Raw genomic sequence first — 72,089 nt, 5'->3', positions numbered from 1 at the left:
CCAAGGTCAGGAGTGGCCAGGGCTCAACCTGCAGGGGAAGGTAGCCAATCGTGGCCAGAAGTCCAGGTCAGAGTGAGTAAGAAAAAGCCAGCCTCCTTCAGACCCCAGCCAGCCCAGTGGAATCTTGTCAGAGTGATACGGACACAGTATGACAGGCAATAGGGCCATGTCTGATCACGAGATTCACACAGAGTAAGAGGCCCATACTTGTGGCTGGTGGCAGAGAAGAGAAAGATGTGCTGGGCACTGCCATGGCCATGACGACCCAAAGGGCAGTGTGGATTTGGACCCATGGAAGCCTGGCAATGGACAGTTTATTAGTACTTTGTCCACTTCCTCTCCCCGCCCCCTCCCCTGCTCCACACCCATGGGGAGAACCTACAAGAATAAGAATGCATGCCAGTTACTTTTTAAGGGGACAACTTACTTTAAGCAAGTATGCAAGGTTTTTATTTGCTTTGTAAACAGTCCTCACCTTAAAAAGCATTTAATATACTGATACAAAACTCACAATAGACTACGCACAACAGGCTATAGAATGATTTACTCTGCTGTATTTGCCTTATGGCAACAACACCTATTATGATAAAAACTCTCAAAACTGCAGCCACAGGGCTCTCCCACCTTCTCCTGCCTCCTGCGCCCAGCTCTGTGTGACTGGGGAGCCTTACTTAGCAGGAAGTCCCGCAGCGCTGTGTTGCTGGCAGCCTCTGGCTGTCCCCAGCACCTCTCCAGGACATAGGTGGCTTGTGTTAAACTGCTTTTGTAAGTGCTACCAGGACAGATTTCCACCAGGTGCTCTGGACCCAAGGTCTGGGGCTTATATAGGGGGCTTGTCTAAAGGTCTCCGAGACGAGAGAGAAAGAGAGAGAGAGAGAGAGAGAGAGAGAGAGAGAGAGAGGAAATTGGCTTCAAAGTATAAAAATAAGAATCCCAAGTGGATCAGTTTCATCAAACGTCTACAAATGCAATATTGTAGATCTCACTAGTGTTCGAACACATTCAATACATTTGAAAACAATTTGTCACAAAACACTTATTTTGAGAAATTCCCCAGTATTCAAGGTGATCGTTATTAAATCATTGTCAAGTGTAGAGATTGCCAAATAATTTCAGAAGTAAAACATGAAAAAATCTGTAGATAATGTGCCGCTAAGGTGGGATGAGGGTGCATGTTAATATTTGATGAGTGGAGAAACCTTCAAACACCAGGCCTAGGGCAGCAAAATCCCAGGGAGAGGTCCTGCCAGCCAGTGCAGTTACACATCTAGTAGCCATGGTTACAAAAGTATGATCAGGTGAATTAATTTTATTATTCAAAATATCACTTTTTTTTGTACCAAGTCTTTGAAATCTGTTGTGCATTTTACATTTATTTATACCTCAATTCACAACAGCAGCACGTAGGCCTAGAGCTTCAAATTAAAACTCGGTTTAAAATAGCCGTTTGGCATCAATCCCCATCTGGGGAGATATGGGTTTCATAATCTTTCCCAAACCTGGGGCAGGAATCATGCTAAAGGGTGAGCGGGTGTTCAGTGTCTCCTACACCATCAGCAACCAGGCCTCAAGGTCCAAGAAGGAAACCAACAGGGACATTAAATTCTTAAGTAGAAAAATCAGGACTCCGGCCTCTGAAAAATTGCTTTCAGCTTTTCCAAAGGAGGCCATCAATTTTTCTAAAGATAAAAATGTATTGTTTTAAAGAATATTCTTCTCACAGGATAAATAATCCCTCGGTTTCACTTTCCAAGTATCTTACAAGCTCAGTAACAAGAGCAAACCGGGAGCCTACACTCATTTCCTCTAATAAAGTTAAGTCCCTGAAATTGAATACAGAACCTGTCCCGGAATAGTATTGGAGTCACTGGCGCCACCTGCTGGCTGCACCAAAGCACAGCACCCCCCTTGGGGAATCCTCTAGACATGGTGGTGCCCCGAGGGGCTTCTCTCAGTTGGAGTCCGCATTTCTCAAGAGGGACAGCAATGACTCTTTGCAGTCAGCAGGCACTCACATCGCCCCACCAAATCCCACCCTGACATCCTCTCGTCCAGGGTCCAAGGCCATGACAGATGGGCTCAGGCAGGGGGGATTCAGCAGACCCCCAGCAGAGGCGGGCTCAGACGCGTGCTGCACCCCCGAGAGCAGACTTGAAGACACACATGTTCACACAGAACACCGTTTCCAGTTACCAGGATCCGCCCCCTAGAACACGGTCAGACGTGGACCTTCCTGTGGACAGCTCCTACATCTCTAATGACACCTCGTTTCAGTATCGTCCCAGTACGTCATCCATCCCACCAGTTCGCATCCACTCAGTAACCGAGAAAGCCTATTCCCACGGAGCGGAAAAGCCTGGGAGAACCAGACGGAAAAGTCAAGTGAAAGCGGAATCCCGGGGCTAGGCTAATGTCCACTGTAAAACCTTTTCAACTCTTCTGTATGTTGAAAATTCATTTTTATTTTTACTGATTTCAGAGAGGAAGGGAGAGGGAGAGAGATAGAAACATCAATGATGAGAATCATTGATCGGCTGCTTCCTGCACGCCCCCCACTGGGGATCGAGCCTGCAACCTGTTCGTGTGCCTTTGACTGGAATCGAACCTGAGACCCTTCAGTCCACAAGCCAACACTCTATCCACTGAGCCAAACCGGCTTGGGCTATATGTTGAAAATTCTTAAGAGTGAAATGGGGGAAGTGTGGGGAACACTAATGTGTCTTGGCCATGAACTTTATAGACGCCCCCTCCCCCCGTTTTATTAACTGGGTATATTGATCTTAAATGGCAGAATGATATTTCTTAGAATCAAGATTACACTTGTATCTTTTTGAATAGAAGATGCCATCAAATTTACCAATAGTTACTGAGCAACTACTGAATGCAACATACGTGCTGGCGTCTGCAGGGACAGGGAGGTTTAAGGCAGACAGTTCCTCAAGGCTCCCTGTGTTTTGAGGAAACATGAAAACATTTAAATATCTTAGAAGTTTTATGATTTCAACAAATACCTCCTGGTTGAGCATCAGCAAGTAAGTGGTAGTCTTTTATGCTCCTGGTGGGCAACAGTAGCAAACTCACTCCTGGTTCCTGGCAGCCCAAGTCCAACCTTGGACTTGTGCAAATGTTTCCAATTTGCCAGTTACAAAAACTAACCCTTGGGCTATGTGGCAAGGCCCGGTCTTGGAAAAGAGCACTTCCGAAAGCTCATGGCTTAGACTCATTATTTTGTGGCCATGTTCCACTTTAGCTTAAAGAATGTCAGCATGGGGGCTAAAGCTGTAAATCTATTCCCACTCCAGTGAAAGGGGCTCCTGAGCTAACCAAGCTGGACTCCCTCACTGCCATCTTTCCTACCTCTGTATCTCCTGTCCATATACACCATAAAGCCACAGGGCTCATTCATAAAAGGGAAAATGAGATGCAAAAGATTAACTTGAAAATTCAGGTTTCTTTTTCCAGTGCCTTTTTCTCTCACAAAAAAATAACTTTTCAGGCTAAGAGAGAGCTGGAGGGTTAATGGGTCTGAATTCATTTATGCTCCAAGTACCACAGAATTTACACCGAGTGCAGACAGTCTCCTCCAGGAGGAAATTTTATTGTCATTGCTCTTGATGAGCAGGCAAACACATTGCTTACATGATGACACTGATTTCCACACTCAGCAAATTATTTACACACCAGCCCCAGACAGTAAAGTGTAAGAAGCATTTGGGATCACAGGATAAAAACACAATAAACTCCGAAGTCAAACATCAACTGGAATTTCATTTGGTACTTACCAATCAGGAATTTTAAATTACACGAAATAAAAAAGCAGCACCCCAAAACTATCACTAGGGCATGAGTAGAGCACTTCCCATGCAGGGAACTGGGGTTCTAACTTGGCCACACACACACATCACCCACTTGGGCCTTGCCTAAAAAGGCCCGTCTCTCAGTCTCCAGGACAGCTGCCCAGCAGAGGAAAAGCACTGGGATGTTAAAGACGGGAAAGGAAGGAAAAGGAAAACGCATTGCAACTCTGCTGGCCCATGCTGGCAGAGGCTGTTGCTAGACATTCCACTTGGTAGAAAGTCATTCACAGCCCAGGATTCCCACCTTTCCCAAGCTCTGAGATCCTGGCATTTCCCAAAGGGCGTCGGAAGTCACAAATCAAAACCCACGACGATGCTGAACAGGAATGATCACTTCAGAGCTCACTGGGCGCTCTCCGGGCAAGGGAGGAGATGGACAAAGGGAGCTTAGAAGGCAGTCTTTAAAATGTTTTATTACAAAGAACAGTACAGTGTTCATAAAACATTGCCCAGTGTCTCTAGAACACACTGTTGAACTGAGCACTGTAGACCAGGGGCCCACACGACTCTACCTTGGTAATGGCCTCGGTCCCCGTAGGGTCAGAGGACTCCTGTAACAGGCAGTGGAATGGACAGACCAGCAGTCACTGTGGCCCAAGGGCCCAAATGCTAAACCATGACATTGTTTTCCCCAGGGATTGAAATCCACATCCATGATTCACAACCCACCAAAAGCCAGGCCCCAGATTCGTCCACATCAGGCAGAGCACAGAGGAAACAACTCCGGACCACAGACGTCTCCGCCACTACTTCTTGTTCCTGGGTTTCAGCTCTTCGGCTGCGTTCCGCAGGAAAATGTAATTTTTCTTTTGAGGATTGTAAAATTCATGGCCCTAACGGGGAAAACACACACAACAATCTTATTATGAGAAAGCAAAAGTTAGCACTTTGTGGGCACTCTTCACGCCGAACACAGCGCTACGTGCATGAAGAACAGTCTCTGGAGAACGAATGGAGAGAAAAGCTAACTGTTCAACAGGAACCTCAGTCCTCGGAGAGGAGGCTGGGGACTTGGTGGGATTTGCCTTCCATGTCCCACTTGGAGGAACCACCCTGTACATGTTTGTCTTGTAGGTGCCGAGACGCTAAGCTGCCACCCCTTTAATAAGCCAAGATGGCCAGGCTGGCGTGGCTCAGTGATTGAGTGTTGACCTATGAACCAGGAGGTCATGGTTCGATTCCCAGTCAGGGCACATGCCCGGGTTGTAGGCTTGATCCCCAGTGTGGGATGTGCAGGAGGCAGCCAATCTATGATTCTCCCTCATCATTGATGTTTCTATCTCCCCCTTCCTCTCTGAAATCAATAAAAAAAATATATATATTAAAAAAAAAAAAAAGCCAAGATGACCACTCTCAGAGAGCAAGGCCCTGGGAGGGCAGCGGACGATTAGCTCTGACATGCGGTTTCATGGAAGAGGTCCTCTCATCCATGACTTCACTGGGACAAGGGCTTGGCCCAGGGTGAGCTGCCCCCAGACCCAGAGGGAAGGGAAGTGGAAGTGGTTAGTGTGTCTGCTGTGCGTGGAGGGATGCGGCGGGCCGGGAACGCTCACCTTGGACCAGTCGTAGCTGGAAGCGTAGGCAAATATGTTTCCGTTGTGATTGAAGCAGCAAGCCGATATGGGCTGATCTAACTGTTCCGAAGTTTTCAGTTTTGTTCTGGCATCTTTGTCCCAGAAGCTGAATCTACCATCAGATCCCACAGTGGCAAGGGTGCCGTGAACAGGATGGAATGCGATTCCATTGACCTGCAGGGGTTGACACGCACAATTAGAGGCAGACGGAGGAGGAGAAACCTGCTTTCACCAGCTCGTGCTTCCTGCTTGCAGCTGCTGCGCCTGGTCACAGGAACAACTAGCCATGCTCCCTGAGTCACTGCCAGCCCAGGACCAGATCGTGGCTCTTGTTACCAACACAAATCAACAGAAGGTAACAAGTGTGTAGCTAGTGACACTAAGGCACAGCCTCAGGAAAACGTTCTTCGTCCTCAGCAAACAGCAATTTCTCAGTATAAGCCAAGTATATAAACTGTCGACCAGCACCATGAAGGGGGGATACTCTCCCTCAACAGCCCTGAGCTTGCATTCAGAAGCAAAGTCAGAGGACGAAGACAGTCAACATGTTCACAAAAACAGAAAACAGCCCCACGGAGGCAGCCGTTTTCCTCGAGCCGTGAGCCCCATATCATCTCTAATCCTACAATGACTCAGCCACCCACCTCTGCGTCTGGTTTCTAGGCGCATTCCGTTCTCAAGGTTAAGTTTCTAAAAACATACCGCATAGATGTCCTGAGGAGCTGAAGTATTGGTTCCATTAGATCGGTGACATTTAAAGGTAAAGTTATCTTTGGCACTGAAAAACAAAGGCCCCAGTTAAGTTTCCCTTTTTTAGAAAAAGTCTCGGTTGAAAAATGCACCGCCGACCGAGCCCACTCACGGGTTTGGGGGGTTGATGTAGTGGATGGCTACTCTGCCCTCGATGCTTCCCAGCGCGAACCCTGTCGGCTTGTTCTGTTTGTCTTTAAATATGGCCACACATCGGTGCTGTAGTTTGAAAAAAACAAGACAAGCACATCCTCACAGTGTAAAATAAAACATTTCATACGAACTGAAAGGTAAATTACTTCTACCCCATTTTCCATTTTAGGAGAACCAGGACGGTATTACTCAAATATAAGATATCTCTATTCCTCCAGTAAGCACTATTTTCTGACTTTCTTGCTCTTTCTCTGTCACCCCAGAGGCCTGGCTGCCACTCCAGCAGTGCTCACGACCCTCAGAACCCCATCGGACCCTACTCTGGTGCTGGCCCCTCGTGGGGAGGGAGAAAGACACGTCAGTGTGATTCTTAGCCCAGCACTGACTGGTGGGCGCCCTTCATTGTGACCCAGTGTTCTGTGCCTCTGCCCCTCACTGGAAAAGGGAAGCAGTGCCCATCTGGCCATCACTGGGGACCAAGGGTCAAGTGGGACAGGGCTGAGCCAGCGCTTTCTAAACCACAAATGGGCAATGCCGAAACAAGTCACTGACCTGACCCAAGCCTGCGTCTGGGGGCCCAAAGGAGCATCTGCTGGATTCCACCCAAGATCCCATAGTAAGAGCCGAGAGCCCAGCCTCCTGGGCAGAGGAGCAGGGCTGGGCACCTCTGGGTCCTCCCGTCCTCCTCCTACTCATGACAACCTGGCCTAACCCAGAGGACCACCCACCCTGCCCAAGCTGGACATTTTAGCTTCTGCGGAGGTCAGGAGATGCGGCCGGAGCAGCACGAGATGACGGGAAAGAGCAGTTTGTTATTGTGATAATGCAGAGCACACAAATGTCCTACAAAAATGAAAAGTGAATGCTGATTCCCTTTTGGTGCCATTTGCTCTTTAACCCATTGTACGCCATAAGCGTCTGTAGACGCAAGCAGCGGAACTTCCCCACATGCCATGCGTGTCTTAAAAAAAAAAATGTTTTCCCTAAGTGGCAGCCCTGACCAACTTTAAAATCATTTTTCGTGAGAATTTTCAGCTGAAAATATTCAAGAACACCCAAATTGTGAGTAATATATTTACTTTTATAATGTTCATTGCAAATAGATTTTTTAAAATTCAAACTATCGTGGCGTGTGGGGATGGTTTCCGTTTTGGACGCGTGGCAGTTAACTGATTAAAAACAAACGAACAAAAGAGCAAGCCCATTACTTCTGTAAGAAAAGTTAACAAAAAGAGACAAAAGTCTGCAAGTACTTGGAGGACAGGAGGAACCACGGCTGGTCAAGCTGTACCCCTGCCCGCCCACCAGCTCGGCACAGGGTCTAATGCCCGCACACAGACAGCAACCACACAACTGGGGTACAATTTACAAGAACACATCTGCACGGTGACCCAGGGAAGACAGGTGGCATTCCTCAACAAGTGAATGAGCAGGCACCTGGAAGGGAAGCCAGACTAGACTAGGTTTTATCAAGGAGTTTGAATTTACCCAAAGGGCAACGAGGTCAGTTAGGGGGTTGAAGCCAGGGCTCGGCAGGGTCATATGTGCCGAGGGAGGAGTCCACACACTCAGGTATGGAGGATGGACTGAAGGACCTAAACTCTTCTTGTCACTCAACTGGTTAGGGAGAGGGGTCCAGGTGGTGGGGTCAAATCGAGGTTTGTTTCCTAGGACAAGTGAGACTTGAGCATGTTGCACTAAGCACTACGTGGGGGAGAGCCTGAAGGTACAGAAGGGAGCTGGCTGATCAGTAGCAGGAGGTTCCTGAGAAGGCCAACGGCACGGGTCCTGCCCTGAAACTGGCCGTGGGAGAACACTGCCTCCACCTGACAGCTGGGGATGGGCAGGAAAAGGCACAGGCAGGTTTCTGGATTCACAGGAGGAAGATAAGGAAGCTCCCAACCACCAGCTGTTTTCTGAGTAGAAGCTGATCTGAGCTCTGAGACAAAGGGGGAAAAAGAGGGAGAGTCTAGGGGACCCAAGAGAGTGAAGATCTAAGAGCCTGTGGCAAGTGGAAGACAGCAGGAGACGAAAACCTAAGCACCGCCTGGGCAAGATGAAGGCACTGTGGAAAGTGGAAGCTATGAGCTTACAATGGAACCAGTCTACTGGGAAGTGCAGTTTTATTCAGTAGCACCCAGCTATCAGGGGGAAGTTTAGGGGAGACAGGTAAGCTGGGCTCATCCAGCAATGAAGAGTTTTCACTCGCTAGACATTTGTGTCCTTATATTGACTCCCTTTGAAAATACTTACAGGTGTTTAAAACCATACGCGGGCACAGGATGGGTCTAAACCCCGGCTTCTTGATCAGACTTCTGACTCACCTGATGTTTCAGGGGAGATTCTATCCTCCTGAATTCAGAAGGCTGGTTCTCTAACTGATAGACTATCAGTCCCCTCTCCGCAGTTGCCACCACGGCCATAGGATATATCTAGGGAATGGTGGAGAGCAGAGACATGACTAAATAAGAGCACTGTGCTTTTAAAAAAAGCCCACAGACCCCCAACCCAGGAGCATGCTGTCTTTATACCAAAATATTATATCAAATTTTTTTACAGTCATAAAAATAAGTCTGAATTTTTTCTAAGTTTAAAACCCAATGTTATCAACATGTTTTAAGAAAACATAAAATCACATTTAGATAAAATCATTTATTTTTAAAAGACTAGTTTCTTTAAAACTATCCTATATAATCCTATATAATAAAAGGCTAATATGCAAATTGTCCCTTCGACTAGGAGTTTGACAGGGGGGTGGGGCCGGCTGGCCAACTGCCCACAGCCCCTCCCCCAAGCCAGCCCGGCCCCAATCAGCCCTGATCAGGGCCGGCAGGCCAGACCCCACCAGTGCATGAATTCGTGCACCGGGCCTCTAGTAAAATATATGAATACTTAGAAAATATACTTAGGAGTAGAGAAGAAATAAAAATCACCTATGGCTCTTCAAATAATAATAGTTGTTAACGTTTGGTAGTTTTACTCCAGTCTTTTTTCTGAGCATTATACATGTATGCATGTGAATGTATGTTTCTATATAATCCGTATCATTAACTCTAAGTGTGTATTCTAAGAATACTAGTGACTATCTAATATTCTCTCAAATAATCCTACCCCAGGATTCACTTAACCATGTCTGTGTTGCTTGCCCTTTAGATCACTTCCCATGTTTCACGGTATTGTAACAACAGGGACCATGTGCAGCCTTCCTGTTCTCATGACAAATTTCTGTAAGTAGAATTGCTGAGCAGTTGGTAGATAGCTTGAAGACTGATGACTAAATGGATGGAGAAAGTTCTTCATTTTCTCACCCAAAGAGACAGTCCCCACAAATCTAATACTGCCCATTTTCCTACAGCCACATGATAAAGGTCATATCCTGATGGCACATAGCTCTCTGCATATATTCAAATGACAAGTGACCAAAAACCCGACACCTACTATTTAGTAATTCTGGAACAAATGCAGCACAAGAATCTGATTTAAGATGACTGAGGCAATCTGGACTATATCCCCCTCTAATTGCAAGATGTCATAAAGTCAGAAAAGCTTTTATCTTTTAAAAGGAAATATGTATAAAGTTAGAAACTTTACCATGTCGGCACAGTAACACCTCTCAGGGAGCTGCAAAACCATCATGGGATTTGATGATCGTGTATCCCAAAACTAAAAGAAAAAAGCCAGAAAGCGACCATTCAGAGCTAAAGCCCAAACAGTGTAAGAACAATGAATGCATGTTGACCTGGTTGGGCCACAGGGCCCCTCAGCGGAGTGTACCTTCAAAGTCTTATCCCAGCTCCCGGTCATCACGCAGCTGTAGTTCGGGGCTTTGATCCAATGAATGGTTTTCACAGGAGCATCATGCTTTCAACAAGACAAAACCAAAATAGATGAAGGTAAATGTAACTAGTGCTAACAGCTTTAGTTCTGAAAATCCAAAGAGAAGGAATTAATTTAAATATTGAGGTCATACCAAACAAAAACTAAAGGGTATTTTAGCCCTTCACCATGACCAAAACATTCAAATAACGTAAGAGCCCATGTCTCCCTTTCATTCTCACGAACTTAATTGGATTTTACCCATAATTAACTAGCATGTGACAGTGAGAGGGAGTCCCTCCTGGGAAATCATCAGAAATAACTAGTAGGGGACTTCACCAAGGTTTTACTTACTTACTGAGGTGACACAAACTAAGAGATCAGGAGTTGCCTCTTGACAGAGCACTGTGGCCCGAGTGCGGAACACCTTCCTGACACCATCTCAGTGTCCTTACAGGTTCCAGTCCCCGGCTCTAGTCGCTTCCACCTTTCTTAGCAGACTTCACACAAGAGCCTGCCTTGTCCCTGAGTGGACTACAAAGCTCTGGAGCATGTGGAAGCATCCCCTCACCGTTGTACCTCCCTGCTAACAGTACCTGGCATACATCAGGTACTGAGTACTGGCCCAATGAACGAGTGAGCATATGTAGCTGGTAAAACACAAGCCACCCACGGGTGCTGAGTGTCAAGCAAGTGAACGTTGAGGGTCACCTGTCACATGCATCCATTACAGATTTAACGTCACTAACTCCTCATGATGCTCTCATCTGCACATACACGGAAGACCCTTCACAGAGCCATCTGTGGAGCACTAGTAAGAATGGTCACAAACGGTTCTGTTGTGCTAATGAGGTGGGTTTCTGTCTACTTAAGTCTAAGTGAGTTGGTATAGTCCAGTGGTCGGCAAACTGCGGCTCTATGACCCCTTGAGTGTGGCTCTTCCACAAAATACCACGGCCTGGGCGAGTCTAATTTGAAGAAGTGGCGTTAGAAGAAGTTTAAAAAATTTGGCTCTGTTGACTAATGAGTTTGCCGACCACTGGGTATAGTCAAACTGCATCGTTTCTATAAAAGAATTCTAGAAATTGAATTATAAAACTTGCAGGGGGCAAGTTCTCCTTACCTGTGCAATCTGTATCGCTTGATTACTGTTAAGGTCCCACATTTTGGCAGTTTTATCACATGAAGCCGTAAAAACTTTGCTCCCATCCTACGATAAAATGGAGAGAATCTGTTGTGCTAAGAAAAAGAAAATCTCTGTCTATATGTATATTTAGATGAGGCTGAATGTATTCAGGCAGGTTTTGTTCTGCAATTTTTACTTTTCCAATTATATGGGGCCGCTACACTATAAATGACAACGTCATATACAAAACACATTTTCAGCTCCATTTTTATTATTGATTTATTTTTTATAAGACATGCTATGTAAACAGGATGAACAAATTCAAAGGGCACGGTGAGGACTCGGCCTCTCCCACGTGACACCGGCTCTCCTCTCAGAGGCAGCCAGGGCCCTGACACGTCCTCCAGGAATAGACAGCTTATCTGGTATCTATGTCGGTTAACCAGGAGCCACTTACACTTTTTTTCTTATTTTAATCAATTTCAAGCCTTCACAAAAGTTGCAAGAATAAAACAATGAACACCCATAAACCCTCCACTTAGATCCACCAATTACAAACATTTGCCATATTTCCTTTTTCTCTTTATACACACATCTATACTCATTACTACTTTTGTTCAGCTCCATATCTAATAGCATTCCAAAGGGCATGCAATAAAATGACACTAATGTTCAATAATCTGTGGTCCTATGTCAATTACAGAGTATCTTAAAAAATAGCAGTTCTTGTAAATGGTTTTTAAAATATTCACATACAGAACTCAAAGTAGGCCATTCAAGTATGAAGAAGCACAAGATAATTTTTACTGCCTGGCTGGCGTGGCTAAGTGATTGAGCGTTGATCTATAACATGCTGGGTTACAGGCTTGATCCCCAGTGTGGGGCGTACAGGAGGCAGCTGATCAATGATTCTCCCTTATCACTGATGTTTCTATCTTTCTCTCCTGCTCCCTTCCTCTCTGAAATTAAAAGATATATATTCCTTTTACATATGCATATACATACGTATGTGTATACACACACACACAACTAGCATGCACTGGTGGGGTCCCTCAACCTGGCCTGCGGACATCCCCTGAGGGGTCCTAGATTGTGAGCTCCTGGATTGCGAGAGGGCGAAGGCCAGGCCAAGGGACCCCACCGGTGCACAATCTGGGCTGGGTAAGGACCACGAGAGGGCTCCAAGGAGTGTCTGGCCCATGTCAACCCAGTCCTGTTCGGGGCCGGCCAGCCAGCCAGGGAGGGACCGCGGGAGGTTGGCTGACCGGAGAGGAACCGTGGGAGGGCTCTAGGTGTGTCTGGCCCATCTCACCCAGTCCCCATTGGCTGGACCCCAGCAGCAAGCTAACCTACTGGTCGGAGTGTCACTGCCCCCTGGTGGTCACTGTGCATCATAGCTACAGGTCGAACAGTCATTTAGTCTTTTATATATATTTAGATATATCCTATATAATAAAAGCCTAATATGCTAAGTGTCTGGTCATCCAATCAACCAATCAAAGCGTAATGTGCTAATGATATGCTAAGACCGCTCAACCGCTCACTATGACAATCACTGACCACGAGGGGGCAGTCGACCAGTCGCTATGACGTGCACTGACCACCAGGGGGCAGACACTCAAATTGGTAGGCTAGCTTGCTGCTGGGGTCCGGCCAATTGTGACTGAGCGAGATGATCGGGACTGAGTGAGACGGGCTGGACACACCCTGGAGCCCTCCTGCATCCTTCCCCGGCCCCAATCGTGCACCAGTGGGGTCCCTCAGCCTGGCCTGAGCCCTCTCACAATCTGGGCTGAGGGACACCCCCCCGAGTGCACAAATTTCGTGCACTGGGCCTCTAGTATATATATAAAAGACTAGTGACCCGGTGCACGAAATTTGTGCACTGGGGAGGGGGTTCCCCTCAGCCCAGCCTGCCCCCTCTCACAGACTGGGAGCCCTCAGGGGATGTCCTACTGACGACTTAGGCCTGCCCCCCACAGTCTGGCCTCCCTCTGCGGGAGTCAACCAGGCTGATCAGGGGAAGGTGCCAGCCCCGTCATCCCGCTGCTGCAGCCACTGCAGCTGCCAAGGTGTTTTCATCAACATGGAATCCAGTCCCTTCACCATGAAAAAAATGACAACTTTCTTTAGGTATTTTCAAGATGTGTCTTTTATAGGACATGACATTTCTTTCTTTCTTTTTTTTTTTTACCCTCACCTGAGGATATATTTCCATTGATTTTTAGAGAGTGTGAAAGAGAGAGGGAGAGACAGAGAGAAACACCAATTTGAGAGGGACACTTTGATTGGTTGCCTCCTGCATGAGCCCTGACCTGGGCCCTGGCCAGGGAGAAGCCTGTAACCTAGGTACATGCCCTTGATCAGAATTGAACCCAGACCCTGTGGTTGGCAGGCTGAGGCTCTATCCACTGAGCCAAACCGGCTAGGGCAGGATATGACATTTCTCAGCCCCTCCAGCAGTGGACCTTCAATTTCCCTCCAGGAGTGTGGTGGAAAAACCCTAGATCACCTTCTTGGATTCTTATCACCCAAGTTACCAAGAACACTGCAAGTGGTGGCATACAGGGAGCTTAGCCAATAAGCGGTCAGAAAAGGCGTTTATGTTCGAACTGCTTTGGCTCGGTTGATAGAGCGTCGGCCTGCAGACTGAAGGGTCCCAGGTTTGATTCCTGTTAAGGGCATGTACCTTGGTTGGGGGCACATGCCCAGTGGGGAGTGTGCAGGAGGCAGCTGATTGATGTTTCTCTCTCATTGATGTTTCCGACTGTCTATCCCTCTCCCCTCTTCTCTGTAAAAAAGGCAATAAAATATATTTAGAAAAGAAAAGGCATTTCCTCTGCAGCTCATGAGCAGAGGACCCCCTGCGTTGTGTCCCCTGGGCTAGGGGCATGTCCCTGTGGGCCGGGGGGAGGGGGGGGAAACACGCCCCCAAGGCTGGTAGCCAGCCCCACATTGTGGGCACCGGGCTGGGGGGTGTGTGGAGACCCCGGGCCGTGCAGAGACCCCAGGACGCATGGCGGCAGCTGCCAGGTCTCCACACCCCCGAGGCCGGCAGCCAGCCCCACGTTGTGGGCGCCGGGCTGGGGGCGTGGACCTGGGCCACCGCTTGGTGCCGCCGCACGCGCTAGTGGCCACAGAGCGAGAACATCCGCCACGTTGCCATGGTGATGTGGGGATGTTCTTGCCCCACCCCCAGCCACTTGGCACCTGCACCCGTAGGCCCGGAGTGGCTGGGGGCGTTCTGGGACCCCAGCCGCTCAGGGCCTACGCATGGGGCTATAGGCTAGGAGCAGCCTGGGTTCAGAGGATGTTCCCAGGACCCAGACCACTCCGCACCTGCGCATGCAAATTAACCCGCCATCTTTGTTGGGTTAATTTGCATGCTCACTCCTGATTGGCTTGTGAGTGTAGCGGAGGTATGGTCAATTTACATGTTTCTCTTTTATTGTATAGGATAATTTTTACTGAAAAGAGAAAGTACTAATTGGAAAGTCGAGACCAGTGGTTGGCAAATTTTGTCTTAAAAGTGCTGGCTATTTGTTTAGTAAATATTTCAGTCTTTGTAGTTCACCGTAGCAGCTCCTTAGCTCTGCTGCTGCTGCAGCATGAAAGCAGCTGCCACACCACGTTAAGTGAATGAGTGTATTCTGACAAAACTGTTTTCAAACACAGGCAATGGCCCCATTTGGCCATAGTTGGCTATTCTGTTGTAATTATTATCTTCATTTCATATGGGAGCACCATGCAGATAATGCAGCTGTCACAAATGTCCACTACCTGAAATTCTCATCTGTTTCTATGTCTGTCCTAAGAGGTTATGAGTCCAATGAGCACAGGACCTGCCAACCTTGCCTCCACTGAGTTCCACTACATCTTGGTGCTCTGGTGTGCTAGAGGGCCTGGTAACTATTTGCTGAATTAAATGCTATTCTCTGTTTAGTTATTATTATCTTCATTTGATATGTGAGGAAACAGACGCAGACATTATTGTATCTTGCCAAAGTAAAAAAGCTGGAGGAGATAAAGACAAAATTTGAACCTAAGCCTGAACGAGACAATGCTCACAGCTCACTTTTCCTTTAAAATTCAGCTCAATTCTTGCCTCTTTAGTGACACATTCACAGCACCCTTTCCAAACTCTTTAGGCTCCCTGTGTTCGCGACCCCAACCAAGACATCCTGCCTCTAGAAGAGCTCACTGTCAGAACTCCTCACTCCTAAGTTTGAGTCCTCCACGAGATGAGGCATAACTTGGGAAAGGGAATGGACTGCATCATTTGGTAAATGCCAACAGCCACTCAATAACATCCAGGCAGCAGAATTCCTGTCAGTTACCTGTAATCCTTACCACACTTATAAGAAAGTTTACAATTCTGAACCATTACCCAATCAGTTAAGAAAGACAGGCAAATTAACTTAGAAATTATATCTGTAACAAATGCATCACTTTTCAAAATGTTTGCATCTACCTATTGGTACTTCTATCAACTTCTGACTCAGCCAGGCCCCTTTGTTTTCTTTATACCGGAGCAGCCACCAGGCAGGAGAGGGAGCAGAAGGGCTGGGCTGTCAGCTCTCCCTCCATCTCCCCTCCTCCTTTATCCAGGGGGCAGGCCCTCCACAGCTATAGCTGTCTCTGTGTCTTGCCACCTATCCTTCACCTTCATTAAATTCTCCTCAATCAATAGCAACAACAAACAACAACAACAAAAACCTTGAACATGCTTGCTTATGTAGCTGATAATCAGGATCTGGGAGGGAAAAGGGAATCCCAAAAAACCAAATGTCTTCAAATGTCTAATAACAGAAAAGAATTTATTTTCCAGATAGTAAATTTCTAAATCTTAAAACAACATAAGCTCATGGAATATTTAGAAGTAGGGAAGGCCTCAAGAAAAATCCTCTGTTCAAGGTAACCTGTCATTAAAATAATGGTTTTTTTATGCAACAAAGCTTTCATAGAGATTAAAGCCAACAACGATAACATCAGAAACATCAATAAATTACTATATTTACACTCACATATCTAGAATTCCTTCAATGTGTACACATACCTATTATTTGTGTTTGGGGTTATATAAAAACAGAAATATACAACATTCTGAATACACTGTACTTTATGTAGAAGAAAACATGAAAAATCGAATGACACTTACATCACTCCAGCAGACGTCAAGGACAGGCCCCGTGTGCATCTGCTGGGCTTTAGGAATAGTCTGTCCACTGTCTTGAACTTCCCAGCAGCGAACCTATAGTAAAAAGACAAGTTAATGCAAACATAGCAATTTATGATAACTTATACGCCTTTAAAAACTAATAACTAATGAAGTACAATTAAAATATATATGGACTTCTATCAATCTACTTATTAAAATCTTAGAATAAAGTAATTGAAAAGTATACACAAGTAGTTATTTTCCTATTCCTATTTCTAAGCCATTTAAATATACAAATTTGTTTGCTTCCACCTAAAACTGCAGATAGTTTTCTCAACATAGCTATGAGCCACATCTGTCTTTTTAGGTAGAATGTCCTCATTCCCATTCAGAGAATCAAAATCAAAGTGGAAACTTAACTTTATTCTCTGAATTCTTTGATTTTTTTATATCATTGTTTCCCCAGTTACAAAAGTAATGCATTTTACTTAGAGATTTTGTAAATATGACAAGAAAACAAAAATCAACCTCATCCCACCGGACAACTAGTTGGCAGCTGTGTGCTTCCAGTCTTTCTAGGCACACATATTTTCTTTGAAAAACGAGACTGCACAGTATCTTCATTTTTGTAATTGCAGTTTCCCTCAACTGCATTAGTTGCCAATAAACTCCTACATTTTTTTGGCAGAGAATCAACTGAAGTCTTTTTAGAAACTCATGTAAAAATCAAACCTGCTCAACCTTGACAACCTCCCCACTGGCCTATTCTTTCTTCCCCTCCTCCCCTCACTGCCTGCTGCTTCCCTGTTGCAGAAACCTTTTCAAAAACTTTAAAAATGGTATCCCATCATTCCGACATATCATAAAATTACCATTACTATTAGATAGCACAATTTTGAAGTTTTATTGCATGAAGACCCTTCAAGGGTCTATGCTTAGATCCTCCTTAGGCCCTGAGGGGAATCGCTGAGACAGGATTGCTTAAGAACTGTACCAACACACACACCTACCAGCACAGCATGTAAGGTTTCATCTTAGTGTTGTCAGCACCGAGTGTAATTCTTTTAACCTTCTTATTTTTGTTAATTTGATAGAAAAACAAGTCAATCGTGTAAATGCGTGTTTACCTATTTTAGGTGTGGCTTAGTGGTTGAAGTTTAATGGATCACTTTGAACCTCTTTGTGAAGTACCTCTTCACACCCTTTGCTTATTTTTCTACCAGACTTCTATTTCTTTTTGTATACTATGATTTTGTCTCTTTTTTGTACAAAACAGTTAAGTATAAGGTCTATGCAAAATCTGTGCTATATCTAAAGTTGAAAAGTTTGCCATATGCCTGAAGAACATGCTCAGGAAACCTAGGTACACTGTCATGACAACATGCATTCCCAACGAACACCCCAGTTGATCTGGGAATACACTTGCAGATACTGACCTAGAGGAGGAATTTGAGCCACCCGTATAATCGTGCTTTCTTAACAAAACTCAGTGTACCAAGAAGTGACATCTGCCCACTCAGAAGGGTTTACACCAGTGGTTCCCAACGTGGGGCACACGCCGCACAGGGGGACAATTCAAGAATGAGTAATTGACAGTAAATTTTTTGCTTTTCTTATGGTTCTAGGGGCCTCATATACAGTATATATCTATAATAATAAAAGTGTAATATGCTGATTACACCGGACGTTCTTCTGGATGAAGCCGGGGCTACGAGGGAAGCCTGGGTCCTGGGTGCCTACTGGCGGCCAGAGGGAAGCCCGGGTCCCAGGTGCCAGAGGGAAGCCGGTGCCAGCAGCCGGGGGAAGGCTTACTCTTGCACGAATTTTGTGCATCAGTCCTCTAGTAAATATATATTGTGACGTATTTATACATTTCAGTTCCCTATTATGTTTTGAAACTTTATTTGCTATTTTTTTTCATATCACTTGATATTAATTTTTTTTTAACAATTTCTTAGTGATTTCTTCCTCAGTACTTCAACTGTCCTTTTGTTCATTTTTCTCTTTAATGGAAGCCATGTTCTTTGGAAGCTTGTTTAGACCAAGTTAATGGCCTTTTAGGCTTCCTCCACGGGAGCAGGAGTCATTTTTTTAATAATAAGAATTATATGTCACAGGGGGGGCATCAGGATTTTAGAGATGCTTAGGTGGGGCATGGCCAAAAAAAGGTTGGGAACCACTGGTTGATACCCTCTAACTCAGCGGTCGCCAATCTTTCGGACTTCACAGACCACCAGAAGTCCACGGGCCACCGGTTGGCGACCGCTGCGCTGATTTATCTATAATTTACTTATTTAAATATACTAAAACATTTCTAAAGTAAATTGTAAAGACAGGAGAGTTCCCATATATCCCACACCCAGTTTCCTTCTTACATTTGTCTCAGCTTCATCCACTTGGGAGAGGACGGAGCCAAAAGGAAAGCTAATTCCACCCATTCAAAGAGGCATGACTTACAGAACACGCACATAAGGAGCACTTACATCATTAGCCCACGATCCTGCAATAAGAAAGTTCCCTGGCAAGGTTGGTGGGCTAAAAGATAGACAACCAATGCTATCATCAGGAGAAGATGTCACTTCAATATCCTGGTGGGGGGAAGAAAGGTCAATGTTAAAATGTATGCATCATCCCAGTTTCATTCAAAATTGCTTTTTTTTTTCACTGAACACCTCACGGTGAAATTCCCTTGTGCTCAACAACTAACTGAATCAGACCTGTCTTACTTTGCTCAAAAAGGGTGATGAGAAAGAAGCCAGTGAAGGCACCAGCACAACCACGTTTCCAGATGAGGGCCCACCATCTTGCCCTTAAGTGCTGATCACAGCTACTGCCTGCCCTCCCTCCCCGCAGAGATTCTGATTCAACAGTGTAGGCCAGGCCTCAGGTGATTCTGGTGATTGGGGCAGTGAGGGGGACAGGACAGCAGCACAGGGACACACAGTCCCTATGCTCCAATGTTTGAGAAAGCAACCCGACAAATTTTCAGAGCTTTCACCCCAAAGGAGGCTCCCACACTATCAGTTTCTCCTGCTGTCACTGCTGTGGGAGACCCTGGCCTGCACTCTTCAGGCAAACCCAGGATGTCCAATGTGGTACCTTCATAGGGTTGTGGTTATCTGTAGTTGTGCTGCCAAACATGCTGGTCCCACTAGTTCCAAAACCAGAGGTTGTTCCAAACAGACTCATTTTGGCTCTAAAAAATAATGGAAAATGTTAAGGACAAGTGCTTTTTAAGTTATAAATACCACCGAGAAGAAATACAAAGCTAATCAAGGCACAGAAGGGAAACAAAGAGTACATGGCTTGATGCTAGGCCTCTCTCTATTGAAGAGATCTAAATATGTGATAGAGTGCTTTTTAAAAATAAACTTTCTATTTTAGAAGTTTTAGATTTATAGAAATTATAAAGATAGGAGATTTCCTATACACCCACAGCCAGTTTCCTTCTTACACTTGTCACCATGGATAAACCAACGCTGACACATCCCTGCAGTGCTTCTCAGTCCCCAGCTAGAACTAAACTCGCTCAGGCTTTACAGCAACACTGTGCTAAGCACCAGGATACAACAGCAAACCAGCAGAAGGTCCCACTCTTCCAGGTTCCCACTGAGTGAGAATTCACTTTCTTCTTACTAATCTCTGCTCGCTGGTTTAGGTCAAGATCTCCACCTGAAGTTACTTAGAAAAGCAACCATTACTGGCTGCGATTTCTTTGTAGGAGTTTTTCAAATTAATCCATTTTAGTCTATGTGAGCACCAGCCTCACATATGGGTGGATATTTGCCAGCAAGAATCTCCCATTATGAGTTTAGTAAACTCACCAGGGTTTGGACCCTGCTCTCACCAGGCCTTACTTTCCTGCTTTATAAATACAAAATACTTTCTCCAGGAGTACTCTGAGGATCAAATTGGGTTATACATGTAGAAAGGGCAGTACCTCGAACTTAGTGGGTACAATAAACAATTTTCCTTTGCAAGGAGAAAGTCTGTGCACTGTAACTCCCTGATGACTCACATATGCTGATGCCACATTTTCAATTCTGTCATCGGCTAGCAAAATTTTAAACCAAGAAGCCTACCATGTCAGTCACCTCTCCCAAAGGAGTCAGGGAGCTGAGTGGCATACTTGCCAACAAGTGTAACATCTCTAAAAAAAAGACAACACAGAATGGGAAACTACTAGGAATTTTGGAAAGACATTTGAGTTTCCTGAGCTTCATGAAAAATAAACAGGTGCAGACATGCTAGGTCAAAGCAACAGCTCTGAGCACATTAATATCTCAGAAAGCAACTCTGTGAGAGGCCATGGTGCGTGCCAACTACTGCTGCCTTAAATGTGAGCAATGTACTTGGAACACCAGTTAATTGCATGGGTGAACAAACAAAGCAATGGCCAGGCTTCTGCCATGGAGTCCAGGTACTAGCTAAATCGCTTTGGCCATGTTATTTAGCCTTGATTTTCTCATCCATAAAAACAGTCACTAACATCCATTTCACAGGGTTATGAAAACCAAGTGAGCACAAACAGTGCCTGAAACTTTACTCCCATTCCTTCCCCTCTTCAACCATCAAGATGGGAGAGAACATTTCTGCCATTAGGAAAGAGCACAGGTCATTCAAGTCTTTATCAGCCGTTGTGGAACGCATAATATGCAGGACACTGGGAGCCCTCAGTTCAGAAGAGCCCCCAGTCCGCCTTACACCTACCCCATCTCCCCCATGCTGCCCTCCTCCTGCTCTCCACCCACATGCTCTCTGCCGGCTTCCTTTCTGCCCCTGAACACAGCGTGCTCATCCCGGCCTTGGAGCTTTCCTACTTGCTGTGGCTGGGGTCACTCTCCCTCCCCACAACCTCCAGCTGTCTGTCAAAAGGTGCCTCCGGAGAACTTTTTGAGGGGACGGAATGTTTTAAAACTGCATCGAGGTGATGTTTGCACAACTATATTAAACTCCCCAAACTCATCAAAATGTACACCGTGGTCTAACTTACAATAAAGCTCTCAAACGTATGTTTTTGTTAAAAAGGTCACCTCCTCAGAGGCTTCTCTGCCTTGCTAATTTAACATACCCAACCTTCGATCACCGCCCCCCCTTCCCCCCCACCCCCCACCCCCGGTTTCCTTCATAACACCTGATCTGGAATTTCTTTGCAATCAACCTCTTTCCCAGGAGAATGCCAGCTGCAAAAGCGCGGAACCTCTTTCCCAGGAGAATGCCAGCTGCAAAAGCGCGGAGACCTGTCTGGGTTCTTCCCTCACACACACCTGGCGCTCAGCACAGGGCCTGGCCGGGCGGCTGGTACTTAAGAGACACCTGCCTGGGGGCAGTGTGTGAGTGTGTGATAAACACCTTGCGGAGGAAGACAGAAAAAGAAGAGAGAGTTTCAGAGAGTGATAAGCGCAACGGGGCAATAAGGCAGGCTGACGTGGGGGACTAAAAGGTGATGGCTTTGGGTAGAAGAACCGTCAGACAAGGTCTCTGAGGAGGTGAAATGCGTTTGACGAGAGGCCAGAATTGTGCACGGAAGGGCGGAGGCGACAGACGCTGCCTTCAACTCTGGCCCTTCTCCGTGCCTCAGTTTCCCCACAAGAGAAATGAGGGGGTTAGACCCGAGGTGACCGCTGAGACCCCTTCCAGCTATGACGTCACTCCCAGGGACACTAGGGGAGCTTTTCAACAGGCGGGCTCGTCGAGGGCGCACTGGGCCGGGGAGGGGGGGCCCGGCCTCGGCGGCGCCATGGCGGCGGTAACGAGGGGAAGCGGCACGGGGACTACCTGAGAGTCGCACTACGGCGAGACGCCGGCTGCAGGGACCGGAGGGACTCGGGAGCTTGCGACCCCGCTCCGGCACGAAGGGAGCAAGGGCGAGGTGGTGGGACCAAGAATCCTGCGAGCCCGGGATCTCCCCACGCCCGTGGAGGAAACTGTCCCTATTACCGTGGAGACAACGTGCATGCGCACCCGAGCCACTTCCTGTGTCGCCCGGAAGGCAGGGAAGAGATAAAAGGCTCCTCCTCCCGCCAGGCGACGACACATGCGCACAAACGCTATTGACGCTGAGAGGAGATCCTCGTGCCAGCAGCTTTCGGATTGGTGGAAAGTTCCGACTTCAAGTAACCTAGCGACCTCTCTGAGAAACCCGCAGCCCGGCTGGTGGAGGGTAGTGTTTTCTCTTGTAAGTTAAAAGTCAGGCAAAATTCTGATTGCTGTCTAAGGCCATTCTCCCAGAAACTGATGGGACTCTGCGCGGGTTCCTGCCATGAGGTATCCTAAGCCGTCCTAGCTCTCTGGACTTCAATTTCCAGCTGCAAAATGTCTAACTTCAGGGCTGTTCTTAATTTGGTTCATGTGAAGTAATACACGTGAAAGGCTTTGGGTAAAGTTCCATAAGAATGTTAAGGGGCTGTTAGGACACCCGTGCCAACTGGTATTTTTCAGCTGGTTGCTTTTTTCCCCCTTTCAGGGATGTCCAAAGCCCTGTTTTGGGGGGTGTAGGGGAAGGGAGGATGAGACGTTGTTATAAAATGCACTTTCAGACGGTACATGGTGGCCCGAGAACCCACATTTCTAGCAAACGCCCAGCTGGGGTTGCGGGATCTTGCACTGCAGTCGAGGTGCCGCAACCCCAAGGATCGAGATATGGAGATCAGGTATTTAGAATCACTTAAGGGAACTTGAGAAAGCTTTGATGCCTGGGCCTCATGTTCAGATTCTGATTTAGTTGCTCTGGGGTGGAGCTGAGGGAATTAATGTTTTTTTTAAAAAAGCTCCCAAGTGATTCTACGATGCAGCCAGATTGAGAACCTCTCCTCTAGATAATAATTCTTTTGAGCACTAGATGACCCCTCTCCTGTAATTTCCCGAGCAGCCCTATAAGGTCGGTATTCTAACATTCCTCATTTTACGGAAAAGGAAAGTGTGGCTGAAAGAGGTGACATGACTTGTCAGAGAAGACACAGCTGTTAAGCAGTGGAGACAATGTGTCTGCCCTGTGCCTAACTCTTCTACCTACAAAACCTCAGAATCTTCTCCAAGTCCTCCCTCCTCAACGACACCTTTCCTCATTCTTTCCCAAATGAATCATCTTGTTCCATCTCTCTTTAAACTCTCAGAGCCTTCTCAAAGATATCTCAGTGCAGATCATATTTGGCCTAGCAAAACTGTATTTGCCTTGTCCAGCTTCTTAGACCTTAAACATTGTGTCTTACTCCCATGTACATCTTTTGCAGCACCAAGCACAGCATCTTACATACATTCAGTGTTAATATTTGTTGAATGATATTGTTCTACTAGTATGTACAAAGAATCTTCCATAAGTACCTATTATGATAGAGATTCTTGCATAATACTGGTAGATTCAGCATACTTTTAAAAATATTTCTGCTACTTAGGGTTCTTTTTTTATTATTAATCCTCACCCCAGGATATTTTTTCCATTGCTTTTTTTTTTTTTTTAATAAATCTTTATTGTTCAGATTATTACAGGTGTTCCTCTTTTTTTCCCCCCATAGCTCCCCTCCACCTGATTCCCCACCCCACCCCATGCCCTTACCCCCCGCCACTGTCTTCATCCATAGGTGTAAGATTTTTGTCCAATCTCTTCCCCCACCCCTCACACCCCCTTCCCCCTGAGAATTGTCAGTCCACTCCCTTTCTATGTCCCTGATTCTATTATATTCACCAGTCCATTCTGTTCTTCAGATTTTTTTATTCACTTGATTTTTAGATTCACTTGTTGGTAGGTATGTATTTGATGTCGTTTTGTTGTTCATAATTTTTATCTTTACCTTTTTCTTCTTCTTCCTCTTCTTAAAGAATACCCTTCAGCATTTCATGTAATCCTGGTTTGGTGGTGATGAACTCCTTTAGCTTTTTCTTGTCTGTGAAGCTCTTTATCTGACCTTCAACTCTGAATGATAGCTTTGCTGGGTAGAGTAATCTTGGTTGTAGGTTCTTGCTGTTCATCACTTAGAATATTTCTTGCCACTCCCTTCTGGCCTGCATAGTTTCTGCCGAGAAATCAGCTGATAGTCGTATGGGTGCTCCCTTGTAGGTAACTGTTTTTCTCTTGCTGCTTTCAAGATTCTCTCTTTGTCTTTTGCCCTTGGCATTTTTTTTAAAATATATTTTATTGATTTTTTACAGAGAGAAAGGGAGAGGGATAGAGAGCCAGAAACATCGATGAGAGAGAAACATCGATCAGCTGCCTCCTGCACACCCCCAACTGGGTATGTGCCCGCAACCAAGGTACATGCCCTTGACCGGAATCGAACCTGGGACCCTTCAGTCCGCAGGCCGACGCTCTATCCACTGAGCTAAACCAGTTAGGGCTGCCCTTGGCATTTTAATTATGATGTGTCTTGGTGTGGTCCTCTTTGGATTCCTCTTGTATGGGGTTCTGTGTGCTTCCTGAACTTGTAAGTCTATTTCTTTCACCAGGTAGGGAAAGTTTTCTGTCATTATTTCTTCTAATAGGTTTTCAATATTTTGCTCTCTCTCTTCTTCTGGCACCCCAAAAATTTGGATGTTGGTACACTTAAAGTTGTCCCAGAAGCTCCTTACACTATCTTCATATTTTTGGATTCTTTTTTCTTTTTGTTTTTCTGATTGGGTGTTTTTTGTTTCCTCATATTTCAGATCTTTGGTTTGATTCTTGGGGTACGTTGATCTACAGTTGAGTTTCTGTATATTCTTTATTTCAGACAGTGTATGCTTAATTTCTGACTGGTCCTTTTCCATTTTTTTTGGCATTCTCATTAAGGTCCTTGAAGGTCTCACTAAGTTCCTCAGTGGTTTTTAGAAGATTCTTTGAGTAACCTTATAAATGTGGTTCTGAACTCTATGTCGTCCAGTAGTTTGCTTTCCTCCATTTCTTTCATTCGTGACATGTTTCTTTGTCTCCGCATTTTGCTGCTTCCTTGTGTTGATCGAGTGGCTTTGTGTGGTAGGTGACCTATAGGGGCCAGTAGCTCAGCCTCCCCAATCACCTGAGGTGGACGCCTTTGGTACACCCCTTTGTGGGCTGAGTGCAAAGTCTTGGTGTAGTTAAGCCTTGATTGCTGTTGGTACACTGGGAGGAATTGACCTCCAGGCCAATTGGCTGTGAGGACCCGCTGTGTCTATAATGGAAGAACTGCTGTGCTGGAGACACGCTTATGGTGCAGGACTTGTTTCAGTGGGGCTTTGGTGCTCACTGAGTCTGCCTCCTGAATGTGTCACTTATGGATGTGAGGAGTTGAAATCTGGTGTCTCACACTGACCACAAGGTACACTGGCTTCTGGATCTCCAATGGGGTGCAGGTCAGCTACTGTCTGAGGCCACCCAGCAGGAGCTACAGCGAGAACTAGTTTTCTCCTCTTTGCTTGGGGTTTGGAGGTTTTGGAGCTGTCTGACCCAGGCTGCAAGTTTGCTATGTTAAGCTGCGATAGGGCAGGTCATTCATATGCTAAAGCCGCTGCTTGGAGCTTGGGTGGGTTTGTAGATTGTGCGGGGTGGGGTCTCAGGGCATCACTAGGCTAGGGCGTGGCAAACAGCCATGGCTGCCAGTAAGCCGGCTCTGTGTCTCCGACCATGTCCCCATGTCCCCCGCCCCAGCACAGTAAACAATTATTCCTGCGCGCAGCCCTGCAAGCAAGCCACCCTCACTTTCCGACCCCACGGCAGACAGACCAGCTTCTCCCCATAGGAGTTTGGGTCCCCCGTTTCTCCCCAGAAACTGGAGTTTGGAGTAATCGGGAGCTTGTCTCCCTTTGGGTTGAAAAAAGCAGTGCTCCCAGTCGCCCGTCACCAGCCTGATTCCCACGCCTCCATACCTCAGCTTTTCAGCGCTTGTGCACCCCTCAATGCTGTTTTCTCTTTCCTTCTAGTTGTAGAACTTTCACTCAGCCAGCTTTCCCGTGGTTCTGGGTAATAGACGTTTTGTCTTTTAGTTGTAGTTTTGAAATTGTTGTGCGAGGCAGCAGTTTAGGTGTTTACCTACGCCGCCATCTTGGATCATCTCTCTCCATTGCTTTTTAGAGAGAGTGGAAGGGAGAAAAGGGGGAGAGAGAAAAACATTGATGTGAAAGGGACACATCCATTGGTTGCCTCCTGCATGAACCCCAAGTGGGCCAGAATCCAACCTGCAACTCAGGTCCGTGCCCTTGATCTTGACTGAGAATTGAACCCATTGTCCTTCAGTGCTCAGGCAGACACTCAAATCACTGAGCCACACCGGCCAGGGCTAATTAGGGTTCTAATTGACAAACTGCTTTTGCACAGGCTAGCAGTGGAACAACAGCAGCAGCATGCTCACCAAAATATAATAATAACTACCTTTCCTTGACTCTTTCTAAAGGGTATTATTCAGGCACACACTTTTTATGAATTATCTCATTTAATCGTTGCAATGACTATATAGGATAGATATTGTTATCCCATTTTATGGTTGATAAAATCAAGGTCAGGAAAAGAAAAAAAAAAGTAAAACAACAACAACAAAAAAAAACAAGGCCCGGTGGTAACTTGTCCCAGCCACAGAGGCAGTGAGTAGAAGTGGATGTGGGATCCAAGCAGCCTGTTTCCCCAAATCTGACTCTACACCTCCACAGATGGCAGATTGTGGTGAGCCATCACACTTTCCCTTCTTAGAAACAAGAAGGGGATCACCACAGTTTACACCCAGGGGTATGATTATTGAGCCATAGATTATAAGTGAAAAGTTATTAAAAGTAAACAATAATTAAAATTAAGTTTTGGTCATGGCTATCATTTACATTGGTAAACCTTTTACACAGGGATAGTATGAATGACTGCACAGTTTATATTCCATTGCTATGTGAATAAAAATGGAGTATGTTTGTAATTTTGTGTTAGTTCCTTTGTATTTGAAGTGATCTTTAATTCTTAAATTTTAATTAAAAATTTTAATATGTTTAAGGTTTTGTAAATAGCTCAGTTGCAAAGAGGCACACATTAAGTGTAGCTTTACAAGGAATTAGGGGCTTCTGAAGCTGGAAATAAGAAATGGATCCCTGCCAAATACTCAGTGTCACATAAAGCTCCTCCCAGTTTTCCCCAACTTCTTTTGTTGTGTGTCAGACTTTCACCCCATTCCTTAAAACAATGACTTGAAAATGTTTTAAAGAAATGCGGTAGGATTTGGAGAGAACTGTAGAGCTTCTGCCAGCAGAGGGTGACACAGGATTGTTTTCTTGGGATGTACTGGTGAACAGAAGTAATGTTTCTCAATACTTTCTACAAAAACATTCCATTGAAACTATTTTTTAGTGTACATATTCACGTGGCTTAGCTTTGAAAGCATTTTTTCTTTTCAGCACCACTGCACAGGTATCTACACCAAACAGTTCAACTAGACACTCTCATTAAAGGAAGTATTTTTTTTTGCCTATTTTGTAGAAAGTGCAATATGTTTCCCCTCCCCCCATGAAATCATGATTTCTGAAATAATTTAGCATCATCAATGATGACAGTTAAATTTCCCAGAAACGTGAGGATATCACAAGAACTTTCATTTTACTAGGGTGATTATGAGCCTTCAAGGAAAAAAGATGCTCTGAACATCTTTTTGTTACACAAGTTTTTATTACTTTAATTATAAACAGATTCCAATTCAAATGATGTTCTTGATTAAAATTATGGAAATATTTAAAATAAATGCAGTAGATGATGGTAGAGGGGATGTCTGTTGTCAGTTGCCATTTTAAAAAGCTGCCTATTTTACAATAATGCTTTTTGGAAACAAATCTTAAGAATTAGAATTCTAGATCCGTGGTCGCCAACCAGTGGTCCACGGACCACTGGTGGTCCATGAGGTCCAAAAAGTTGGCGACCTCTGTTCTAGATGATTCCCATATAGCTACTAACATTAATTTTTTGATCTGCATCTAATAAAGATGGGTACTGATGCCAAACTATGGTGTATTTTTCTCTTTCCATTTCCCAAATAAAGATCATTATTATTTTTAATCCTCACCTGAGGATATGTTTTCATTGATTTTAGAGAGAGGAAGGGGGAAGGAGATAGATAGAAACATTTGTGTGAGAAACATCAGTTGCCTCCTGTATGAGCTCTGACCAGGAATTGAGCCTGAAACCTTTTGGTGTATGGGACAACGTTTCAACCAATTGAACCACCCAGCCAGGGTAGTAAAGATTATTTTAAGTAAATTTCCAATCATAAACTTGAGATGAATTTAATTATCCAGACTGAATATATCTGCAAGCCTTTTTCAAATTTATTTTTGAATTTCAATAACTAGTGTAGATTTTTCATTCCTTCCCCTTTTGACAGTATATACTGATCCAGAGATTCTGAGGCTTAACCATATATTTCTAAGGTAGTAATCTTCTTTACAAAACGTGAAGTATAATGATACAATTAGATGTTAGCGGAAGATATATGGTATGAATTCAAAGAAAAAAATTGTGATTTATAAAATTTTTTTTCTAGAATTTTTGATAGTCTCACAAAGGAAGTCAACAGTATATTAGAATGTTCTCAAAATGAAATACTTAGTTCTGATGTGACCAGGGAATATAACAAAATTGTTGACACCACAGGCTTGGCATGGGGGGCATTGATTTGACATCAAACCAACAATAAGAATTGTAGACCTTTCCCAAGCAGTGTGCACCCCTGGCCACATGAAGCACTTTACGTGTACCAGTGTCATGGTTAAGCATGAGCTCTGGAGCCAGACCCTCTGGGTTTAAGTCCCAGCTCTGCTGCTGAGCAGTTATGTGACCTTGGTAAAGTTAATTAACCTCTGTGCCTTTGTTGTCTTTTCTGTAAAATAAGGATGATAAGAAAACTACCTAGCTTACAGGATTTCTATGACCATGAAATTAATGTTTATAAAGTAACTAGAAAAATACCTGGCACAGAATGTGTTATAGAAGGTATTTTCTTTTATTATTAGAGGCCTGGTGCACGAAATTCATGCACAGGGAGGGAAGGGAGGGTTGTCCCTCAGCCCAGCCTGTACCCTCTCCAATCTGGGACCCCTCTGCTGGCAGAAGCTCTACAGTTCTCTCCAAATCCAACCGCCCGTTTAGGCCCAATCCCAGATATCCCTCTCACAATCCAGGACTGCTGGCTCCAAACCGCTCACCTGCCTCTGCCTGATTGCCCCTAACCGCTTCTGCCTGCCAGCCTAATCACCCCCTAACCCAGCCGTGGGCAAACTACGGCCCGCGGGCTGGATCCGGCCCATTCGGCTGTTCTATCTGGCCCGCGGAGCCGAAGGAGCGGAGGGTTCTCTTGCTCTCCCCTCCGCTCCTTTACTTTGAATTTATATTAGTTCACACAAACACTCCATCCATGCTTTTGTTCCGGCCCTACAGTCCAGTTTAAGAACCCATTGTGGCCCTCGAGTCAAAAAGTTTGCCCACCCCTGCCCTAACCACTACCCTTCCAGCCTGATCGACACCTAACTGCTCCCCGGTCGGCCTGATTGCCCCTTACTGCCCTCCCCTGCTGGCCTGGTCACCCCTAAGTACCCTCCCCTGCCAGTCTGGTCACCCCTAACTGTCCTCCCCTGCAGGCCTGGTCGCCCCCAACTGCCATCCCCTGCAGGCCTGGTCCCCCCCAACCACCCTCCCTTGCTGGCCTGGTCTGCCCCAACTGCCCTCCTCTGCCAGCCTGGTCACCCCCAACTGCCCTCCTCTGCCAGCCTGGTCACCCCCAACTGCCCTCCTCTGCTGGCCTGGTCACCCCTAACTGCCCACAACTGCCCTCCCCTGCAGGCCATCTTGTGGTGGCCATCTTGTGTCCACCTGGGGGCAGCCATCTTTGACCACATGGGGGCAGCCATCTTGTGTCTTGGAGTGATGGTCAATTTGCATATTACTCTTTTATTAGATAGGATTATAGTACCTTGTTTAATAGTTACTAGAAATTCAGGAGTAGGACCACCTTCCTGGGTGTGCAACCTGTGCAGTCACACAGGGCCCTGTGCTCAGAAAGGCCCCATATGTGGCTTAATCATTTGCTGCTTTTATCTTGAAATTCTTAATAACTTTTGAACATGGGGCCCTATGCTTACATTTAGCATTGGGCCCTGCATATTCTGTCACTGGTTCTGCTCTTGAGGTAAACAGGATTATTGTCCCCATTCAGCCACATTCTGTCTACTCGGCTTTGGACAAGCAACATCCGCAGTGTTCTCACCTATAAACTACAGGTGTAATAGGTTCTTGGGAGACAAGGTTCTTGGGAAAGTTAAATAGGATAATGTGTAAGCAGTGACTGGTAGATATAAATTCTCAGAAATGGTATCTGTTATTATATTAGCATTTACCTTGATAAAATAAACAGCCCAACATTTCTGTACTTCTATAAATACATATTCTTGCTCACAATTACAAGAAACTTTTCAGTGCAGTTAACAGTCTATTGAAAGTACAGAATAAAATTGTAAAACTCATCTAGAAAAATTAAGATAGGTTTACAAGGGTGAAAGATCACATCTTGACTGTTACAGAAGGGCCTTATTAAAATTTGAGACTTCTGTAAATATTAAAACTGGAGAAGTTCTTTGTTCTATAAACTTAGATTAGAGAAGAATTTAGCTGACTTGAACTTGGGTGAGAACTGATAAACCCTTGAGAACATTTAATATATATATATATATATATATATATATGTGTGTGTGTGTGTGTGTGTGTGTGTGTGTGTGTGTGTGTGTGTGTGTATATATATATACATATATATATATAAAATTATTTTTTAAAATATACTTTATTGATTTTTTACAGCGAGGAAGAGAGAGGGATAAAGAGTTAGAAACATTGATCAGCTGCCTCCCGCACACTCCCCACTGGGCACGTGCCCGCAACCAAGGCACATGCCCCTGACTGGAACCGAACCTGGGACCCTTGAGTCCGCAGGCCGACGCTCTATCCACTGAGCCAAACCGGTCAGGGCTAAAAAAAATATATATATATTATTAATAAAAAGTATGCTCAAAAACAAAATAAATCACTGAAGACTACACACACCCAAATATTTATTCACAATAAATTGTACTAATTTCACAAGTGGATGAATGAGGTCTGACCCCTAAACTATGAAGACAAAGGGAAATTTAACTAAGAAGAAACTGCTGGACAACCTCTCAAATTTAGGTTATTATTAATTTTTGTTGCTAATAAAATACTTCATGTTTTAACATTAGTTGTATTGTAGAAAGTAAATAAAATATATATTTTAAAATATATCTTTATTGATTCCAGAGAGGAAGGGAGAAGGAGAGACAGATAGAAACATCTTGCATGTCCCACACTGGGGATTGAGCCCACAACCCGGGCATGTGCCTCGATGGGGATTGAACCGTGACTTCCTGGTTCATAGGTCAACACACAACCACCAAGCAGCTGGACAAATAAAATATTTTTGTACACTTTGATTAAAAGTATAACATATTTTTTTCAAATAAAATTTAAAAATTGAAATAACATTTTAAAAAATAATTTAGAACATAGGATAGAAATCAGTTTCTATAGAAAAGGGTAAAATGAAGCCTTCTAAAGAAAATTCAAATACAGCATTTGTTTTGACAAAAAATATACTAATGAAAAATTATTTTACATCTATGAAATTAAGAACATATGTTTTTTTGAGAACCAAGATGGTGGCGTAGGTAAACGTAGGTACTCACTGCCTCCCCCAACCACATCAAAATTACAACTAAAATATAAAACAACTATCATTCAGAATCACCTGAAATCTGGCTGAATGGAAGTCCTACAACTAGAGAAGTAAAGAAAAAACCACATTAAGATTGGTAGAAGGGGCAGAGGCGTGGATCAGGCTAGTCTGACACCCATGTGTGCTGTTTTTTTAATTGGGAGGGAAATTGTCCCTGTGGAGGTTGCCGATGAGGAGCAAGGGGTCCCGGCCTCACACCAGTTACCCAACCCAGGGTCCCAGAGCTGGGAAGAGAAGTCGCTGTAACTTCAGGTTGTATAAACCAGCAGGGATTGTAGCTGTGTGACAGAGGCTGCCAGAGATCAGGTGTCCCTCTTAAAGGGCAAATGCACAAACTTACTGGGACTCAATCCCTCTAAGCTCCAGTGCCAGGAGGCGCTGGGGGACCAAGATACATATGGGGGAAGGAACTGGACTGTTTGGAATTGTTGCAGGAACTTGGGGGTGGCTTTCTTCCAGACAAGGGTGGTACAGGGCTATTGTTCCTATGCTGGAACCTCCCTTGTTGAAGGGCTGACTGGCAGGCATATCTGAGTCTCCATCAGCTTGGCTCATACTGTTTGCTCCACTCTGGTGATTCCCTGAGACCCCCATCCCATCCATTTTGCATCCCCACCCAAGCTGTTTGCAGCAGCTTTTACATATGAATTGCCTGTCCTGGCTCAGGCTTCAGACTTTGCTAAAACAAACACAGGGAAGCAGCCAAAATGTAGACACAAAGAAACATGTCACAAATGAAAGAAATGGAAGAAAGAAAACTACTGGAAACAGAGTTCAAAACCACATAAAGTTACTTAAGGATCTTCATGAGAGCTTCAAGGGACTTAGTGAGACTTTCAAGGATCTTAGAATGTCAAAGAGATGAAAAAGGACCAGTCAGAAATTAAGCATACACTGAAATACACTGAAATAAAGAATAATTTACAGGATTCAATAGTAGAGGATTTCAAGAATCAAATCAACAATTTGAAATATGAGGAAGCAAAAACACCCAATCAGAAGAGCAAAAAGAAAAAAGAATCCAAAAATATAAAAAAGTGTAAGGAGCCTCTGGGACAACTTCAAGTGTACCAACACTCGCATTATGGGGGTGCCAGAAGGATAAGAGACAAAAGAAGGTATTGAAAACTTATTTGAAGAAATAATGACAGAAAACTCCCCTACCTGGTGAAAGAAATAGACTTACAAGCCCAGGTATCACAGAGTCCCAAACAAGAGGAACCCAAAAGAGGTCCACACCAAGACACATCCTAATTAAAATGCAAAGGGTTAAAGACAAAGAGAGAATCTTAAAAGCAGCAAGAGAAAAGCAGTTAGTTACCTACAAAGGCGTACCCATACAACTATCAGCTGATCTCAACAGAAACTTTGCAGGCCAGAAGGGAGTGGCAAGAAATATTCAAAGTGATGAATAGCAAGGACCTACAACCAAGATTATTCTACCCAGCAAAGCTATCATTTAGAATTGAAGGGCAGATAAAGAGCTTCACAGACAAGAAAAAGCTAGAGGAGTTCATCACCACCAAACCAGTATTATATGAAATGTTGAAGGGTATTCTTTAAGAAGAGGAAGAGGAAGAGGAAGAGAAAAAAAAAGAAGGAGGAGGAGGAAGAGGAGAAGAAGAAGGAGAAGGAGGAGGAGGAGAAAAAGATAAAAATATGAACAATAAAATGCAGTAAATACATATCTATCAACAATTGAATCTAAAAATAAAAATAAATGAACAAGACATCAAGTGAACAAAATAAACTGTGAATAAAATAGAATCAGGGGCATGGAAACATGGAACAGACTGACGAATCTCAGAGGGAAGGGGGTGCAGGAAGAGAGTAACCAAAGAACTTAACTGCATATATGCATTACCTATGGACACAGAAAACAGGGTGGTGAAGGCTTGGGGTAGGGTGGGAACCTGGTGGAGGGGAGTAATGGGGGGGGAAAAGGGACATCTGTAATACTCTCAACAATAAAGATTTTTTTAAAAAATAAAATGTTTTTTTCTTTTTTTTTTTCAAATTTTTATTAAGGTATTATATGTGTACATATCTTACCATTGGCCCCCCCCCACCCCACTCCCATACATGCCCTCACCCCCCAATGTTTTGCATCCGCTGTAAAATGTTTTTTTCCACAACAGTATTCTACTGAAACAAACTGAGAATCCTCTTGAAATTGCAAGCTATATTCTGATACATTTTTATATCCACCCTCCAAATTTTAATTTGTTAGGTAAATATACTCTGGAAAGATAATCTGATGATAGGAAGGTCAAAGCTTGAATTTCTGCCTTCATTTTAGAGTCTGCCATTATTTCCATCTGTCAATAAAAGTAAAATATAGTCATACCAGAGTTCTTTGCTACAGTTCTGGCAACTCAACAAACTGGTAAATCTAGACTTGTTTCATTCTTCAAAACCATGGGCAATGGTCTTTAGAGTCAGCCAGAATATTCTAGAGCTGCAACAACTAAGAATATGAAGGGATTAACCAGTATGGATGCCTTCAATAACCAGGAAAAGTCTAGCATCTTTCTAACTACATTCTCTTCTTTTTTCCTTTCATAAACTATGATGCATCCATAGACTATGGGTACATAACTGTGATGAGGATAAAAATAGACTAGTTCCATCCAGGTGATCTTATCTATTAGCACCCATGATTCGATGTTTCAACAATCATGTACTATCAAACAATACCCACCTTAGTTGTTGGTTACATAGATTTCAAGGAGGATGTTCTCAAAATATTATGCGAATGGCTGCTACTAAAGTAAAATGCAATCAAACATAACGCACTCGAATTAAAAAAACACACACATACTTCTTTTCTCCAAAATGGTTGACAAGTAACATAAGGTCTCTTCAGGATACTGTCAAGTTTCATTTGGTCCCGTTTTGTCAATGGAATTAAAGTATCTTTAGGTATATTTAACCTAAAAAAAAAAAAGATGAAAAATTAGTAAAAAATATTATTCCTATCACTTGAAGGTCATGTTTCATTCATATTTACTACAGTATTCCAAGAAACTTAGAAATCACAGATAAGAAAATTAATGCAGATATACCCTTTAAGTCCAGAATTTTGGGGATCTGGCATGTCCTAGACCAAGAAGTGATCAAGTTCATAGTGGAAGTCTGTTATAAGTTGTTGGTTTTCTTCATGCCATACTCACAGGATGATAGGAAAAAAACAAACAGCCTGGCTGTGGTGGCTCAGTGGTTGAGTGTCTATCTATGAACCAGGAGGTCACGGTTTGATTTCTGGTCGGGGCATGTGCCTGGTTGCAGGCTAGGTCCTCAGTGTGGGGCATGTAGGAGGCAGCTGATCAATGATTCTCCCTCATCATTGATGTTTTTATCTTTCTCTCCCTTTATCTCTGAAATCAATAAAAATATTAAAACAAACAACAAATGATGATAGCATCATCACATATATGCACACCAAGGCAGCTCCAGAGCTCCACAGTCTTGAGCAGTGAGGTCCAATATGTGTGCCACAGTGAGACTCACTGTGGGATTTTAGTTTCCACTGAGTACTTAATTCTTTGTAATCACTGAGAATTTTCTGGTCTATGGAAGTTAATCACTTTTCACTTATGTGCAATGTGTGCACACACATACATGCACACCTACCTAGTTTTAAATTTAAAAAAGTAAAATGCAATTTCATCTTGCCACGTGTTTTAAAAATAGACCATGAGAAGTCTGGATTTATGGTGTGGACTACTTTGGAAGTTATAAATCCTGGATTTCCTGGGAGAGCTCCAAACAGTCTTTTTCAATGTCCTCATAATTATGACCACTTGCCAGTGGCAGCTCATGGAAAGGGTGACAATTTGATTGAAAGGGGGGCCTAGAGGATTTCCCTTGATGCCTTGTTTGTGTAGCTACTACACTGTTTTTATCTTTGATTGTACATTTACTTGGAGTGACTTTTGAGGGCACTAAAGGAATTATGAGTCACTATTAGTTTTTCTCCAAGCCCTCCACCTTAATGCTTATCAGATCATTTGTCCTAAATTTGTGTTAGAAATAATATCCATACAAATACATCTCCCTCCTGAGGGATTTGGACCATGACATATTACACTAAACTGAACAGAACTTTGATTCACTAGAGTGTAAATATTCAAAGATCAAAAATTAAATGTTTTCTCTTGTGCCCTTGTTTTGTAACAAGTGGCAATCACCCAAAACCTGTTCATATTCTATATTTAGAAAACAAGTGCCCATTACCAAAGTTCACTCACTGTTTAAAGAAATCCAATCAACATGTTAAAGTTCATTCTCATTGGCCAATTACAGTAATAATAAAATATTTTAAAATATCCCACCAGTAGAAATGAATAAAAGTGATTGTCTTATGCTGAGGGACAGGTGGATTTTTACTCTCCAGGGAAAGCAAAATAATTAACCCATCCAGAGGGCAGCCAAAGCCTGGAAAGTGTGCATACCCTTTGACCCAGCCATCCTGGGAATTCAGCCTATGGGACTCGTTAAAGCTGGAGGCAAAGATTCAGTTACAAGAGAGTCCATCAAAGCGCTATCAGAAGCGATTTGGAAACCACCCAAACGTCTGACTTTGAGGGATTGGCTGAACAAGCACATCTAGAATGTGAACTCAATAATATAAGACATTAAACTGAGGCTGGAGAAGAGAAATGTACTTATTGATAGGGAAAAGTGATCTCAGTGTGTTGTGTGAGAAAAGATTACAAAATAATATTAGAGTATGAGTCCATTTTTGTGAAAAGCTATGATTATGCACAGAAAATAATCTACAAGGCTAAAGCTGTTCACCTGTAGGTGTTTGTTATCTTGTTAGTGAATATTTTTTCTATAATGGATGTATATAGTGGACGTGACAAACGAGGTTCTCAAACTGTATGTAATCTTAAAATGAAGTTTTTTTGTGAAATTAAAAATTTAAATCTATGATAAAATTGATTCATGTCAAATGATGTCAGTGATGACCATTTAACCAGATTCAATGTCTTATGCTTTCCAAGTATAATAAATTCCAAAATATTTTCATAGTAAAGGTAAAACAAAAAATGTTTTCTAGCTAGCTGAAAGTTCAATTAACCAAATTCATTTAGGCATTTTAGCAGCTGAAACAGAAACATTGATGAATTTAATTCATAATTATGTAATACTTAGTCACAATGAACAATGTAAATAAAAGGCAGTAAGGACTTTTCCCTTATAGTGTGACTTTTGAGGCTTATTGTGACATATTACAATGAATCATTATTTTAAAGATCCCAGTTTTACTAAACCATCTAACCTTTTAATATCCGAAGGGAGGAGACCAAGCCATCTAATAGCTGGAACTGTGAGATTATGCGCTTCAAAAGACATAGACTAAAATAAAGAGCAAAAGTGCATTAGGTAAAGCTAAATTTCAGAGAACTAGCATACTCGTTTTTGCAGCCAAATTTTTTTACTTATCAATAACAAATACGAAAGGCTTCACGTCCTCAGAGCCCACAGAAGTGAGAAAATCACTGAAACTTCGCTGAAGGGTTTCAAACTGCTCTGTAGTATTTCTGGATTGATTTTCTATAAAGTAAAACTACAAAGGGACCCCCCTGACCTGCACTTATTACTGTATTACTCTGACTTCATTTCTAAACACCTTGCTCCCACACCCTTTTCATCTGCTCTAGACATAGACGTCAGGGACACCACACTCACGGAGTATACCAGTGGCTCCCAAACTTGACTATGCATCAGAACCACTTGGAGGGGCCATCCTCAGAGACACGGATTCAGTGGATTCAGTAGGTCTGGAGAGGGGCTGTGATTTGCATTTCTAACAAGTTCCCAAATGACACTGATGATTCACTAGTGTGGTCCAGGGCCACAATTTGAAAACCACTGGTGTATGATAGCTGCAGACTCTAGTGGTGAAATTGGTCCTTATGGTGGGAGAAAGGGAATTGGCCAAGTCAGAATTCAAGGCTACATATAATGTTCAGAGTATTTTTGGCAATCAGGCAATGTTGTTACCCTGAGGCCCAAGGTTACTTCAGCAGCCAGAAGAGTGGAGGATATTAATGCCTCCTACCCACAGCTAATCTAACTCTGTCATCTGTCGTCGCTCTGGTCATGCTGGAAGCTGGAATCACAGCCACAGAAACAGACTGGCCCTAGACCAGGACAGTAGCTCCCCTGGAAACTAGTTGGGACCTCCACTTCCTAGGGGCTGATAAGTAAATGCAGAAATAACCCCAATGAATATAAAATACCTTAATAGTGAGAATAAAACAACTTTACTTACCATAGATCCGTACTTATAAATGCACATTATTTCTATGCCTGTTAAAAGAGTTAACTTTAAAATTAGACTTCTTGTCTATTCTAGGTTAGATAATTTGCACTCTCAAATTATGTCTAACATCTGAAAATTTTATTTTTGTGGACCTTACCAAAGAATAATTTATTGTTCAGTTTAATATGGCTAAAATAGCAATAAATTGCCTCAAATGATTAGAGTCATTAAGTTTTATCTAATAATCATATTCTTTAAAAATATTTATGGAAGTGTTCTAAGAGCAAAACAACACAAAACTACAAATATGATTTAATTCTAACTGCATAAAATATAAATGATAAATCACCGTGTGGATCAGCATCTACAAGAGTAAAAATGGGGATGTGAAATGTGTCCCACAGCTTCTTGACTAAAAGTCTGGTGTTCAGATCAGGCACACCCTTCCCCTAAAAGCAAGATAAAAATTATGCATTTTAATTACAGTAGAATGAAATCTATAAAACAATATCCTTATCTTATTAATCATGTAAAAGTTAGATTCCCTCACCTTAAATTTCAGATGGTGGGAGACTAGTGTTGACTATGAAAAATGCACAATATGTACAACAGGGTGAAAAAGCCCATCTACATTCATACCTTTGATTCAGTTACTCCAGTCCTGGGAAATATTTCAGTAGAAACAGGAATAATGAAAATCCTACATACTTGATGGTGTTCACTGCAGTGTAATTTAAAATGACAAAAATACTATAAATAGCCAAAATATCTAACAATGGGGACATGGAGAGGCAGCATTACACAGTGGTGATATATGTACCAAGTGCGGGGCCAGCAGTCTGGGCTGGCATCTCGGCTCTGTCACTTAGTAGTATGAACCTGAATAAGTCCTCAAACCTCTGCGGCTTAGGGCTCTATAACACCTTACAAGGTTATAGAAATTTAGTAACTATAAAGCACTTAGAAGAGAACCTGGCTAAACTTTAGGATTTAATAAACCTAAGTGGTAAAATAATATTATGAAGTTATTAAAAAATAACTATGTAGAAAAGTAGCTTACTAAGCATTGCAATAGTGTTAAGAGAGAAAAGCAGGAAACCAAAGGGGTCAGAGAAGGAAGCAAGTAGAGAGATAATAGGATGAGCTTCCCATTGGACAGCTTTGAGTTTGAATTCCCTCTGCCATTCATTGGTGGGTGACATTGGGCCAGTTTCTTAGTTTCATTGAGCTGTGGCTTTATTTATAAAATTTGGGCCAAAGAGTGCACCACAGAACACCCCTAGCAAGAGATCACTCCCAGGGTTTAAATACAACCTCTATTGTTTATGAGGTTCTAGTCTGCATTTTCCATCTCTACTTCCAACTAGGTACCACTAGGATTCCCTGCTATCATCTCAAATTTCTAAAACTATACTCAAAAGTTTTCTTTCTCAAAGAACTGAGCCTTCCTGCCACTTGTCCTGTAGCTGTCAATTGGTGATGTGGTTCCATACATCACATCAGGGTCACTTTGACTCATTCCTCTATCCTGTGGTCACCAAGTCCTCTTGAATTGGCCTTAGAAATGCCCTTTGTTTCAGTCCTTTCTCCTTAACCATTCCTTACTCCTGACGGCCTCCTGACAGGCTCCCTGACTCCAGAGCTCTCCCTCTCCATCTAATTGTTGTCTCAGCCACAAGAATCCTCATCATTTCCTTCCTCACCAATCCCAAACCTTCTGTTTGGATGCCACTAAGTCAGGATGCCTCCTTGTGTGTGGCCAGGCCTCCCAAGCCTCCCTACAGCTGCCCGACGTCCTGCTTCCTCTCCAAGACAGCTCTCCTTGTTGCTTCCACAAACACAGCTCACAAACATCACAATTATTGTTAATCTAATAAGCCAGAATAATTTTGAATAGATGAGCTTCTTTTCCTTTATAAACATAGGTTTCTAGAAATTAGAAGAAAGCCAGGACAGCAGAGGGGAACCTGATCTATTCTTCTGTCATCATTCCACCTACCCACACCCCAAACTTCCTTTATTCTGACCTCTTTCTTTCCTACTCCAGTCCATATCATCCATCAAGTTTTACAAATTCCACCCACATTATCCTGCAGCAGGAAGTTTACTACCCTTTGCTAACTGATGTCGGTAGTGCCCTATGTGTTATCTCAATGTAGTCTCCTATGTCCTTTGCCGTTCTCTAAACATTTAGCTTTTTTAAAAAAGCAGGTTCCTTTCGACTGACTTGATGAAATTACTTGGTACACAAACCTGTATGAGGAAAACAAGGAGTAGCTCTTGTCTATTCAACCCTGCCCAAAGCTATGCTGTTACCATATTACAGTTGAGACAAGTAGCCCCTGTCAAGTAGCATCATACTGATAAAAGAATGTTGTCCAAGCTGTACAGATGACATCATAAACCCCTCTTATCAATCACCAAAGTACTATGTTAGTCTTGGAATTGTAATAAAGGCATGTAATATACCGTAACCATGATGCATGGAGACATTTTGTTGCAAAAGTTGTCATCTAGCAGTCGCTGAAATGTTGCATCTTTTTCTACAATTAATAGAAATTTCCCATCTGTAATTAAATCTGTGAAGTTAAGGCAAATTTAAGGAAAGAGTATTTCAATTTAATCAGTATCTAAATAATGGTCCCTACAGATCAATTCAAAAGCAGCTACAGATGTAGTTTTTTCATTTTTACCTTGAAATATGTAACATATCTATTCATATATGTAGTTATCTGTCTCCCCTACTAAATGGTGAGCTCCTAAAAGAATCCTATAGAAGGAACCATGGAGTGTTCATCTTGACCACTATAGGGTCTAGCTTGTTGGTTACACATCAGAAAGCTTGATTTATCAAAGTAATGAATGCATGAACATTCTAGAAGTTTAAATAGTTTTTCCATTCAAAGGATACTCCGAATTCCTTGAATATTAGATGGCACAGCAACAGCCTACATTAACAAAACGAGACAGTTTTTTAGATACAAAGAAAGTAAAACCACATTTTAAAATTTATCACAAAAATCCAGTATTTTCATTTAAAAAAATATACCTGTCATCAGAGGTTTACACCTCAGTAAGAAAACAATAGGAAACAGATTTATTCTTCAGTAAGAAAACAGACACACGACCCAAACTACTTCCCAGGAGGTGAGAATTTCTTGGAAACTTTTTGGATATGTGCCTTAAAGGGCAGAAATGGGTGAAGGAAAGACTTCCTTATTCAGGTTCTCATAGGCATCAGCTTCCTCCTTTCCAAACTGATGAGTTGGCCCTTTCAAACTGCTGTGCTTGTTTAGTATTGGGGGCCTTCTATGCACCAAAGCCAAGCAAAATAGTTTAGGTTTAAATAAATTAATTTCAGAACCAGAAAATTTTATGAAGATTACCTAAATAACCATACTAACAGGGTCAAACCACACTCTACCTGAAAACAACAGTACATTTTTTTAAAGAAATGTGTACATTTATTTCAATGATATTTGACAAATGACATATTTTAAAACTATACCTATTCCTATACATATTTATTCATCCTTCAGTTTTATTTTATTTGTTTTTGTTTTGTTAATCCTCACCCAAGGATATTTTGTCCATTTTTAGAGAGAGTAGAAGAAAGGGAGGAGGGAAAGGAGTAAACGGGGGCAAAGGAGGTTGAGAGAGAAAGGGAGAGAGAGGAGAGGGAGAGGGAGGGAGCAAAGGGGAAAGAGAGAGAGACATCAATGTGAAACAGACACATGGATTGGTTGCCTCCAGCAGGTGCCCCAACCAGGGCTGGGATCAAATCTGTGCCCTTGACTGGGAATCAAACCCTAGGCCCTTTGGTGTGTGGGCCGACACTCTAACCACTGAGCGAGCAACACTAGCCAGGGCCTTCAGTTTTATTTTAAAATCTTAAGCTCCAAATTACATAACAAGCAGTAAATAAAATACATTTCTAAAACAAGGGATCTGAAAGGGAGTTAAAGTATGTGAAAACATTAAGAATACTTACTGTTGCACAGCTACAATTCACTTTGGTGCCATCTTCCTCGATATACCCTAAATTGCCAGCAATTAAACCCTTTGATGTAGATAACTAAAAAAAAGGAAAAAAAAAGACATATTTGAAAACTTTTTCATGACTATATTTTGTGCTTCAAAGTATATACATTCCTCATATATACCTGCTAAAATATACATATTTTTAGCTCAGATTGTAATTTAAGAGATAAAGGAAAAATATGTCAGAGTATTTAGGATTGAAAAACATTTGGTAATTCATCTATTTTGGTTCATTCATCCAAGGAAAAACATTGAGACTAGATATTTAAATTTACAGTGAGAAAAATATAGTATTATCAAAATTTATCAAAAGAAGGCACAGATCACATTTATTTTTTTATTACAATTTTTATACAAACATTTTGTCTTAAAATAAGATGCTTTGTCCGGCTGGTGTGGCTCAGTGGTTGAGCATCAACCTATGAACCAGGAGGTCATGGTTGGATTCTGGGTCAGGGCACATGCCTAGGTTGGGGCCTCAATCCCCAGTAGGGGGCATGCAGGAGGCAGCCAATCAATGCTTCTCTCTCATCAATGATGTTTTTCTCTCTCCCTCTCCCTTCCTCTCTGAAATCAATAAAAATATATTTTTTAAAAAAGATGTTTTGTATTAAATGGTACTTACTATATGTAAACACCTCCTTGGCACTTTTAACATACAGGAAATGTCGTTGATAATGCTGTCCACAACAGTCTGGTTACCAAAGAGTTGGCTGTCAGTGTAATATAGGTCTCTATAAAATTTTTTAAAATATTTTTTAATTAACCATATTCTCTTTGAATATAACAAGGGTTGGAGTATTATTTAAAGAAAGCTTTAACTGGATGAAACACATATATAAACAAAATAATCTATTACCTATAGTCTAGTTTGACATAACTTTTCAGAACATACTAATATAATGAAAGTCAATTTAAGTCTCACATTACATTTTAAAGAGTAATTGACCACAAAATATACTTACCTTTTGGTTGCATAAGTGTTGCTCTGCACTAATTTATAAATCATGGACAATACTTTAAGAATTAGAGCTGGAAAATAAGATGCAATAAACAAGTTACTCATCATTTCTCTGACTAATTCAAAACATTTAACTGTTGCCAGTTGCTTTCCATAACATTACAAAAAGTAATCTTTCCAAAACAGAAGTGTTAAGTACAGAATATAATTGCCTGAAGAATCAGATAAAATTTATTGCTCAATGAACAGCAAAACTGAGAGAATACTTTTCCACTGAATCATATACCTTGAAAATTTATTTTGGAATTACAATTTACTTCCATGGTTAATGACAATGCAAAATTCTATACATTTATTTCAAGTACCAGGGTACTATGAAAGAACAAGTAAAATTATTTAACTAGGAATAATGAAAACCCCTAAGATAACCAAATACATTTAATCCTAAAAGCTAAGAAAGATTAACTTACCAAAATTTTTAACTGATTTTAGTGAATCACTTTTGATTTTTCTTGTGGTACAATGAGGTACCATGTGAAGACCCACAGAATCTTCAAACCTGTCATTTTGTTTAAAGCAAGGGAATAAAAAGAATTAATTTCTGAATACCAAACAATATACACTTAATGGCCTCATCTGCATATAATTTAAATCCACATTTCTTTGCAATGTAAGTACCAAAGCTTTAGGATAATATGATTATAAGCTTAAATAATTCCAGGTGATAACTGGGTAACTGGTTTTGTGACATATAGAGGCACTAAGACAAAGTGTTTAAAATAAATGAATTATAGACCTTTGATTACAATGTGTGTGTCTGCGTATTTCTTTCCTGGGAAGACATTTAGTGTATGTGAACTACTTCCAAATATTTCACAATTTTATTAGCATTTTGATAATTTTAACAATTTACTCATTTAATAATGTTACTCAATTTAGTAAGTTTTGAAGTATTTAATTTCTGATTTACCTCTAAGTTACATTAAATGAAATCATTTATATTAGGTTGTTAAATTGAACTACCAAGCCTGTCCTAAAGGGGGCAGAAAGCACCAGGCAAATAGGCCAGTTGTCAAGGGGCTTCTTACTCACTTTGCAAAATAATGAAGCAAAATAAGATTCAAAAGCTTACATTTTTAAATTAACTATATTGATCATAAAATAATAGTGATGCTGAGCCTCAAAATTACTTTTATTTTGTTTCTATAACTCTCACTGATAACTATTTTTTTAGTGTTTTTCATTATTTAGTGGAAAGATTCTACAGGCTGAGGATCACAAAAAAAACCCAAACTATGTATCTAGGTTCTAGGAATTTGATAAAGCTGTTTGCTGATTTTACCCACTTGGACACATGACTGAGCAGGGGAAGATCTGTTGGGAGAAAGAGCCTTTGAAATATGCTCTATGTTCAGGACACATTTATTTTGGTCTCCGTATCAGGATTGGTTGTAGGTCCCCTGCACAAGTGGTTTACTTTCTCAGTATAGATGAGAATTGCCCCCTTCAAGTGCTGGGAAGCTTAGATCTCAGTTTGGAGCCTATTTTTAGCAGAACTGTAAGACTTTATCATATGCATTTTGAATTCTAACCTCTTTCAGCGCTCCATTCTTTCTTCCTAGCATTATTTTCCTTTTGCCTTATCTTTCATTCCTACTTCTAGTTTACATAACTGCCTAAATGGTATGTATTTTGTAAACTTTCTCAAATTCTCTTTGGTATGGTAAAAGCAACAACAACAACAACAAAAATGAAATCCGAAAAAAAAGAAATCCGACTACAACTCTAACTTCAATAAATTCAAATAATGACATTTACAAATTTTAAAATGCAAAATGCCCACTTTATATTTTCCCAGCTTGATCTGTTGTCTATGGTGAATGCAGGTGCTTCGTTTCTTGCCAAGCTTGTAATTACGTCTTGGATAACATTTTCTATAGATGCAAGAACCTCAGAACTGAACAATAAACATACTATGATTCAATCTTAATTCTAAATTAGGCCTTTACAATATGTAACATTTCTCCAGATCAACACGAAAATCATTTTTTGTTTCATTGGTTGTTTTTGAAGACTAGGTAATCCATGTCAATAATGACATCTCTCACTAAATTCTAGTGTCAGTACTGCATTAAAACAACACTATTTATAGTGGTTACTTAAGAGAAATTTCATTTGCTCGTAATTTTACTTTTCAAACAATTACCTATTGAAGTAGTATCTTCCTTTTAGATTAATGACTAGACAATACAATTTATAAATATACTATAGGCCCGGTGCATGAATTTGTGCATGGGTGGGGTCCAGCTGGCCGGCCAAATTGGGGCCAATCGGGCTGGGCTGGCCAGGGGGAGGGGACACAGGTGATTGGCCGAACTTCCGGTCAAACTCCTGGTCAAGGGGCTAATTTGCATATTAGCCTTTTATTATATAGGATTATATAGGATTTTAATCTACTTTTCATGTTAACCTACTTAAATACAAATTCATTGGCTTAAAATAATACTGTTTCAATTAAAAATGATGTCATATTGACTTTGAATTTAAAATTTCCCCAAAACTGCAGTGCAAAAGTATTTCAAAAGAAACACTTCTTTTTGTAGCAAATTTCCCTAATTGATCTCATGCCTTAAATCAGCTCATTTGAATTTTAGTGATACTAAAAAGAAAAAAAGTTTTAATCACTACCACAAAAATACTTGGCAACTCTTATGCCACTTTACAGCAAACTTTACAGCAGTTTTCTGTCAGCTGACTTTTTTTTTTTTTTTAATATATTTTATTGATACTTTACAGAGAGGAAGGGAGAGGGACAGAGAGCTAGAAACATCGATGAGAGAGAAACATCGATCAGCTGCCTCCTGCACACCTCCCACTGGGGATGTGCCCGCAACCAAGGTACATGCCCTTGACCGGAATCGAACCCAGGACCCTTCAGTCCGCAGGCCAATGCTCTATCCACTGAGCCAAACCGGTTTCGGTGTGTCAGCTGACTTTTAATTTCACACACCATCAGCTTCAAAAAATGCTGTTCAGTTATAAGCACCGTAAGCATATTGCCTAGGATGGAAAATAAAATCTAGCCAATGGGCCAAATTTATACTTAATTTTAGATACTTCTAATTTCCACAGGAACTTGCTGTCTTCGGAAACACAAGTATCAGAAAATAAATTTTAAAACATTTAATATTTTCTAATCTCGACAGGTAAAAACTGACTCAAATATCCATTAATTTTTTCCAGTTTGAAAAAAAGTTGCAGGACAATACTGTGACCAACTCTGAGATACAATCAGATTAATTTACATCTTAAATGTAAACAAGAAACTTACACTCCCTGCTTTCCCTCATCCTCATAAATTCTTTCTCAAACTAATTCCTTACGTAAAAAATTGTTTGCTTGTGTGTTTTTCTTTCTTTCTTATCTCGTGTGTGTGTGTGTGTGTGTGTGTGTGTGTGTGTTTGATAGTTGGTTTGGCTTACCAAAAAACCCCACAAAAAAAAACCCACAAAAAAAAACCCACAAAAAACAAAACACACCATTTGCTTGGGCTGAAAAACTTTGCTGATAAACCAGAAAAGCAGATCAAGGAAGCAAAACAACAGAGCATTTGAAGTAAAAGTTGGCAATAACAAACATATTTTCTGTAGTTAATTCCAAGTTGGGTGGCTGCAGAATCTCTTTAATTGATTTTATCAGCACCACACTCTGAGCTTTATTGATATTAAAATCATTTAAAATATGTACCCTGTCTTCACTTCCAAGTCAAGAAAACTGTTGTTTTGTTATAAAACACTTAAAATGTGTTGACTTCCTTGTTCATTTTTATAAAACACACTTAGAGTGAGAACTCACAACATTTTCTCTCTCTTTTAGAAAGAAAATCCTGAAAACTGAGGTTAAAATTTTTATCCCAATTTTTTTCTTACTGTGCCCTAAACTTCCTGACCCATAAGGATCTCAGGAAACCCGCAAGCCCAGTAGGGGGATGCTCCCAGAACGTCCCAGAGTGGGAACATTCTAGAAGGCAGCAGGGCGGGGCAGGGGGAGCAGTTGTCACTAGGCTTTTGGGAGCCCAAAATAAGAATTAAAAGCTGAAAAGGGAAGGAGCGCTAAGGAAGGTGCCTTCTCGGGGTTCCAGGCTGGCCGGCCAAGGGCGCCCCCCCCCCCCCCGCCCCCCGCAGTGGCCTTAATACCTGAGAGTCAGCCTTTGGCCCTAAATGGGAAAGACCAGAAAGTCGAACGGGGCATTTCCCTACAAAGCACCTCACGCCCCCAGCAGGCCATGGAACCTTCTCGCTTTCCACCTTTCTCGCGCGCGTGCGCCCCAGTAGAACCCTTATACCTGGAGGCCAGGTGTGTCCCCCTGCCTGCGGGCTCCCTGCCACCTCTCTTCAGGGCGGCCAGCAGGGAAGCCCTGTGCTGGTCCAAAACCTCGAAAAACGAGGCCTCAGGCCCCATGGGCGCAAAGGCCATGAAGACGGACACCAATGAAAAGCCCCAGGTGCACGAATCCAACTTGGCCCCAAATGGCTCCTCCCTGAGTTGGCAGTGCCCGTGCTTGGGGATGGCCCTTTCCTGCACTTCCTGGTCGAGGCCTCCTGCACATGCGCACACTTTACACCCCACCCAGGCCAGCTGTACAGGCGCATGCGCATAGCACCCCCCTTTGAGTGGCATGCGCCCGCCCGCAGGACAGTCAGGCCCGGTCACACCTGAGGTGGGAAGTGTTGGGTACTTCCTGGAGCGCGGTCTGTCAAGCAACCGGGACCAGCAAGGCATGCTTGGGATGTTGGACCTAGATTTCATTGAAATCATTTTGTGGGTTTTTGTTGTTGTTTTGTTTTGTTGGCCTATTTAGGGAAAGTAGTACCAGAGATTTGTCATTATCGCAAATAGTTATGGCAACTCAGCTGTGTGGCAGATACAGTGCTAGGCACTGGGCTCAGCTGTGAGCAGAGCAAACCACATTCCTGCCCTCACGGACGTTGATGTAGGAATCGTGGGCTTACAGAGCCCGGTTCACTCAGCCTCTCTCTGTTGTCTCCTAACCACCCCGGAAGGTTCCTCGTGGGCTCAGGGCAGTTTTGCAGGTGAGGGTAAAGTGAGGTCCCCAAGTTCAGGCAGGCGTGGGTCAACATTTAGCAAATTAAAATACAGGACACTCAGATAATTTCGAATCTCAGATAAGCACCAAATACTTTTTTTTTTTTTTTTTTTAGGGTAACTAGGTCCCATGTAATCTCTAGGACATACATTTTATAAAAAAAAAAAGTTTTTATTGATTTCAAAGAGAGGAAGGGAGAGGTAGAGAAAGGTAAAAACATCAATGATGAGAGAGAATCATTGATGGCTGCCTCCTGCAAGCCCCCTACTGGGGATTGAGCCCACAACCAGGACATGTGCCCTGACAGGGAATTGAACCCGGACCTCCTGAGTCATGGATGGGCGCTCAAACACTGAGCCACACGGGCTGGGCTCCAGGACATACTTTTACAAATAATGTATTGCTCTGAAATTTGAATTTAGCTGCTCGGGCATTTCATCTAGCAATCCAGCCCTTGCACCCTGGGTGACCTGCACCTTTCTCCCTGCCCTCTCCAGGCCCTCTGGAGCACAAGAGAGGGATTTTGAAGCCCCAGGCAAGGAGTCCTTTGTCTGGGGGATGATGTCCTTGAGAGAGGACAGTGGGAAGAGACCTTAGAGCAAGTTGGCTCCCAGGTTTGTGGGGGCCTGGCCTGGCGGGGGCCTGGGGACTCTGCCCCAGAAAAGCCACCGATGGCAGGCCCACTAAAAAACCTAGTTTGTTTTCTCAGTTCCTGGTTATTGGATAGTTTTGAAATCTGCTTTTTCATCATCAATAATGGCCTTCCTCTGTTCATAATGATGGCTGCCTGCCAGTGCCAAGCACTGTGCCGAGGGCCTTTGTTACTGTTACCACATATACTTGCTCACCGTGTACCCTCTGCGAGGAAATGTTAGGTACTGAGGAACAAGGCAGGCAGAGTCCTTGCTCTTTGGGAGGGGGGAACTGGGATTAGTAGATAAACATGGGGATAAAGAAGTGATAGGATCAGAAGTAGATTTAGATTAACAATCCTAAACTGTATAAATTTTTATCTCCATTTCACAGATGAAGAAACTGAGGCATGGAGAGGTTGAGCCATTTGTGCAAGATTGTACCACAGTAAGTGATGGAGCCAAGAGGCAAATTTGAACTCCAAATTTGAGCTCTTACTATACTAGGGTATGAGGCACTGCTGATGGTCTGCCTGGGAACATGACATAATTTTGTGCAGTTTTCTGGTGATGGGATTATGAAAGGCCCTGAGCTGGGTGGGGGCACAGTGAGGAGATCTAAAACACTGGCCTCCGTGTTTTCATCTTTCAGATGAGGGCATTGCAACAGGTGGACTCTCCTTTATTATTGTCAATGAGGAACAAATAAAGGCCTTTGAAAGGAGAGGACAAGTCAATGACATCTGCAAGACTTGTTCGCTGGGAGGTGCTTTTCTTCTGGGACCATAACATCCGTCCACTTGCTCTCTCTCATGACACAGACTCTTCAGTATCACAGGTCACTACACTCAGCTAGGAACCAGTGGCCTCACTAAATCGGCCATGAAATGAAAGGTCCTTAGCTGGGTGGGGGCACAGGGAGGAGATCAAAACAGTGAAGGGAACAGATGCATCATAAACCTGGCATTCCTGCTGGGGAAACCACAAGGTGCGGACTTGAAAGGTTCCCACTGTGGCAGAGCAAAGTTGGAGGCGTTAGCACATCCTTGCAGGCAGCTTGGCTTTGCCTCCAGGTATCCAACCCACTCAGGTAACCTGCAGGCATGGTGTGTGCACTGCCTCCACATCAAAGTCAGCCGCCCCCGGCTGTGAGAGGGAACCAGAAAAACATATTCCACCCCTAGCAACAGACTGCAGCTGAAACTGGCAGCTGCCACTTTGCAGGGCACACTGTGGGCCAACCCCCATCCCTGCTGCAGCCACTCACTGCTCTACCTTGATCTGTCCCCTCTGGACTTGGCAATCGTTCAGATCCTGGAGTTATTCTTTTTTGTCCCCGGGCCTTTGCACTTACTCTTCCCTTAGCAGCTTGGAATGCTTTCTCCTTTTTCTCCCCCTACTCTCTGCCTCCCTCCCCACATCCAGCCTGGCTCATTCTCCTGTAGCCTTCAGATCTCATCTCCCTGGACCTTCCCTAAGGAAGTCTTGACTCCCTGGTTTCCTCTGTCTCAACACATCTGCATTCCTCCACCCTGTCAGCCCCAGGAGAGCAGGAGCTGACTCATCCTTTGCTCCATAAGCCCACTGCGCTTGCAAACGGGAGGCACTCAACAGTATTTGTTGAACGAATGAATGATTCCCATGGGGTTATCTTTGTTCTCTGTTTCTAATATTCCAGGCATCTTTCTACAATGCCTGAAGAAACATAATTTTTTTATATGAATAAGACCCTACTCTACATTCTTCTGGTATTGCTGCCCCTGGTCATAATAGTGACTGCAGTTTGCTGACACTGGGCCAAGCACTGCACACATAAAAATCTCATTTACTTCCCCTCCCCATTCTACAGGGGAGAAAGCTGAGGCTCTGAGAAGTAGAAATACAATTGCTGAGTGTTCTAGAGATGCAAATGACAAAGCACTGGCAGTTTCTCTGCTCTTAGTTGCCATATGGTATTGCTTCAAAGTCAGGTAATTTAGTGTTGATGAATTAATTTGCCCATGTTTCATAGCCAGTGATTATATAGCTGGGCATATGATGTACAGCAAATCAATTAAAGAAAGCTAAATTGAATTTTAATAAGATCACCTAAATATTTGTAAGCCTGTAGGTCATCTTACTGATGGAGGTATATTTGTTTGTTTTTATAGAGGAAGTGCTATGATGCATCATCATGGACCCATCACCAGTTTCCATGACTGTAAACTTATAGTCAAACCTTTCCAACTATATCCATCCCCTTCCTAACCCTCCCTTTAAATTATTTGGAAGCAAATCCCAGGCTGAGTGACACCGGTTGGGCAATCCATAAACTATTATTTCACCCATAAGTATTTGAACATGTATCTCTCTCTAAAAAAAAAAAAAGGAAAGAAAAAGAAAAAGAACTCTTTTAAAAATAGTCATAATCCCATTATCATGCCAAAACATATGTTCACAATCATCTCTTAATATCCTCAGATATTCCATCACTGTTGAAATGTCCCCAATTAATTCATGAATTGTTTTTATAGGTTGTTCTTTCCAAGTGCAGATAAGGTCCACACATTCATGGCTGTTAATTGATAAGTCTCTTAAGTCTCTTGAATTCTAGAGGTTCCTGTCTTTTCTTTCATTGCAATTTATTTTTTAAAATATGTTTTTATTAATTTCAAAGAGGAAGAGAGAAGGAGAAATAGAGACACATCATTGATCGGCTGCCTCCCACATCCCTATAGTAGGGACCCAGCCCACAACCTGGGCATGTGCCCTGACCTCCTGGTTCATAGGTCGACACTCAACCACTAAGCCATGCCGGCTGGGCCTTTCCTTGCATTTTATTTGTTAAAGGCACTGAGTCATTCATCCTTGAAAGTTTTGTATGATTAAGAGTTTATGGATTGCCCAGCCAAGCCAGTGTTGCACAGTGGTTAAACATCGACCTATGAACCAAGAGGTCACGGTTTGATTCCTGGTCAGGGCACATGCCTAGGTTGCGGGCTCAATCCCCAGTGTGGGGCTTGCAGGAAGCAGCCAATCAATGATTCTCTCTCATCGTTGAAGTGTCTATCTCTCTTTCCCTTTCCCTTCCTTTCTGAAATCAATAAAAATATATATATTTTTTAAAAAGTTTATGGATTGTGCCCTGGCCTATGTGGCTCAGTGGGTTGAGCATTGTCCCATGCACGGAGAAGTCACTGGTTTGATTCCATGTCAGGGCACATATCCATGTTGCAGGCTTAATCCCGAGTAGGGGGCGTGCAGTAGGCAACTGATGAATGTTTCTCTCTTTCCATCTCCTTTTCTCTCTCTCTCTAAAATCAATGAGAACATATTTAAAAATTAAAAAAAAGATGGCTGGCCAGTGTGGCTCAGTGCTTGAGCATCGACCTATGAACCAGAAGGTCATGGTTCCATTCACAGTCAGGGCACATGCCCAGGTTGCAGGCTCAATCCCCAGTAGGGGGCATGCAGGAGGCAGTGAATCAATGATTCTTTCTCATCATTGATGTTTCTATCTCTCTCCCTTCCTCTCTGAAATCAATAATATATAGAACGGAGGAGGAGAAACCAAGATGGCGGCATAGGTAAACACCTAAACTGCTGCCTCGCACAACAATTTCAAAACTACAACTAAAAGACAGAACGGACACCATCCAGAACCACAGGAAAGCTGGCTGAGTGAAAATTCTACAACTAGAAGGAAGGAGAAAAGCTCACAGAGAATTGGAGGTACGGCAAAGGGGCTTTGTGCGCGCAGAGAGGAAGGGCGGCTGAGAGCCTGGCTGACTTCCTCTGGCGGAAGGGGGAAGAAAGCCTCCGACCGCACTGAACCCCAGTTCTGACTGCACTGAACCCCAGTTCCGGGCGAACCCCTGGGGACCCACGCTCTTACGGGTGGAGTCTGGACTCTCAGGCGGAGACTCGAGCTGGGAAAGGCAGAAGTCTGAAGGTGCACGCGGGCCAGTGCGCACAAAGGCTGCGGAGGTTGCCATAGGCTTTCCCTAGTGGAAGGGAGTCAGAGGATCCTGACTGCACTGAGCCCCAGTTCTGACTGCAGTGAACCCCGGTTCCAGGCGAGCCCCTGGGGACCCACGCTCTTGTGGGGGGCGTCTGGACTCTCGGGCGGAGACTTGGGAGCCGGGGAAGGCGGAGGACTGAAAGTGCACGCGTGCGCGCGCTGGTGCGCACAAAGGCTGCGGGGGTTGCCACAGGCTTTCCCTAGTGGAGGGGAGTCAGAGGATTCTGACTGCACTGAGCCCCAGTTCTGACTGCAGTGAACCCCGGTTCCAGGCGAGCCCCTGGGGACCCACGCTCTTGTGGGGGGAGTCTGGACTCTCAGGCGGAGACTCGAGCTGGGGAAGGCGGAGGACTGAAAGCGCACATGCGCACAGGGGCGGGGCTGACAGGAAGCCAAGACTGAGGCTCCACCCCAGCCAAGCTGAGCACAGAGGCTATTGCAATTTGGCAAGTCTAATCCTATAAGGCTGTCTCCAGCACCGAACTTCTCCCAGCATAGACACAGTTGATCCTTACAGCCAACTGGCCCGGAGGTCAATTCTTCCCAGTGATACCAACAACAATAAAGACTTAATTACAACAAGGCTGTACACACAGTCCACAAAGGGGTGCACCAAGAGTGTCCACCTCAGGTTAACTGGGGAAGCAGACCCACTGGACCATATTGGAAACCTAGCACAAATATCTACCTTACCAACTCAGGGAATCAGTGAAAATGCGGGGTCAAAGAATCAGATCACAAATGAAAGAAATGGAGGAAAACAAACGACTGGATATAGAATTCAAAACCACGGTTATAAGACTTTTTAAGAATATCCTAGAAAAGGCCGATAAATATAACGAGACCCTTGAAGATATGAAAAAGGACCAACTAGAAATTAAACATACACTGACTGAAATAAAAAATATTATACAGAGACCCAGAAACAGAATAGAGGAACACAAGAATCAAGTCAAAGAATTGAAATACAAAGAAGCAAAAAACACTCAACCGAAAAAGCAAAAAGCAAAAAAAAAAATCCAAAAAGTTGAAGATAATGTAAGAAGACTCTGGGACAACTTCAAGCGTACCAACATCAGAATTATGGGGGTGCCAGAAGAAGAGAGAGAGCAAGATACTGAAAACCTATTTGAAGAAATAATGACCGAAAACTTCCCCCACCTGGTGAAAGAAATAGACTTACAAGTCCAGGAAGCCCACAGAACCCCAAACAAAAGGAATCCAAAGAGGACCACACCAAGACACATCATAATTAAAATGCCAAGAGCAAAAGACAAAGAGAGAATATTAAAAGCAGCAAGAGAAAAACAGTTAATTACCTACAAGGGAGCACCCATACGACTGTCAGCTGACTTCTCAACAGAAACTATGCAGGCCAGACGGGAGTGGCAAGAAATTTTCAATGTGATGAATAGCAAGAACCTACAACCAAGATTACTCTACCCAGCAAAGCTATCATTCAGAATTGAAGGGCAGATAAAGAGCTTCACAGATAAGAAAAAGCTGAAGGAGTTCATCACCACCAAACCAGTATTATATGAAATGCTGAAAGGTATTCTTAAAGAAGAGGAAGAAGAAAAAAGTAAAGAGAAAAATTATGAACAACAAATACATATCTATCAACAAGCGAACCTAAAAATCAAGTGAATTAAAAACCTGAGGAGCAGAATAATCTGGTGGATATAATAGAATCAGGGGCATAGAAAGGGAGTGGACTGATAATTCTCAGGGGGAAAGGGGTATGGGGGGTTCATGAAGAGAATGGACAAAAATCATACACCTATGGATGAGGACAGTGGGGGGGAGGTAAGGGCAGAAGGTGGGGTGGGAAAGGGGTGGAGGGGAGCTATGGGGGAAAAGGAGAAATAATTGTAATAATCTGAATAAAGATTTATTAAAAAAATAAATAAATAAATAAATAAATAAAATAGTAAAAAAAAAAAATAATAATATATAGAACGGTCAGACAGTCGCTTAGGCTTTTATATATAAAAGCCTAAGCGACTGTCTGACCGTTCTGCCATCTAATTGGTAGCTATGACATGCACTGACCACCAGGAGGCAGATGCTCAACACAGGAGCTGCCGAGCTGTGGTGACTTGGCAGCTGCGGTTCTTGGGTGATGCACCCAGAACCAGAAAGGAGGGAGCCCAATTCTGGGGTGCATCACCCAAGAACCACCCTTTCGCAATCCGGGATCCCGCAGAGGATGTTGGAGAGTTGGTTTCAGCCCGATTCCCGCAGGCCAGGCTGAAGGACCCCACTGGTGCACGAATCCGTAGATATGGTCTCTAGTCTATAATAATAAAAGTGCAATATGCTAATTAGACTGGACAGCCAAATGACCTTCCGGATGTCATTCTGGATGTCCTTCCCGATGGAGCTGCGGTGGCAGGGGCCGAGGCAGAGGTGGTTAGGGGCAATCAGGCAGGCAGGCAGGTGAGCAGTTAGGGGTGATCAGGCAGACAGAGTGGTTAGGGGTGATCAGGCAGGCAGGCAGGTGAGTGGGTAGGAGCGAGCAGTCCCAGATTGTGAGAGGGTGCAGGCCGGGCTGAGGGACATGAATTTCATGCGCTGGGCCTCTAGTATATATATAAAAGAATTTGTGAATTGCAACCCTGTGGTATCATTTAACATGTTTTCCCATCCCTGGTAGTTCCTATAAATTGGTGATTAGTTTTAGGGGCTTGACTGTTTCTGGTTTGATTTTTTTTTCTTTAGTAAAAATATTTCATAGGTGGTGTGAAATATTCATGACCTCCAGTAGAACCCTCCAGGACCTCTACAGCTGGGGCCTCCAAGTTGAGAAGTTCTGAGTGAGCCTGAGCCTCTCATTAACAGAAGGAGAAGCCAAGCCCGGGAGGTTCAATGGTATTCACCAAAACCCCAGCATAGAAGACCAGCCCAGAGGAGGAAATCTGGGGAGAGCTTTAGAGTTGTCCTGTGGATTTACAGGGAAGGTCCCCTCTCTGATTGCTAGCACACTGGGTGGCTTCTTGCCACCAGCCTGAGTCATCTTCTCTGCTTTTTATTTCTCTTTTTCTTACATCCCAACTGGGCTGCTAATTGCCTCTTCACACCCCCTCTTTGTTGGATTTGTTAAAGCAATGACCTAGAGACACCCCACCACAACTGTCTTCCAGGCCTGCTCCAATGTCTAGTCTCTGCTTTATTTGAAAAATCAGTTGACACTAAATAGAGACTTGCTTTAATTGAAGGAGACTTGAAAATATTGCAGTTCATTCTTGTCCTCCCCCTCTGCTGCTGCTTTTTCTTCTTTTCCTGTTTGTTTTCCATTTTAAAGACTTCTTAGCAAATGGTTTTGATAGAAAGAGACCTTTTACAAAAGACCAGAAGGCATATTTGATACCCAAAGTCAAGGTGATAAAAAAGTCCTAAAGTATTTCCCCATTTCCCAATCGTTACTGTGCACAGGCACACAGCAGAAGGGCTTTCTGATTTACATAGTGACAAATTTGTGATTCATCCAGCGCACAGAGACGAGCACCATTCTAGTGCCCAGGGCTCTTCTTGGCACTGGAGATTCAATAGAGAGCAAGATCACCAAGTGCCCACACGTAGATGGAGAAGTCAGATTATAAAGTAAAACTACATACATGACATGAATTCAATGAATTTAAGGATGTGTTACAGGGAAAACGAATGCAGGTGTTAGGAGAGCAAGTGAGTGGACAGAAACAGAAAAGAAGGTGGACAGAAGTCTGAATAATGAGGAAGAGCCAGACATGGGATGAGGGGTGGGGAGTGGGGGTGGGGGAAGCACATGCACAGGTCCTGAGGAGGATGTGCTTGGAGAGTTTAAAAATCAGAGAGCAGGCCAGTGCTGCAGAGGGTGGTCAGAGAGGAGGAGGGCAAGGGCCACCCTAGGGCCTATCAGCCAGGATGAGGAATTAGGACTATATTCTAAGGCAGTGATTCCAACTGGGGCAATTTCGTCCTCACAGGACATTTCGCAATGTTTGGGGGCATTTTTGGCTGTCACAACTTGGTGGCAGGGAGAGCTATTGATGTCTAGTGGGTAGAGTTCATTGCTGTTAAATATCTTACAGTGCACAGGGAAGCCCCATAGCAGAAAGTGAGCCGATCCCAAATGTTTACCAGTAAAGTGCCAAGGCTAGGAAAGCCTGGTCTAAAGGCAGCAGGAGGCCATTGGAGAATTTGAAGCAAGGGAATGATGTATGCTGTGCTAAGAAAGGAGAATGGATGGCAGGGAGTGACTGGGGAAAGGAAATGCACTTGTTCAGTTGACATTGCAACAGGGCACTGTCCTCAAAGCTGGAGAGAAGGCAAATGTTTTGAGATTCTTTTTATTAAAGTAAGCTATGGTCAAACATGTTTTGGAAATGCTGTACACTACATTAAGATAAGCAATCTAGCATGAATTTCAGAGCAAGACTAGCTGGGTTCAAATCTTGGCTTTGCCACTTTCTAGCTGCATCATCAACATTTCTGTGTCTCACTATCTTCATTTGTGAAATGGGGATACTCATAGTGTTAGTGTGAGGAGTGAATGAGTTAATATATGCCTGGCTCATTGTGAATATTCAATAAGCATTATCTATTATCAAAACACGTTCCTCTTAGGAGTTTTACCATGCATTGCTACAAATTGAAGGCTCTGAGAAGTCAGAAAAAAATATTACTGATTTACGTATTGATTTGAACTTGTTTAACCTGCATTCGCCAAACCTTTATTTATTTTTTTCATGAATACTCCTCACAAACACTCAGAAAACCAGAGATCCCTAGAACACATTTTAAAAACAGCTTTAATGATAGCGACGGAGTAAGTGGATGCTTCATGGACATGCTTCCAGGAACAAACTGGAATTACAACTAAAATACAGACAAACTTTCCGAATAATCAATGGAAGACTTGCTGGAGAGAACCTGGATAACTGAGGACGGAAAGTGGAGACCTCATAGAGACTGATAGGAGGGGCAGAGGCACAAAAGGGCTGGCCGGGCTCCCCCAGCTAGCAACTGAAGTTCCGGAGAGATATCTCAGTTGTGGGGGGTTGCCACAGAGAGGTCTGGGGTCTGTTCCCCAGCAGAAAGCACCAGATCTGAGAAGGATAACCACATAACATCTGGCTGTGAAAAGCAGCAGGGTTGCTGTCTGCCAGGGAGAGACAGCTGGAAATGCAGACACCCTCTTAAAGGGCCAACGCACAAAATTCCCTGTGGAGCCACACACATTGTGCTCTGGCAGAGGGAGGGCAGAGTGGACTGGAGCTGTGTGAGCAAAAGCCAGGATCTGGGGCTCTGGGGTTAGAGCTCAGAAAGCAGACACCCTGGTTTCCTGTGCTGAGTCATTCCCTCACACTATGGAGGTCTTTCTGACACAGACAATTGCTGTACAGGTGACTTTGCCTTGGGGGAAGACTGTTGATCCACACTCTATTGGAAAACCCTCTTACCCCATGGTGCTGAGTTGCTCAGGCCCATTAAGAGACAGAAAATAATAATTAGCCTCTAGGAAGAAGCAATTTCCTCACCCTGTTGAAAAAAACTCTCGCCACACCTGTGGACAACTGCCTGAGGGCAATTTAAGATGGCACCCTATCAGTCTATAGGCAGAGGTGGTCTCTGGAGGATTTGAGTCTCTACCTGACGTAATTAGTCAGAAACAGCATTTGACACTGTCCTCCACCAGAATTTGAGAGGTGTAGCAGATCTACCTAATACAGAAGCACAAACCCAAAAAGGCAGCCAAAATGAGGAGACAAAGAAACAACCCCCAAATGAAAGAACAAGAGAATTCTTCAGAAGAAGAGAGAAATGAAATGGAGATAAGAAATTTATCTGATATAGAGTTCAGAATAATGATGGTAAAGATGCTCAACAGCATGAAAAAAGATATTGTAACTATGAAAACAGAAAAAGAGAATGACATAGCACAAATAAAGAATACAAAGGAATACACAGCAGATTCGGGGAAGCAGAGGATCAAATCAGTGAATTAGAAGACAGGGTTGAAAAAATCAGAGAACTAAAAAGAAAAAACAATTAAAAAACAGGAGGACAGCATAAGGGAGCTGTGGGACAACATGAAACATAACAATATTCGAGTAGCAGGTATGTCAGAAGAGGCAGAAAGGGATAGAAAACATATTTGAAGAAATAATGGCAGAAAACTTCCCTAACCTGGTAAAGGAAAAGGTCACATAAGTTCAGGAGGCACAGAGAACCCCAAGCAAGAAGAATCCAAACAGGCCCGGATACATCATAATTAAAATGCCAAAAATTAAAATCAAAGTGAGAATCTTAAAGGCAGCAAGAGAAAAGCAAACTGTTACCTACAAAGGAGCTCCCATAAGGCTGACACCTGATTTCTCATCAAAAACTCTACAGGCCAGAAGGCAATGGCATGAAGTACTCCAGGTAATGGAAAGCAATGATCTGAAACCAAGATTACTATATCCAGCAAGGCTATCATTCAAAATAAATGGTCAAATATAGAGCTTCCCAGACCAAAAAAAAAAAAAAAAAAAAAAAATGCTAAAGGAGTACATCACCACCAAGCCAGCATTACAAGAAATACTAAAAAGATTGCTAAAATAAGGAGAAGAAATAGAGAGAGAAACCTAGGCATACAGAATTAAAATGGCAATTAATAAGTACCTATCAATAATAACCTTAAATGTAATGGATTAAATGCTCCCATCAAAAGACATAGGGTAGCTGAATGGATACAAAAACATGACACTGCTATATGCTGTCTACAAGAGACCCACCTCAGAACAAGAGAGACACACAGGATGAGAGTGAAGGGATGGAAAAAAAATTTTCATGTCAATGGAGAAGAGAAAAAAGCTGGAGTAGCAATACTCATATCCAAAAAAATAGACTTCAAAATGAAGGCCATCACAAGAGACAACAAAGGTCACTACGTAATACTAAAGAGATTGATCCAACAAGAGGATATAACCTTGGTAAACATTTATGTACCCAATATAGGAGCACCTAAATATATTTTTAAAAACTTCTAGATGACTTTAAGGGAGAGATCAACAACAATACAGTCATAGTAGGGACTTTACACCCCGCTGATTTCACTGGATAAATCTTCCAGACAAAAAAATTAATAAGGAAACAGTGACTCTAAAGGACACACTGAATCAGATGGATTTAATTGACATTTATGGAACATTTCACCCCAAAGCTTCAGGATATACATTCTTCTCAAGTGCACATGGATCATTCACAAAGATAGACCACATATTAGGACACAAACAAGTCTCTATAAGTTCAAGAAGATTGAAATCATATCAAGCATCTTTTCAGATCACAGTGGAATGAAATTAGAAATCAACTACAGCAAAAACACCCTCAAACATTCAAACACATGGAGGCTAAATAGCATGTTACTAAACAATGAATCAAGAAAGAAATCAAATACTTCCTGTAAAGAAATGAAAATGAACACCCAACAATCCAAAATCTCAACAAAAGCAGTCCTGAGAGGGAAGTTCATAGTACTACAGCCCTACCTCAAAAAACAAAAAACAAAAAAATTAATAATACACTATTTAATCCTACAACTTAAAGAACTAGAAACAGAACAACAAGGAAAGGCCAGAGTAAGTAGAAGGAAGGATATAATAAAGATTACAGCAGAAATAAATGACACAGAAACTAAAAAAAAAAATAAAAAAATTCAATGAAACCAAGAGCTGGTTCTTTGAAATGATAAACAAGATTGATGAACCATTAGGCAGACTCATCAAGAAACAAGGAGAGAGGGCCCAAATAAATAAAATCAGAAACAAAAGCAGAGAAGTAACCACTGACAGCACAGACATACAAAGGATTGTAAGAAAATACTATGAACAACTATATGCCAACAAGCTGGACAATGAAGATGAAATGGACAAATTTCTAGAAAAATGCAATCTCCCAAAACTGAATCAGGAAGAATCAGAAAACCTGACTAGGCCAATAACAACTGATAAAATAGAAATGGTAATAATAATTTTAAAAAAAAAGCCTCCCAGAAAAGAGAAACCAAGATGGCGGCATAGGTAAACACCTAAACTTGCTGCCTTGCACAACCATTTCAAAACTACAACTAAAAGACAAAACGGTTATCATCCAGAACCATGGGAAGGCTGGCTGAGTGGAAATTCTACAACTAGAAGGAAAGAGAAAAGCATACTGAGACTCGGAGGAGGGGCGGAGGTGCAGAAGTGAAGTGCAGAGGTACGGAGGCATGCCACAGAAAGGGCTGGCAACTGAGTACACTGTTGTCTTTTTCAATCGGGAGGGAGATACAAGCTCCCAACTGCTCTGAACTCCAGTTCCAGGCGAGACTCTGGGGACCCAGACTCATACAGGGAGAAACTGGACTGTCTGGCATCGGGTGGAACTCGAGGGCGGCTTTCTCTTAGAGGTGCTTGCAGTGATCATTGTTCCTGCATGGTTCCGCGGGACACAGAGACACGGGATCTCTTCCAGGCAGGGCTGACGGTCAGCCATTGCTGTTTGCTCCACCCTGGTGATTCCCTGAGACCCCACCCCATCCAATTTACAACCCCACCCAAGCTGTGCCCAGAGGCTTTTGCATATGAATGGCCTGGCCCTTTGCAATCTGAAACCTAACGTACTGCTGCTGGGTCAAAGAGCCCCAGAGCCTCCAAAAGAAGACCCAAGGCTCGACAGCAGCTTGCATTGCTTCACAGCTGGGCCTCATCTGGGCACCTCCAAACCCCAAACAAAGAGAAGGAATCTACAGATCTCTCTGTAGCTCCTGCTGGGTGGCCTCTCTCCTTGGAGAACCAAGAGCCAGTGTACCCAGTGGTCAGAGAGAGACCATCCAGACTACAACTCTTTAGATCCATAAGAGACACACTTAGGGGGCAGACTCAGTGAGCGCCAAAGCCCCACTGAAGCAAGTCTTGGCCCATAAGGGTATCTCCAACACAGAAGTTCTCCCATCATAGACACAGCTGATCCTCACAGCCAACTGGCCTGGAGGTCAATTCCTCCCAGTGATACCAATAGCAATCAAGGCTTAACTACAACAAGACTGTGCATACAGCCCACAAAGGGGTACACCAAGAGTGTCCACCTCAGGTAACTGGGGAGGCTGAGCCACTGGGCCCTATGGGACACCTAGCACCCAAAACCACGCTATCAACAAAGGGAAGCAGCCAAAATGCGGAGACAAAGAAACAGGTCACAAATGAAAGAAATGGAGGAAAGCAAACTACTGGATATAGAGTTCAAAACCACTGTTATAAGGTTACTCAAGAATCTTCTAGAAACAGCCAATAAATTTAGTGAGACCTTTGAGGTTATGAAAAAGGACCAACTAGAAATTAAGCATACACTGACTGAAATAAAGAATAATATACAGAGATCCAACAGCAGACTAAAGGATCCCAAGAATCAAGTCAAATATTTGAAATACAAAGAAGCAAAAAACACCCAACTGGAAAAGCAAAAAGAAAAAAAAATCCAAAAATATGAAGATAGTGTAAGGAGCCTCTGGGACAACTTCAAGCGTACCAACATCCAAATTATGGGAGTGCCAGAAGAAGAGAGAGAGCAAGATGTTAAAAACCTATTTGAAGAAATAATGACAGAAAGCTTCCCCTACCTGGTGAAAGAAGTAGACTTACAAGTCCAGGAAGCACAGAGAACCCCAAACAAAAGGAATCCAAAGAGGACCACACCAAGACACATCATAATTAAAATGCCAAGGACAAAAGACAAAGAGAAAATATTAAAAGCAGCAAGAGAAAAACAGTTACCTACAAGGGAGTACCCATAAGACTGTCAGCTGATTTCTCAACAGAATCTATGCAGGCCAGAAGGGAGTGGCAAGAAATATTCAAAGTGATGAATAGCAAGAACCTACAACCAAGATTACTCTACCCAGCAAAGCTATCATTTAGAATTGAAGGTCAGATAAAGAGCTTCACAGATAAGAAAAAGCTAAAGGAATTCATCACCGTCAAACCAGTATTATATGAAATGCTGAAGGGTATTCTTTAAGAAGAGGAAGAAGAAGAAAAAGGTAAAGATAAAAATTATGAACAACAGAAAGAGGGAATAATGGCGGCGGAATAGACAGACGTGTTCTGAGCCTTGTCCCGGAGCAGAAAGAAAGAACAGCTGAGGGTCGCACGAGGAGTGTTTGTTGGCAAGTTGGGGGACAGCTGAACTCCAGAAGAAGGTGGGAGACTGCTAGACAGGTTCCCCTGACTGGGCAGCCCCAACTGCGCTGGGTCCCCTCCCGGAGCTGCGGGCTTGGACGCGGAGTCTGCGCCATCTTGAACTGGAAAGTGGAGCTTATCGGAAGCCTGAGAATCCACAACTGCGGCACCCACGGAACAGCTGCGAGCCCCAGAACAACGCTCCCCAATTGGCGCAAACACACAGGTTCAGAGGAGCTCTACACTCCGCCACGGAAAGGTCAGATTTCGCCTGGGATAAGGTGAGGTCTCTGGTCCTGGCGGGAGAGAGGAACGCGCGTTTTGCGGGAGCTGGAGGACCAGGGAAGTCTGTGCCTAGAAAAATCCGTGGCTGTTGGGGCTGGCGTGATCTGTGAATGTGGAAAGGGGTCCTCAGAGCTGCTAACAGAAGGGCTCTCTAAAAAGCAACCCATTTTGATCTGAAGTGCAGGGGCACCCTAAGAATTTCAGGTTGCCCAGACTTACGCACAACCCCGGAGTTCGCACACTTGGGCTTTTTCCTCTTGAAATTCTTGCTTCTGATTACTAAACCCAATACATAGGATCACCCAGTTGGGGACACCCTGCGAGTGTTTTTCTGGAACCTGGGGATCTGAGCGGGGAGTGACCATCGGAGAGCCAGCTCTGAGGCAGCCCACTCCCACAAACCAGTAGTGAGTGCCACAGGGAAAGAAGGCTCTAACATTGCCTAGAGAGGCCATAGATAGACCCGGAAGTCAATCCAGAAACACTGCCACCTAGGGGCTGAATCACAAATTGACTCTTGTGTAATCAAAAATAAAGGAATACGAGAAATTAAGACACACCGCCTGCTTAAAATCAGGACTGGCTTACAACACTGAAGAGCAGAACGCAGGGAACTGCAATACTGTCCAGACTGAGAAACAGGCGTGCCAAACAGAACATCAGAGGAAGTGAATGACCTTCACTACTCCACATTTCATTTTTATTTTTTTATTCTCATTTTTTGCATCTTTTACTCAAGAAACTAACCTTTTTTTTCTTTTTTCATCACTTGATTTTACCTTTTAAATTATTACATTTTTATTTTCAATCCGTATTATTACTACTGCTATTTTATCTTTTTTTTTTTTAAGTGTCATTTTATTTTCTCTTCATTTTATTTTGGGATTAGTGTTCTACATTCTATTTATATCATTCCTTTAGCATCGTTTTACTCTACCTCAACTCTACCTTTATGCCATCACTCTCTTCCTAACCTTCCCCTGTTCGGTGTCCTGTTTATCTTACCCCTTTCCTGCTTTAGATTTTCCCTATTCTTTCTGTTTACCCCCTGTTAAAATTTCACCCTACTTACATATCTAATCTCCAATCCCCTGCTCCCAAGTCCATACACACCTCTCTCTTTGCTGTCTTAACTATCCAAAAATTGTTTTTCTCTCTGTCCTTTTGTTGTTGTTCCCTTGAATGTAGATTATATCGACTTTTTATGATTTTTTGTGAGATTGTTTTGCTTATTCTTCTTTTGTTTATTTTTTTGTTTGTTTTGTGCTTCAGCTTTCCCTAGCCTCACTCAATATTAGTTGGTGTTGTAGTTTGTATTAATCCCCAGGCACTTGTTGCTGGCATTTGCTGGGATTAGTGATTGTTCTATTGGAGTTTTATCCCCAATATATATAGTTTGTTCCCCTTTCTCTCTTAGTCTCTTTCTTGTTTCTCTTACTTTTTTTTCTTTTTCTTTTTTTTTCTTTCCCTTTTCCCAATTTCATTTTGACACTGCTTTTTTTTCTTTTTTTTCTTCTTTCTTTCTTTTTCCTCTTCTTCTTGCTCTCCTATCACCTAATTTGCCTTTCTCTGGTGGTCACCTTTATTGGAGGTTATTAATATCGTGAATACATTTATGTTCAGTGCCTTGTGAGTTGTACCAGGTAGTGCTGTATTTTGTGCCTTTAAATCAATGCAGGAGAGAGAACTACATAACCAGACACCCAGAGAAGAGAGACCATGGGGAGACAACAAAACAGCCCGTATATGAAAGAAAAGCAGGCATCACCAGAAAAGGAAGTAAACGAAATGGAGGCAAGCAACCTTCCAGAGAAAGAATTCAGAGAAATGGTCATAAGGTGGCTGAAAAGAATGGAAGACAAATTCGACAATATGAGCAAGAACCAAGAGGAAATGAAGAAGAACCAAGAAGAAATGAAAAATGACATCGCTGCTGTAAAGAACTCAATAAAAAGCATCAAGAGTAGACTAGAAGAAGCAGAGGACCGCATCAGTGAGCTAGAAGACAAGATGGGAAAAAATACCCAAGTAGAGCAACTTCTAGAAAAAAAATTAAAAGGCAGGAGGAGAGCCTAAGGGAACTTTGGGACAACACGAAACAAAACAACATCCGCATAATAGGGGTTCCAGAAGGAAAGGAAGCTGAGCAAGGAATAGAAAACCTGTTTGAAGAAATAATGACAGAAAATTTCCCTGATATAGGGAAGAAAAAACCCACACAAATCCAAGAAGCTCACAGAGTCCCAAGCAAAATGAACCCCAAAAGACCGACGCCAAGGCACATCATAATTAAATTGGCAAACACCAACGACAAAGTAAGAATCTTAAAAGCGGCAAGAGAGAGACAGAAAGTTACATACAAAGGAACCCCCATCAGACTAGCAACTGATTTCTCAACAGAAACTCATTAGGCCAGAAGGGAATGGAATGAAATATACAAAGTCATGCAAAGGAAGGGTCTGAATCCAAGAATACTGTACCCAGCAAGGCTGTCAATCAAAATTGAAGGTGAAATCAGGAGCTTCACAGACAAAAAAGGACTAAGGGAATTTATTACCACCAAACCAGCAATGCAAGAAATGCTAAAGGGTCTGCTGTAAAAAAAAAAAAAAAAAAAAGAAAGAAATGGGAAGCGAAGAAGGAACACAGGGGTAAAGAATAGGAATGGCGACAAATAACCACCTATCAATAATAACTTTAAATGTAAATGGATTAAATGCCCCAATCAAAAGACATAGGGTAACAGATTGGATAAGAAAACACGACCCATATATCTGCTGTCTACAAGAAACCCACCTCAGAAAAAAAGACGCACACAGACTGAGGGTGAAGGGATGGAAAAAGGTTTTCCAGGCAAATGGAACTGAAAAAGAAGCTGGGGTAGCAATACTTATATCTGACAAATTAGATCTCAAAGTGAAGGACATAACAAGAGATAAGGAAGGCCACTTCATAATACTAAAGGGAGCAATCCAACAAGAAGAAATAAGTCTGGTAAACATATATGCACCCAATACAGGAGCTCCCAAATACATAAAAAAACTCCTGGAAGATATCAAGGGAGAGATTGACAGCAATACAATCATAGTAGGAGACTTTAATACCCCACTATCACCATTGGACAAATCCTCTAAACAAAAAATCAGCAAAGAAACATCAATCCTAAATGACTCACTAGACCAGATGGAATTAATTGACATCCTCAGAACATTTCACCCCAAATCCACAGAATATACATTCTTCTCAAGTGCACATGGGTCATTTTCAAAGATAGACCATATGTTGGGACATAGGCAAAGACTCTTCAAATTCAAGAAGATAGAAATCATATCAAGCATCTTCTCAGACCACAGTGGCATAAAACTGGAAATCAACTACAATAAAAACAACCCAAAGAAATCAAACACATGGAGACTAAACAGCATGCTATTAAACCATGACTGGGTTACCAGAGAGATCAAAGAAGAAATAAAAAACATCATGGCAACAAATGACAATGAAAACACTACAATCCAAAATCTATGGGACACAGCGAAAGCAGTCTTGAGAGGGAAGTTCATAGCTCTACAAGCCTACTGCAAAAAACAAGAAACAATGGTAATAAATTACCTAACCCAACAACTCAAAGAGTTAGAAAAAGAGCAACAAGAAAAGCCCAGTGTAAGCAGAAGGAAGGAAATAATAAAGATCAGAGCAGAGATAAATGACATAGAGACCAAAGAAACAATAGAAAAGATCAACAAAACCAAGAGCTGCTTCTTTGAAAGGATAAACAAGATTGATGAACCTCTAGCCAGGCTCACCAAGAAGCAAAGAGAGAGGACCCAAATAAACAAAATCTGAAATGAAAGAGGTGAAATAACAACAGATACTGCCGAAATACAAAGGATTGTTAAAAAATACTATGAACAACTTTATTCCAACAAACTGGACAACCTGGAGGAAATGGACATATTCCTAGAAAAATATAACCTTCCAAAACTTAATCAGGAAGAATCTAAACAGCTCAACATGCCAGTAACTATGGAAGAAATTGAAGCAGTCATCAAAGAGCTTCCGGCAAACAAAAGCCCGGGGACAGACGGCTTCACAGGAGAGTTTTACCAAACATTCAAGGAAGAACTAAAACCTATCCTCCTCAGACTATTCCAAAAAATTCAAGAGGAAGGAACACTTCCAAGCTCCTTCTATGAAGCCAGCATCACCCTAATACCAAAACCAGATAAAGACAACACAATGAAGGAGAATTACAGGCCAATATCCCTCATGAATGTAGATGCCAAAATTCTGAACAAAATTCTAGCAAATCGGATCCAGCAGTACATCAGAAAGATCATACACCATGACCAAGTAGGGTTTATCCCAGGAATGCAAGGATGGTACAATATCCGCAAATCAATAAATGTGATACATCACATAAACAAATTGAGAGATAAAAAATCACATAGTCATATCAATTGATGCAGAAAAAGCATTTGACAAAATCCAACACCCTTTCTTGATAAAACTCTCAACATGGTGGGAATAGAAGGATCATACCTCAACATCATAAAAGCCATATATGATAAACCCACAGCTAACATCATACTCAATGGGCAAAAACTAAAACCATTTCCCCTAAGAATAGGAACAAGACAGGGATGCCCATTTTCACCACTCCTGTTTGACATAGTACCGGAAGTATTAGCCATTGCAATTAGACAAGAAGAAGAAATAAAAGGCATCCAAATTGGAAAAGAAGAAGTAAAGCTGTCCTTATTTGCAGATGACATGATATTGTACATAAAAAACCCGAAAGACTCCATCAAAAAACTAACAGACTTAATAAATGAATTCGGCAATGTAGCAGGATACAAAATTAACGCCAAGAAATCTATGGCATTTCTATACACCAACAGTGAACTTACAGAAAGAGAAACTAAAAAAGCAATCCCATTTTCCATCGCACCAAAAAAATTAAGATACTTAGGAATAAACCTAACCAAGGAGGTAAAAGACCTATACACGGAAAATTACAGGACACTGAAAAAAGAGATAGAGGAAGATGTAAACAGATGGAAGAACATACCATGTTCATGGATTGGTAGAATCAACATCATTAAAATGTCCATACTACCCAAAGCAATCTATAGATTCAATGCACTCCCCATTAAAATAACAATGGCATATTTCACAGACCTAGAAAGAACTCTCCAAAAATTCATCTGGAATAAAAAAAGACCCCACATAGCCACAGCAATCCTGAGAAAGAAGAATAAAGTAGGAGGGATCTCAATACCAGATTTCAAGCTGTATTACAAAGCCACTGTCCTCAAAACAGCCTGGTACTGGCACAAGAACAGACATATAGATCAATGGAATAGAATAGAGAATCCAGATATCGACCCAAACCAATATGCGCAATTAATATTTGACAAAGGAGGCATGAGCATACAATGGAGTCAAGACAGTCTCTTCAATAAATGGTGTTGGGAAAATTGGACAGATACATGCAAAAAAATGAAACTAGATCACCAACTTACACCATACACAAAAATAAACTCAAAATGGTTACAGGACTTAAATATAAGACGGGAAACCATAAAAATACCAGAGGAATCCACAGGCAGCAAAATCTCAGACATATCCCAAAAGAACTTTTTCACTGATACTGCCCCTAGGGCAATGGAAGCCAAAGAGAAAATAAACAAATGGGACTACATCAAAATAAAAAGCTTTTGCACAGCAAAAGAAACCATCAACAAAACAACAAGAAACCCCACTGTATGGGAGAACATATTTGCAAAGTTATCACTGATAAAGGTTTAATCTCCAACATCTACAGGCAGCTTATACAACTTAATAAAAGGAAGATAAATGATTCAATAAAAAAATGGGCAACGGACCTAAATAGAATCTTTTCGAAAGAAGACAGAAGGAAGGCCAAGAGACACATGAAAACATGCTCAAAGTCACTAATTATCCGAGAGATGCAAATCAAAACGACAATTCGATACCATCTCACACCTGTCAGAATGGCTATCATCAACAAATCAACAAACGACAAGTGTTGGCGAGGATGCGGAGAAAAAGGAACCCTCGTGCACTGCTGGTGGGAATGCAGACTGGTACAGCCACTGTGGAGAACAGTATGGAGTTTCCTCAAAAAACTGAAAATGGAACTCCCATTTGACCCAGTAATCCCACTCCTAGGAATATATCCTAAGAAACTAGAAACACCAATCAGAAAGGATATATGCACCCCTATGTTCATAGCAGCACAATTTACAATAGCTAAGATTTGGAAACAGCCTAGGTGTCCGTCAGCAGATGACTGGATCAGAAAACTATGGTACATCTACACAATGGAATACTATGCTGCCATAAAAAAGAAGGAATTACTACCATTTGTAGGCACCTGGATGGAATTAGAGAACATTATGCTAAGTGAAATAAGCCAGTCAATGAAAGAAAAATACCACATGATCTCACTCATTTGGGGATAATGAAAAACATTATAAACTGATGAACAAAAAGATAGATACAGAGGCAGTAAAGCATCAAACAGACTGTCAAATTACAGCGGTAAGGTTAGGGAGAGGTCGGGGAATTAAGAGATCAACTGAATGACTTAAATGCATGCATATAAGAGTAACCAACGGATGCAAAACATTGGGGGTGAGGGCATGTATGGGAGTGGGGTGAGGGGGGGCAATGGTAAGATATGTACACATATAATACCTTAATAAAAAAAATGTAAAAAATAAATAAATAAATAATAAAATAGAAAAAAAATTATGAACAACAAAATGACAACAAATACATAGCTATCAACAAATGAATCTATAAATCAAGTGAATAAAAAGTCTGATGAAAAAAAGAAAAAAAAAGTCTGATGAACAGAATAAACTGGTGAATATAATAGGATCGGGGCATAGAAAGGGAGTGGACTGACAATTCACAGGTGGAAAGGGGTGTGGGGGTGTGGGAAGAGACTGGACAAAAATCATACACCTATGGATGAGGACAGTGGCGGGGGCGGGTAAGCGCAAAGGGTGGGGTGGAAACTGGTGGAGGGGTGCTATGGGGGAAAAAGAGGAACAACTTTAATAATCTGAACAATGAAAATTTATTTTTAAAAAACAAACAAAAAAAACCCTCCCAGCAAATAAAAGCCTTAGTTGGGATGGCTTCACAGGGGAGTTTTACCTAACATTCAAAGAAGAACTAACACCTATACTCCTCAAACTATTTCAGAAAATCCTCAACAAAACATTAGCAAATTTGACCCAGCAATATATTAAAAAGATCATACACCATGACCAAGTGGGATTTATTCCAGGGATGCAAGGCTGGTACAATATTTGCAAATCAATAAACATAATATATAACAAAAACAAATTGAAAGACAGAAATCACATGATCATATCAATAGACGCAGAAAAAGCATTCGACAAAATCCAATACCCATTTTTAATAAAAACTCCCATAAAAGTGGGAATAGAGGGAGCATATCTCAACATGATAAAGGCCATGTATGAAAAATCTATAGCAAATGTCTTACTTAATGGAAAAAAACTACATTTCCCATAAGAACAGGAACAAGACAGGGATGTCCGTTTTCACCATTCTTATTCAACCTAGTACTGAAAGTGATCAGACAAGAAGAAGAAATAAAAGGCATCCAAATTGGAAAGGAGGAAGTAAAACTCTCATTATTTGCACATGACATGATATTGTACATAGAAAACCCTAAAGACTCCACCAAAACACTACTAGATTTAATAAATGAATTTGCCAATGTAGCAGGATACCAAATCAACACTCAAAAATCAATGGCTTTTTTATACACCTACTAGAGGCCTGGTGCATGAATTCATGCACAGGTGGGATCCCTTGGGGTGACCTTTGGGGATTGGGCTCCAGCTCATGCCCCCATGCTCGCAGCCCTGCAGTCCCGCCTGACATCCTGCTGTGGCCTGGTGCTGCCCCCTCACCTGCTCTACCATCTCCCCTGTGGGGCAATCGATTGGAGCCAGGACCCCGCCCCGCTCCCTCAGTGCCTGGGAGCTGGGTGGCGGGTCCATCCCCTGCCACCACTGTTGGTTGCTGTCTGTGGGTCGATTGGAAGGGCAATCTGGACCCCATTTGCACCTGCCTTGGCCTGGTGCCACCCGCTGACCTGTTCCACCATCCCGCTGCGGTCCCGCTCTCATTGAGGCCCATGGGGGCTGGCAGCGCCTCCACTGCCACCCGCTGCCAGTGCTGCATTGCCAATGCCTGCCATGTTCTGCGCCGCCCCCTGGTGGTCAGTGCACATCATAGCAAGTGGTCGAACTCCCGGTCAAACTCCAGGTCGGACAATTTTCATATTAGGCTTTTATTATATAGGATAGGATAGGATAATGAATTCTCAGAAAGAGAAACTAAACAAACTATTCCATTTACCACTGCAACAACAAAATTAAGATACTTAGGAATA

General features: G+C 42.6%; 2 protein-coding genes across 4 annotated transcripts; both read right to left on the bottom strand.

Annotated features, from left to right (window-relative positions):
• Positions 1-3,568: 3,568 nt before the first annotated feature.
• RAE1 (ribonucleic acid export 1) lies at positions 3,569-22,421 on the bottom strand. The gene is made up of 12 exons (XM_080686263.1): positions 22,213-22,421; positions 19,534-19,630; positions 18,918-19,022; positions 16,435-16,527; positions 11,274-11,360; positions 10,109-10,195; positions 9,926-9,997; positions 8,659-8,766; positions 6,294-6,400; positions 6,134-6,209; positions 5,411-5,605; positions 3,569-4,690 (listed from the first exon to the last, which is right to left on the bottom strand). Exons 2-12 carry the CDS (start codon positions 19,621-19,623, stop codon positions 4,604-4,606), a joined length of 1,107 nt encoding a protein of 368 aa, XP_080542389.1. The 5' UTR covers positions 19,624-19,630; positions 22,213-22,421; the 3' UTR covers positions 3,569-4,603.
• Positions 22,422-34,345: 11,924 nt separating this feature from the next.
• On the bottom strand, positions 34,346-47,899 carry SPO11 (SPO11 initiator of meiotic double strand breaks; the record flags this gene model as incomplete). 3 transcript variants are annotated; one of them, XM_080683510.1, is made up of 13 exons in its annotated part: positions 34,346-34,465; positions 34,969-35,080; positions 37,435-37,511; positions 38,431-38,468; positions 38,771-38,870; positions 40,891-41,000; positions 41,333-41,369; positions 42,413-42,496; positions 43,088-43,196; positions 43,428-43,494; positions 43,894-43,982; positions 45,267-45,380; positions 47,769-47,899. In XM_080683510.1, the coding sequence occupies 13 exons, from the start codon at positions 47,897-47,899 to the stop codon at positions 34,346-34,348; spliced, it is 1,188 nt and encodes a 395-aa protein (XP_080539636.1). The 3 variants fall into 3 exon arrangements, with proteins under 3 accessions (XP_080539636.1, XP_080539637.1, XP_080539638.1); XM_080683511.1 differs by lacking the exon at positions 45,267-45,380; XM_080683512.1 differs by lacking the exon at positions 45,267-45,380 and having other exon boundaries at positions 40,891-40,988.
• Between the last annotated feature and the right edge of the window lie 24,190 nt (positions 47,900-72,089).

Source organism: Plecotus auritus (genome assembly GCF_963455305.1).
Source record: "Plecotus auritus genome assembly, chromosome: 8".
Lineage (NCBI taxonomy): Eukaryota > Metazoa > Chordata > Mammalia > Chiroptera > Vespertilionidae > Plecotus > Plecotus auritus.
Note: the sequence above shows the minus strand (reverse complement) of the source record. Positions and strands in the feature narration are given on the sequence as shown.

Excerpts from the sequence above, each read along its gene's own strand:
- RAE1 (XM_080686263.1), bottom strand. The coding sequence starts at position 19,623 with ATGAGTCTGTTTGGAACAACCTCTGGTTTTGGAACTAGTGGGACCAGC. Across the intron at positions 11,361-16,434 it reads TTGACGTCTGCTGGAGTGAT|GATGGGAGCAAAGTTTTTAC; the intron begins GTAAGTGTCATT and ends ATTTTATCGTAG. Across the intron at positions 5,606-6,133 it reads CTCCTCAGGACATCTATGCG|GTCAATGGAATCGCATTCCA; the intron begins GTATGTTTTTAG and ends CAACCCCTGCAG.